The sequence below is a fragment of the Dermacentor albipictus genome, chromosome 1, assembly GCF_038994185.2.
Source record: "Dermacentor albipictus isolate Rhodes 1998 colony chromosome 1, USDA_Dalb.pri_finalv2, whole genome shotgun sequence".
Classification (NCBI taxonomy): domain Eukaryota; kingdom Metazoa; phylum Arthropoda; class Arachnida; order Ixodida; family Ixodidae; genus Dermacentor; species Dermacentor albipictus.
In genome coordinates, this window is record NC_091821.1 from 275,823,688 (window position 1) to 275,895,776 (window position 72,089).

Below are 72,089 nucleotides of genomic sequence, written 5' to 3' on the forward strand. Positions count from 1 at the left end.
AATAATTTATGAGACCTCAACTTGACTGTAATTTACTCAAACCATGCGATATAATCGGTCCAAAATTATGCGGCTAGAATGTTCCACTCTTCGTATAACATCAGCAGTTCATCGTTAAAAGAAGAATCGCGCTTGACAGCTGCTGTTTTTCGTTGCCGCATCGCCACAATCTACCTTTATCAAACATTATTTTACAGCTCGTCCAATTACCCATCCCGTACCCCGCCACCTTCATGGATATTTCTTCATTTTTGTTTTCACAATACTGCACACATATGTCCTGAGTATATCCCAGCGCACCTGCCATCAGCTGCAAGTTGCACGTTGTATGACACTTTACGATAATAAAGCGAAGTGAAGGGAGCGACGACGAAGGTGTGCGGGCTAAGCACGGAGCCGTGCAGAGCGGTCACCTTGGACTATGCACGCAGTCTGAAGGCTCCCATCCCCGGTTCCAATACAATCCCAGCGACCGTTGCCATTGCCAGGGCACCGCCGCTCTGCCTCAACGGGCAAATTATTTTACGTGTGCCTGCGAGTTATTCTTGTTGTAGTTCACCTTGTGCATTACGTGACACTGCTAAGTTATTTGCGCTGGATTAGTTTCACAATTCCAATTTCATGGATACTACAGGGAAAGTGCGATGTGCGATATAGTTGACAGAAAAAGAAACCGTATACGTGCTACTTGTATTTTTTTTTCTACGATACAGGAATTCGGCAACGCCACTGAGTTGCAAATTGTGGATACGTTCTTTAGCTTTTGTTTCGTCTTGTTGTAAAGACTTGTTGCTGCACAGGTTACGCATAAAAATGACCTTTTTTGTTTCGAGCAGTCCAAGTTTTTCAGCTTCTTGTGACAAAGTGTAATATAGCGTACTGTTTAGGTTTCTAAACAACTTCTTCAGCCCTAAGACACTGTTTCAACGTATACTGTTAATATTGTCTAATCTGTGTTTTTTTTTTCTTTTTGTACCTCGTGCATGACCTTCCGGGTCGCAGTATCTCAAGCATAAAAAAGTTCTTTGTCGTGGCGCAGTCCCGACTGTTCAATAAGGAGGCATCGTGAAATTCTTTCTCTCGAAAAAGGCAGCTCCCGCCCGTGCGCCCCGAGCAGTTCAAAAAGAAAGCCAGTTTCGAGAGAAGCTCCCCTTTGAAGCGCGGCAAAACTCGCCGGCTTGTCGCGAAAAGAACGCGGCGCAGCCACCGTCGCGTTCTGCGCGAGGCGCTCGCTTTGAAGGCGCCCCTTCGAAGCGGGCCTGGAAGGGAATAGGGAAGGTTGACGCTATTTTCTGCGATTCGCAACGGGCGCGCCTTCATGCTCCTCTCATCTGGCGTCTGCGCCGTTCACTCGGAAGCAAGCATAATTAGGCCCAGAATTGCACATCAAGAGAAATGATCCCACAAAGGAGCGACGGCAGGCGGTCGAGGCTCTTCTCTCGACAAAAGCGCGGATGCGCTTCCTGGCTCCTATATGCAAATTTCAGAACACCACAGTTTTGTTCTTTCTCAACCTAGTAAAAAGGCGCATGCTATAGAACAGCGTTGACAAAGCTTTGAGAAAATGCTCGTTGACGGTAAAGACTGATTGGAAACGGGCTTCTTGTAAGGGCCGAGACGTCAGGCGTTTTTAAACCATTCTTTCGCGCTGGGCGCTGTGTGTGCCCTCTCGAAAAAACGTTCAGTCGTGGCGTCTCGGTGAGAATCAAGTTGAGTATTTGTGGGTATGCAGGTCATGTTTAACATCACGTGTTAATATAGTAGTATTTTCTAAATAATAGAATTATTGCCCCTTTTGTTTGGGCATCACACATGTTAGCTCGTTGAAAGGAGGCTCCCCCCCCCCTTGCCTATTTCGTTTATTTACTTACTTAGCTTGTAATGTTTCGCCCGTAGGAAGTGGAAGACGAAACGAGCATCGTAATCTGCGTCAGCGCTGTAGTGAGCGGCGCCTCACTTTAAAACACCCATGTTCACGGCAACGATTCGGAGGAGAAGACTACGTTTCGTTTTGGTTTTGTTTTCCTCAACTCGCGGCTCATGCCGTCTGTGAAGGACTTGCTCAACGGAATAAAACTAACGTATATAAATCAATTCCAATTGCACATTTGAGAAGGAGGAGAGCACACACGGCGACGAAGAAGGGTGACTCAAAGCGGCCATCGCCTTTGAGGCCACAACAAACGGTGCAATTGTTTTCCTTTCATCCCTCTTTGTCTTCATTCGTGTACGCGCTGCAACCTTCAAGTCATGCGCAACTAAACAACACAGCTATTTACTTTTCTCAGCGCGAAGCGCAGGCGCCCTGCCGGTACCTAGGTGCCCGGTATTTATTGCTACTATTCCGCTATATCCCCAGTGCGATTGTGCCAGGGCATAACTGAGTGGAGGAGAGGCTCTTCAATCCTACTCCCACTATGGTGTGCTTTATGGTTACCTTACTCCATGAAATCCATCTGCCTAACACAATAGTTGACATTCAGTCAGACGTATTAAGAACCATCAATACCGGCGTCCATTGCGGAAGCGGGGGCGTTGTGAAACTGTTTGTGAGATTGTTCTATCGGGAAGTTATGTCGGGCCTGTTCACGACCTCTATGACAACATACATCAGCATCTCAACCATTGGTTTAGACATACAAAAGGGAATGCTTTATTGTAGTGGGCAGCCATATCTTAAAACACGGTTACTTATAATACAAGTGCAGATATTCGCAATTCTGTATACATAGGAAAAGAAGCTACAATTTTAAGGATGCGCCGTTTACAGAAGCACATATTTCTCTGCGACTATTGCTAGCAATTTAGAAGTATATTCTAAACATGGTAACGTATACTATAAGTTCGCATTTTCACAATTTTGTATGCGTATAAATTGAAGTTACATCCTTTATGAGTGTGCCGTTTAATATAAGTGCATATTTCAGTCCTGACAATGATATCTTTAGTGGAAGCAACACCATGCCTGAAGTGTAACATCAAAATTAATGTTGAGTGTTACTTTTACAGTTACAGTGACCCTGCAAGTAACATGTACTGGTGTTTCTGAAATTATGGGTAACAGTTCTTTATTTATTTACGCGCTTGCGGCAGAATTAACTTCGGTACAACTCTAGAGTTTATACAATTTTATAGAAAATTTTTCTGCGCAACTATGTGATTTACACCAATGATACAATCCCATAAGATTTAGTGCAGTCCAATGTAAACGTTTGCTCCTATCCAGAAGGAAGCGTAGCCTGAACAATCACGATAAACAAGACCAGACCATCTAAGCTACATTCTCAATTAAACCATCGGGATCTTAAGAAATTTGATCGGTTCAGTTTTCATGGCTTATTAATTAGCTCAAATCCTGAGACTATACCAGTGCATTCAAAGTGCAGTTCGGAATCTAACCTAAAGCCTGCACTGTAGGCGTCAAATGAAGCGCTAACAGCGAAGCGCGTGGCCGAAGCCTAACTGAAATGCGCGCCGTCGGCCAGTCATCGCCACTGCGGGGCGCGCGCATCCGGTTTGTCCGCACTGCGCGATGCTTCTTGCCCAATGCTGGGAGAAGTTCCTTCCTCGTTCTTTTATCTGAAAGCGAGAAAAGATGAAGGCAAACTGTAGCACGTGCACCATGCTGTTCTCGTTTCATTTGACGCCGGTGGCTACGTACGGTTTCGCCACACTGTGCAATAATAGTCGCCGTATACTGCGATATTTTAGCTTGTTTTCTTTGATTTTTTTCTCGCTTTCAGATAAAAGAACGAGGAAGGAACTTCTCCCAGCATTGGGCAAGAAGCATCACGCAGTGCGGACAAACCGGATGCGCGCGCCCTGCAATGGCGATGACTGGCCGTGTTTTTTTAAGATGACTCCCCAGTTTTCTTTTTTTTTAATTACGCAGCGTTCGCTGAACAATCAGCAATGCAGGAGCAAGATTTGTTGCGTGCGGCGCAAAGCGTTACAAGTTCTGACCCTTTTTAAATCGCAAACGATTTGTTAAACATATTCCCTAACACACACTGCGCAAAACACATCACCTAAACACAAATTTCGCAGAGTTCGTCTTATGCCGATGGTTTACACAAAATCTCACACTGTGTGATGCGTCATGTCAACTTTTTCAAGAAAAAATGCGTACAGCAAACGAAAAAAAGCTTGCAAATACTCTTTTGAGTCAGCTACATAGCTATACAATAATAGAAGACACACATGTTATGCACGTTAAGTATGAAAAACAATAACAGTGAAGAAGCAAGTGAAAAAGACAGGCTTGTCGAAACGTTGGCTCCCGATTTTACCTTGTTCTCGTTTTGCTGGTCGTCTTTAATTTCCATCTCCCACCTTCCCCGTGTTTTTCCTGAACAGTACGCTTTGAGTCACAACAACGCACACATTAAAGGGTGATGTTCTTGCAGCTTCCTTCGCAATCGATAGGGCATAGGGGATAGCATAGTGGTTTCTAATGTTCTCACATGTGCAAGCACAAATTATATCTGCAAATGAAGAAGGCGTTGAAGAACATGACAATGTGCATTTCAGTGGTGTGTACTTGTCCATCTTATTACTTTTGTACTTTGCTTTATATAAACCGCTAGAATGCATCATAAACTCTACGCCAAATATCCAAATTATCCACCTATTACGTTTTCAAAACATATTGCTTTCCAGCTTTCATTTTTAAGACGGACAGATGATTGTTCAGCAGCACACAAAATAATTTATTCAAAGTAAAAAAGAAAAGTGATAGAAACAGTGACTAGAATGCAACACAACGGTAAAGAAATTGAATTGAACGTCCTCCAAGGAACTGCTTTAGGTATAACAACCTGTGATCATATAAACTGACTAGGTTAGAAAATCTAAATCGGCGCAGATCCAGAACTATGATGCATGCAATGTAGCAGTGAGGTCACATATAAAGAATAGAATTCCATGGCATCAACATATCTCGACTAGGCTTAAAAAAATCGTGCATGTTTATTGTCTCCATTTAGTCCCTCAGAATGCTACGTACATCTTGCTTGTAATAAAGGGCGTGCTGCCCTTGCAAATGCTTTGAAGACCCTAACGATTTTGTGTAATTGATGCCTTCCAGTAATTTATTGAATACACCGCAGGTATTTCAAGCCACACATGACATTATGTGAGACCTTTATTGTTTTTTTTTAAATATGTCATGTTTAGGAGATACTTGTGCCCTTCATTGACGCCGGCTACTGCTTTTCGCATAGAAATGTAAATAATGAGTGCCACACACATGAGAACGCAGCATAGTATCACACACAAACTTAAAAGGCCCCTCACCAGGCCCCATAACAAATTTTGTTTATATGCTGGAAGTTGTTACGTGTCCTCTAGGGAGCGTTCTACTGCGAAAAGTTTTCAAATCGGCTCATTAATAGCAGAGATATAAATATTTCAGGGCCGCGAACTTATGATTTCAGGAGGCGAGCTCCACTACCAAGCGAGACACTCTCTCCACTTGCCCCGTTCAGCCCCCACAAGCAAAATTCCTTCCCTGCGTTCTCCCATATTGGACCTAGACGATCGCGTTACGAATACGTCATGGGCCCCGCCTTCATTTTTTTCTCCGTGTTTTTTCTTTTTTTTTTCCAGCACGGCGCACTCTTCCGCTGACGGCATCGCGTGGGAGCTGTTGTGATTGTCTCGTTTCGCGCAGCGCAAGATTTTGCGCGCTGTGCACGAGGACGTTTGACTAGCGGTATAATTCAGTGTTACACGAATACTGAGGCCGACACAAGCGGATCGCAGACCATTATCACGCGCTGGAACAGGGTAGAATATGGCATAATTTCGGTGCCTGCGCACGTGACGGCACGACCGTGGAAACAAGCAGACGGAGCGGAATACATCTCGCTTGCTGCGGTGCGAAGTAAAACAAAAACATGCAGGCATTTATGGCTAGAACACTGTGGGAAGCGCTTGTGATAATAATTGCAGAATTTATCGAGGAAGGCACCGTATGCTTGATTTGGCCCTTGAGCACTGTAAAGATCGCCCGAGTTAGAGAGGCTTAGTTCATCCTGGAATCTATGAAGCTGCAAAAGTGTAAGTAGGGGAGCGGTAGCTCGCTATGAAGAGGGTAGTTTTGACGTAACGATTGACACTTAAAAATATTGGCATATGCTCGCTTTTGCTACAGCAGAGAACGCCAGCCTTTACGCTGACCGATGCAATGTTTGTAATGAATAAGTCGATGCGCGATTGCGTGCCTCAAGTGACTTTTGTAAGTACTGATATGGTATTAAAAGAGCCATAGGTCTCAAGCCGCATCGTGTTTATGTGGGGTGTCGTATAGCACAATGATGTTAGAATCTCCGCCCGAAACTGCAGTGTATTTTAGGTCAGATATATACAACAAACGCTCTGTGTTTCACGAAGGTGGACGATAGAATACCGAATACACAGTCTGACCATAAGGCATAGATAGGATTTCATAGTCATCGGACTTCAGGAAGAATTGTTTAAGGCGATAACTGCACTCCTCACCATTTCTCTTCTGTTCTGGCTTGTGTGAAACATTGATAATTGTATGTTTTCCAAGAAATAGAATGGGGCTGACACCAGGTTTCAGAGAGGAAAATGAAGTCAAAGTGAAACGTAAGACTACAAAAGAGCAGATCGAGTTCTTGCTCAAATTCTTGCCACATAACTTTAAGGGAAAGTTGTTAAATATAGTGAACATTTCCCTTGAGAAAGCATGACATCCTACGAGTAGAGAACAGTTAAAATTATATTCTAAATAACGTCGGAAAAGGGCTTGATTTGGATAATATTCGGCCAATTCCTGTAAATTCCAACATGGTAAAATTAATTGAAAGAGCCGTTTATAATAGAGCGGTAGAGCGGCAAGTTGGGCTAGTTGGTGGAAGTTCATCTTGTATTACTGGGGTTACTGCGCTAAAACACACGGTCAACAGAAGTAGAAAAGGACAGGACGCGCGCATCGTTCATAATCGGACGCAAGCACAGCGTTTATAATAATCTATGAGAGCACATTTCTAAAATTAATGCCTTAAGCACCGCTCAGATTGGATTTCACAGTGGTTCTTTCATTTGGTCAACGCATCTCGATTTAGAAAGCAAAATGTGGTTAGCTAAGAGAAACTTGGAGGTTTCGGCCCTCGTAATCCTAGGTATTGAAAAAGCTTATGGCAGCGTACACTACGGCATTCTTCTGAATAAACTGGCCGCCTTAAACCCTCCATTGTACATCACTGCTTGGATCAAGGACTTCTTGCATGGAAGAAAGTTTTTCTGCACAGATGGAAAGCATCATTCTGAGTGGTTCACCCAGAACAGAGGCGTACTTCATGGTTCAGCACTTTCCCTACTGTTGTTTAATATACTGCTACACGATCATACAATTATGCAAGATTTCACGCTGTTTGTGTATAGAGATGACACTGCATTTGTTGCTTCCGCTAAAGATACCCACATGCTTTACCAAAAGTTACAAGCATATTTAAACCTTCTTGTGGTCTAGCTGCATAATATGCGCTTGGTCCTTAACATTAACAAAAGTGCACTTCTTGTATTCCGTTCGCATATATCGGTTTCCTTATCCCTTGTGTATCAGAGTCAACTGATTCCGGAGGTCGACACTACAAGGCATCTGGGAGTCATTTACGACTCTGGCCTAGAATGGCGTCCGGATAAGAAAACCACTGTGAGAAAAGGTGAAATCGCTTTGGGCCGGTTGACGAGAGAATGCAAAAGGGAGTTTGGTATGCGTAGGGACACTTTCTATTTATCGCACTTGTGTAAGACCCGTTCTCGAAGTTGCAACCTTTGTTTATCATACAGCGACGGGCTCTACCCGAGTGTCTTGGTGTCCCTAAGTATATGGCGAATTATCTTCCAAATATAGAAGCAAATATACCATATTTAGCATCTAGATTTCAACTATACACGTTTTTCTTAGAGCCTACGAACATGTTCCCAGGACCACTTAAACGGTGTTTGTCACACAATCAGAACTATTTTTCAGCAAAGAAAACGGTAACGTGCGATCAATTCAACGTGTCAGTTCAATAAAAGGATGTAATATTTGCAAGTTGGATTACGTATTTCCAAGAAATGCTAAGCACTCAGCCAAACAGTCGCTAGTCGGGCTCTTGAACGAGCAGCTGGAAGATTTACCTTCATACCAGGTATTGTCCACGAACGCCTCACAGAAAGATGAGAAATCTGTGATAGGCATTTGATCAGAACCACTGTCATAGAGCTTTGCTATCCGCCTTCTGGATTATACTTTAATCTTTGTGGCCAGATTCATGGCCATTTGCTTGGCCCTATGCGAAATTCCAAACAATGTGTCACACATAATATTGATCGCCGACTGTCTGTCAGTTCTTATGTCGCTGTAGGAGGCACAAATCATTCACTACTGCACCAGTCGCTGCATGTTTTCGTTCCGCCTCATGTTAAAGAAATTAAATGCGATGCATTTAATAAACCCACTTAGCAAACCGCAACCCAACCTCCATGTCTTCCCTAAATGACATGTTTTCGCATTCCCATACGTAAGCAGTCTTGAGTGTCTCTGCCGAGTGTTTTTCCATAGGAACATACAGCCATTTAATATACTAACTGCAATTTGCCTTCTTCAAACCTAGTGAGAACACCATATAGGAAACGCGCATTGCAAAGAGTCAAGCATGACACTGTGAATAAGATCGGGAACCCGCTGTGTAAGTCACCAAGATACAACGGGGGCATCGAGTTACCTTATGTTCACTTATAAGCTATTAGATGCTACCTTTCGCTACATTCCATCTATGGCCAGACTTTCTCCAGTTACCTAAAAAGCCAGTTTCTTATCCGATAAGATGCCACTTAGCGCTTTTCGCCAATAACTAGACATTAAAAGTTTAGTTTGAATCTCATCCACTCGTCTTTCTTGCTCAGTAAACGCGCAGCTCTTACGCCTCGACCATGGATCTTCAGTGCATCGTTGACTAAACAGGAAGCCAGACACTAGCCTGGGAGAGCACACCGATGCGCGCTGTCGGAGAATAGAAGAAATGAAGAACATCAACAACCATGCCACCGTATTTGCAGATTTATTTATTGTCCAACCTTTATAAACGCCACAAACCTGCAGTTTGCTCTCCTTTTCCTATTTATCATCTCCTTAAAGCGCCAGCTTTGAGGCCAAACCCGAAAAGCGCTCGGGCTGTCGCCCCCATTTCGCTTTGCCGATGTAAGCAAACCGCAACGTGTTTTCTGGACGCGTGGGAGACCGCAGCCACGAGCGAAACGTGGCGGAACGGACATGTCAAGTGAGCGCACTCTCCCCGCCGGCCGGGCACAAGCGAAATACAAACCGAACAGTCAAATCGAGCTGCGCTCCAGCTATCGTAAGCCGCTGCAAACTTGCCGAGATAACAGAGCACACCACTTCAGGCGCTGGCGTCAGTCCGAACTGGTGCAGGCCACGCTGCGGAGCGTTCGTTTTAAGCGTGCTGACGGCTGTACGCGTGTGTTAATGGATGTCTGCATGCGCGTGGACATTTCTGTGCGTGCGTGCGCCAGCTCTGGGTGCGCGTGCGTGCGTATGCGTGGACGCGTGTGAACATTTGCACGTGTGCGAACGTTTGTGTTCGTGTTTATGCATGAATGCGTGCGTTCGTGTGCGCGCGCGCATGTGTGTGTGTGTGTGTGTGTGTGTGTGTGTGTGTGTGTGTGTGTGTGTGTGTGTGTGTGTGTGTGTGTGTGTGTGTGTGTGTGTGTGTGTGTGTGTGTGTGTGTGTGCGCGTGCGTGCGAACATTTTCCTGCTTACACATACACTCGGGAACAAATGGGATATAGATATTATTTAAACCCATATATTTAAAGCCACGACACAAAAACTAATAGCACCGAATTCATAGCATTAGCTCTTTCTGAAAGCGAAAGCGACGCAAAAAATTGGAGGACGCTTAAGCTTCGCCTTCAAGAGTGGAACGCGATAGCGTTATCGCACCCCGTTCGCACCGCCTACTCAAACGCGCTACGCCAGCCAAACGTCGCGATCGGCAGAGATAGCCGGGCCCCGACGCGCCATGAAGGCGGACGCGGTCATGGGGCGAGTGGCGCGCCACGTGTCGGGGCAGCGCCGTACATTGCGAGGAGGGGGTTTTCTGTGTTTGCCGCAAGATGGCTCTGCGTGTACGCAGAGCGCAGAAGTTTAGCGGAAACGTATTTCGCTACTCGTGAAACTGCGACTTCTGTAAGTTATATGGTCATAATTATCGACGATATACACCGCAGTATAACTTTCTACGGCACGCTTCTAAGGCAACACCGCATTCAGTAGAGGCGATTTTGTCCCGTTTTGAAGGAACGAACTCGTGGTTGAGCGGTAGCGTCTCCGGCTCACACTCCGAAACCCTGGTTCGATTCCCACCGGCCCATCTTGCAAGATGTTTTTTTATTTACGAAGTGCCTTCTGGGATTTATCGCTCACGGCCAATGACGTGGATGCCGACGACACCGGCTTTTCTGCGACACGAGCTCCTTAACGCTGTCGCGTTAAAACAAAGCGTCTGCGACGTCAGTATTGCCGCGCTTCGTCTACACGACCCCGTGAGAAACGTCTAAGCAGTTCGCCTTCGTTATCTTCCTTCCGTCAGAGGCAGTGCATTGTCCTACAGCCAACGACGCGCTAAATCTGCACCGTCATTGCGCCGTGCATGGCTTCTGCGACCAAGGAAGTTTTCGGCGGCTCAAGTTCACTGCTATATTGACATTAAAACGTTGAACTGCATGCCTTCGGGAAAACAACGTGAATAAACTTCGAGCTGACTGGCTGCAAGGAACATGCTCACGGAGCTATACTCTTGATGACAATTGGGGGCGAGCTGGACCACTGGAAAAGCTGGCGCCACAATCGGCGTGACCTGCGGCCGCGTCCACTACTTCGGAAGCGCCGAAGCGAGCTGAAAATGAAAGTTTAAAGTCCCACCTGCGCTGCGGTTCTGATTAGGTGGTGAGGCTTTCCCGCCTTGGGTATCTCCTTGACAACATTTGAAAGCACTATAATAGGTATTGGCTGGCTTTGGAGGTGTACAGCATGGTAGGCTACTGGTGAGTGCCGCATTGCCGGACGTACTCAACGGAGCCCGGTGTCAGCCTTACTATAGCCACAGGACAAGCCACAGGATAGCCCTCGCGAAACTTAGAACCGGCAAACAGCCATCTGCTATAACTCGGGTAAACAGCAAGCGCAGACGCAAGGAACATTTCTGCTACGCCGTCGGGAATACGATGTTCGGTGAGTAGCAGAAAACGCGCACTGAGACGCTCGCCCGTGCCCGCTGCCCGGCTAATGTCATGACGCTTTGGTCTATAAACTTGTTGATGCTAGACACTGGCAAGTTCCCTGGCCTAATAGCGTACGGTGAGCGGCTAGTTGGTATGACATTATGAGAACAAAGAAAAACTGGGCAAAAAAAGAACAAGACAGAGACAGAGTTCAGACAGAGACAGAGTTCTTTTTTTGCGCAGTTTTTCTTTGTTCTCATAAGTTCCCTGGATTGGAAAGGGAGCAGTGAGAAGTACATTTTAAAAAAACATTGCATATGGTCATGCTTATATTGTGAATTGCTGTACTGGATTACGAAAGAGAAGCAGCGGGAAATCGCACGCTGAGAAGACCGATAAATATACAGTGCGACGCAAGTTGAGAAATAATATTGAAACGTCCAAGAATTTAGAAGAAAGAAAAGGCTGAATGGTCGCAACGGCACATCACAGTCGCCGTAGGCGTCGAAGTCTCTGTAACGAAATTACTTTTGAACAGCTGTAATAGCGTCCATGCAACAATGGTTGCTTGTGTACTGTCAAATGCTCATATCTGCTGCCCAAAACTCAGGGCACGGTGCGAAAACACGCTCGCAGCGAAAGCGAAACATTGTGCGCGGACATGCCTACAGGCGCGCAGTCGGTCGCTGGGAACCCGTGCGATCACTGAATCAAGGCTTCATTCCGTTATGCTCCATTCGGTTATACAGACAGCCCACTATAGAACATATTTCACATACCTTGCTCTCAGCGTTTGCCTAACTTTGACGCAAGAAATTCGGTTCGGGAGACTCCATCGCGGCGAGCGCGCGCAGTGGCGTTCACTGTACGTATTCGGTAAAGAGATAGCGGCTGTAAACGATTGTGTGCTTTCAGTTTGCCCAAGGATTATTATTTCGACAGTAAGAAACTTCACACGTTTTGAGAGTGCCTAAAGAAATGTCCATGAGGGCTGCCGCGTGGTGTTTTTATTGAGCGCCGACAGTCAAACCTATGAGGAGCGCGCAGCTTTATCCCTCATACTACGCAAGGGAGGCGCTTCCGAGAGATGGTGACTGCGTAAGTCCTCGCACTGAATATCACAAAGATTTGGGCACGGTCAGGTCGACCTTACAGACGTTCTTTTTCTGCGTCAGTTATGCTTTCAAAGAGCGTTCATTTGCAAAATATTTGCAAAATATCGTCGGGGGCGCTGGGCGACTGGAAAACAGTAAATGTACGGTTTTATTTATCTTACATGCATGCGTTATGGACAAATGGTGCAACAGAAGGTCCCTAGACTGATATATGCAGACAACATAGTGCTACCAGAGGACAATGCAAGATATTTATAGACACTTGCGAATAGAGGTGGGAATGCAGCGACAAATCGAAGCCTTAAGTATCGCACAGAGAAAAAGCGAATTATGGTATTCAATGAAAACACGAGTAATTGAAGAGGCGGCATCGTAAATGAAGGCATGGACGCAGACGACAAGGACGAGCGCTGACGTCTCCGTGCATGTCTTTTTTTTTGCGCTTCCGCCTTTCAAATATGTACCAAAACGCCTAGTTCGCCACATTAAACGAGTAATTACGTGGTGTCAATTGAACAGCAAGTCATACCCATAGTCGTGCAATATACATACCTCGGCGTATGCATAAACGAACGAAATACTCAAGCACCCACGAAGATAATCTGAAAATAAAGGGGAAGCGGAATTCAGCACTAATGAAACAGAGTACTTTGGGGCCACACCAAATATGTATTGTGATGCGTGGAATCTGGACAGAAAGAGTAATGGTGCCAACGCTAACATTCGCCAATGCCATTCCTTGCTTAAAATCAGATACCTTGTCGGGATTGGAAGTTAAAGGGGCCCTGAACGAGCCAGCGGGCTTGGTGAAATAACATCTAGTCCTCGGGTATACCATACGCTGCTGTGAACATCTCTGCCAAGTTTTGATGTCGTACGCGGTGCGTGGAGTTCTCAAGCGGAGCTCGAAGTCGTCTTTCTCTCAAACGCTCGCTTGTCAACAGAGGCCTGCTCCTCATTCTGTGCTGTACTCTTGGTAACAAAGCCGATTCGCGGCTGCTATTAGTAGCTGCGGTCGTCTACATGTCGTAGACGCCACGGCCGCCGCGGGGCGCCGCAGCGAGCGTACTGGCTGAGTGCAGTACGGCTCGCCGAGGACAAACGTAAGCCAAACGGAGCGTTTGGCTTGCGTTTAGCGCGTCGTAGGCACCAAAGTCAGCAATCGTGGTGTCTACGTCAACATCCAAAATGAAATTCGAACTGCGCGCCATGGTGAAATTTGGAAGGCGAAGCGTTGTGGGCACACCCCACACTGCCGTAGCCTTCGCAGTGCAAGACACTGAATAGGAACGGGAGCACAGCGGAGGCCGTGTTTGATTGCCAAAAAGTACGCTTCTGCTGAATGCATTGAAGTACTTCTTGCGGCACAGTATTTCTGAAATAGCCTATTTTCACTTCAAATGCCTTTCTCCACTTCGATAAACAGGGGTTCTCGGCTCTTTTAACCATAGATTGCCAGGCCGGTTGACTTTGGGGGCCCACGGTAGAACGACAAATCAGGCAGTGTAGGGCGACAGGGGTTGGACCTATTTTGAAGTCAGATATGCGTAGAGCAAAATTAGTTTCTTCTGAAGAAAGGACTTAAGTTCACAAATATTTGTACATGAAAAGCGTGCACACAGATGGAGAAAGAGATCAAGAAAGTTGGCAACCAAGTACAAGGTAATTGAAAGTGTAAATAGTCAACCAGGAGTCATCAGAAAGAAAGTAAGAGAAACAGAGCCAGCGAATTATATGCAAAGAATGGAAACACAAAGACCATGGAGAATTATAAAAATGGGAAGAAAGAAATTAGAAGGGAAAATCTGTATGATAACACACAGGGCAATGCCTTGCTGTTTGAGGCTCGAGCTGGTTGCCTAAGGACAAAAACATACCGGAGCAAATCTTCCCACCAAGATGAGGCGTATGTGCGCAGCAGGAAAAATCACGAGACCACTCAGCACATCCTTATGGAACGCGAAGGAATTCAGCCAGTGAGACCCGTAGGTAACGTACACTTTCCAGACGTGCTTGGATTTAAAGTGGACGGAAGCATAAACCGGTCGGCACTCGAGATTAGACGTTTAGAGTATTGGTGGAAAAAAATCAGGGAAGATACTGACACAACGGGATCCATCACAGGCCTAGGCAGCGGAACAACGTAGATAGAAAAATTTTGGAGAAAAAAAATGTAAGAGATGTATACAAAAATGCTAGGATGAAAAAAAAGGTATTGCATACCTGATTACATCAAAGAGGCTACGGGATTACCTTTCACTGCCCCATTACAAAGGGGATGCCAATGAATCATCATCATCATCATCAAGAAGCATCGAATTTAAACCATAAAGTGATTTATTACAGCTGGCATTGGAACGGTAATGGCATAGCAAATGTCCTTCAGACTGGTTGCACACGCAGGGAGGAGAGAGAGTGTATATGCGTGTGTACGTCTTGAGCGTGCGTGCAGGTGTACTTGCATCTGCGTGCGTGCGAGTGCTTGTATGCGTTTTCGAGCATACGCACGTTTGTGTATGCGTGCATTTGCGTGTATGTGCGTGCGCAAATTTTTGTGCTTGTGTACATGCGTGGGCGTGTGTGAATGTGTATGGGGGCTAACATGTCATCTGTGCGTCTGTGTGTGAGAGAGTGAGAGAGTGGTGCATTCGTGTTTGTGTATTTGTGTGAGCGAGTGAGCATTTCCTTGCTTGCACCTACTCTTGGGGACAAATGGGGTATAGAGTTTATTTGAACCCATATTTGCGCCCACGAGCTACGAGCGCCAAGTTTTTTGGCAGCGGTAACAGCGGCGGAGCGGAAGGCATAATCCCTGACTGTTGCACGTTGCAGATTTGCACCTACTTCGAGGCGTCACTGCGACAGCTTTATGCGACGGGCAGGTGGGACTGCGCAAGAAGACAGCGCGAGTCTACAACATAGAGCGGCAGCGCACAGGCTTCGTTCATCGAGTCCTGACTGCGCAGGCTGGACTACGGAACATGTGGCCATCCCCTGGCGATAAAGCTACCGCTGTTTCGCGGACGCATCATTTGGCAGCGGTGATAGCGGCGGAGCAGAAGGCATCCCTGACTGTTGCACATTGCAGGTTAGCGAACTTTTCGAAAACTTCTAGAAGTATAACGAGTATAGTTTCGCTGTCACTGCTACCACAAAGTGTGGCACTTTAGTTCGTTGCTGCAGTCATTAGGAATGGCTAGGGATCTTTCAAAACAACAAGAGAGAGAGACAGAGGAAAGGGGAAAGGCAGGGAGGTTACCCATAAGGGAAAATCCGGTTTGCTACCCTACGCTGGGGAGGGAGGGGAGGTAAAGTGAAAACAACAAAATTCAAAGATGAGCTAAGGAATGAATTCAAAAACTTGAAAGAATCCCTTGAAAGAAACATGCGTGGAGAAGAAAGAGGGCTCTGGGCCGATATTGATGACATGAAGCAAAGCAAGAATTTCGTAAGTAAAAGTCTTGACGATGCTAACCAGCGACTTGATGCTACCTAGACCGAGAACAATTCTCTTAAGAAAGAAAATGAAGTGCTCCGGCAACAAGTTCGATCATTGGAGAGGGATCTGGCTGAATGTCAAATCAATCTTGTGAAATCGGTGCAGTACTCGCGCAACAGATACCTTGAGATTAAGGGCGTTGCAGAAACTCCGAATGAATGTTAAACCGATATGCTCGCTAAAATTGGTGCGGCCATCAGTGAACCCGTCTCCGCCAGCGATATAGGCGTAATTCACAGAGTGGCAACCAAAGACAAAACAAAGAACATTGTTGTACAGTTCATAAAGCGCGAAAAGCGAGACAGTCTTAGAGAAGGCAAAGAAAATAAAACCTACGAACAGAAACCTCAGTCTGTCACTGGAAGCTTCCGAAACAGAGGCAAATTTGCCTGTCTTTGTAAAGCGCGAACATGGCTGGAAGCTTGTCTGGGTCAAAAAAGGTGGCATTTTTGCCCGTCGCAATGAAGTGTCAACTGCTGTGGCAATAAAACACGAGAGCGATCTGGACAAGATTACGGCGACAGGATAAGAGCGCGCATACTTGGCGCGAGCACTACGATTTTCCAGCATGTGCAAACATGGCTACCTATTGTGCGCTACCTCAGGACATACGTGGTGTCACATCAGAGAATCCAGACAAGCTCTTTAAGCTTTTTCATCTAAACGTAATATTCATTCAGTATAAATTTGACGAAATTATCACATTTTTAGAATCATGCAGTGTTAGATTTGATGCACTCATGTTTACTGAGACTTGGTATGGTATCACTTTATTTTACCGTGTTACAATCAGTTCTTTATAAATTGGAAAATTTGCAGAGGCGGCGGAGTCTCCATTCAGTTTGCGGTACCAGGTTTTGAAATGCTACACGAATTTAGCACCGTTATTAGTGATATTGAAATAATTTGTATTAGGAAAAATAAGAATGTGTTGGCTGTGCTGTACACACCGCCAAGCGGCAACCTCGTCACGTTGTTAAACTTCCTTGATTCTTTACTTTCTTGTGCAAATGAAAACAGATGGTTGCAGACAATAGGCCGTGATATGAGTATTGGTGCTCAATGGTCTCGAGCCGGGCGAATGACGTTTTTGTTTGTGTTACAGAGTAATGGTTTTCATAATGTTATAGTAACGCCAACACGCGTTTCTCTTTAAACTGCACCTGTGCCAGATTTATTCATTTCTAACTTAACTGCTAATAAAATTTTCTCCGGTGTTATAAACAGTGACATAAGTGATCACTTACTTACTTTTTGTATGCTTCAGCATACCAGCTCGTTGAAACAAGAGTGGCCTGAACTCACGTACCGGGAAATATCATCTATCACATTAGAAAATTTTAGGGATAAGATCTCTCAGACAGACTGGAAGGAAACATTTACTTTTGAAAACAGCAACAAGTGCTATGACTCAGTTCTAAAAATCTTCAAGAAACATTATTTTGAGTCCTTCCCATTACGCACATACCGTAAACAATAAAGGTTGCGTAAACCATGGATCACACATGAACATATCAAGCTTATTAAGCATAAGAACAAACTTTTTGACAACTTTCTTAAGTCACGTAGCATGGAAAATTAAAATAATTTACAATGTTTCGAAATAGGTTGAATAAAGATATAAACAGATCAGAAAGCGAATAGCACAAGCGTGTATTTGAAAACAATTGCTTGCGTGATTGCGGCAAAGCGTGGAGGAAAATTAACGAGGTATTAAACGAGGCGAACTGCTTAGACGTTTCTCACGGGGTCGTGTCGACGAAAGGCGGCAATATTGACGTCGCAGACGCTTTGTTATTGCGTCGCTTTCGCTTTCAGAAAGAGCTAATGCTATGAATTCGGTGCTATTAGTTTTTGTGTCGTGGCTTTAAATATATGGGTTTAAATAATATCTATATCCGATTTGTTGCCGAGAGTATGTGTAAACAGGGAAATGTTCGCACGCACGCACGCACGCACGCACGCACGCACACACACACACACACACACACACACACACACACACGCACACACACACACACACACACACACACACACACACACACACACACACACACACACACACACACACACACACACGCCTCTACCACAGACTCCTACTGCTAAGGCATAAAAAAGCCTTTGTGTGACCAACCCCCAACTCCTCAACCTACACTTCCAGCTTACACACTTTCTCAAGAGCCAGGGCAAGCCTTCTAGCTTCCCCAGTGCTCCAAACTGTAGTTACGAATTTCAATAGGTCTATAAGGGCTTATATAACGGCTATATAAGGGCTATATAGAGCTATTATCAACTCTATAAGGGCATACAAACTACCCAGTCACCTAAAGCTTGTATGATACCTCTAAAGCACAAGACAAATTTTCAAAATCCATTCACAATTTCAGCGGTTGTCTACATCAATGGAAATGTAGGCTAATGGGAAATGCACGTTTTTAAGATCAGAATTAGTATACTGGCGAAACACACTACAAGATTTCTTACTCATTTATTTATGCTCTGGATGTAACGTTCCTTTCACAATAATAATAATAATAATAATAATAATAATAATAATAATAATAATAATAATAATAATAATAATAATAAGCTTTATTTCCATCAAAACGATGGAGGGGCCGTGGGTAAAAGCTGCTGAACAGCTTGACTAGAGCCCACGGTCCCCTCTACAAGGCAATACAGGAGCATACATGAAACATACAGGAATCTAACAAAAGACAAACGCAAAATTGATTCGATTTAAATTATCACAAGGAAATCAAATATTACATTTGTTCAAAAACATGACATATCACGTGGCGCAGTTCGCGAACTGTAGTGCGACCTAAATCAATTCCACATTTATTCAGATCATTAAGAAGTTTAGGCAAAATATACGATAGTGTACCCATAGAATAGTTAGCACGGGGAGTGACCACCTTCCAGTATTGAGACTGACGTATATTATAGGATGTAGGCTTTATTTCTAGCTTGGCTAGGTTGTGAAAGAAATTTCGATTTTCTTTTAATTCGCACTTAAAGGCCACAATTAGTCTATAGCAATAACAATCAAGGATATCGATTCATCAGGGCAGAGGAGGGAAAAAAGAGGAAGCGTATACCTGACGCATTCCCGCTGGTCCTCCTGAGAAACGGCGCCTCATAGAGCAGTTGTCCAGGGTGGCTTGAAACCAAAGTCGGCTTTCAGGCGGGAACACTCGCTGCAACAAATTGGAAGAGTTTTATTGCGAGTAAAACTCTATCCTTTTTTTTTCTTTATTTCCTCGTTACAGAAATGCCATGCGAATACATTGTTAAAAAGAGAATCAGCTTAGCTTATGCTGACTCTCTGAAATTAAAATCGCTTGAATTTAGCCAACTCATCGAACAGCGGCAACCAATCGGGTGGTTTTTTCTGGGCTTTGTACACTTCACGCATGTAGACGACACTTTCAATAAAGTTTTCTCGCACCGAATGGACATTCACATCAGCATGATATACCGACATTCTTGTGGACCATATACTATGGAGGCTCAGCAGCATAATAAGGTCATATGGAATATCGTTATTGCCTGTGTCTAAGTATCTGATACCACGTGGGGTTATTGGTAATGCTTTCTTTAATGTTCGTTGTAAGATGTCCCAATGAAAAAAGGGATCCCAACAATCAATGAAGACGTGATCGACAGTCTCTGGTTTTTTACACATTATACAATCGGTGGTCCACGGAACATATATTCCCTTGTCGGCCAGCCAAGTCTTTACAGGCAAGGTATTTGTGTGGAGTTTGAAGAAGAATGATTTTACCGATGGTTTCACAGACATTCTTTTGACCCTTTTGAGGACATCATCGCCTGAACCTCCATAGTATGCTAACCTATACATTGGAACTGGCATTAATGAGTCTATCATATCATGGTACAATTTCTTTCTTTTGATGGAACTTAAATATTCTAGCGAGAATCGAACACTAAGCATACGGAAAGCTGACACTACTTCCTGAAGGAAACCTTTCACTGGAGGGGATTCGAACACGAACATTCGAACACGAAACAAGGAAGTCAGGTAACAGATTACCTAATCGCACTTGTGTCATGGTGCGCAAGAATGGATCTGGCGTACAAATCTGGCGTACAAATAGGTGTGACAGTCCAAGACCACCGCTGCGAACTGATCTGAACAGATTCAGGGTGTCTACCAAGTTGACATTTCAAAATTCCCTGAGTTTTCCAGGTTTTCCCTGAGTGCCTTTGCGAAATTCCCTGAATGATGCAGAACTATGTTTTATGTCAAGACGGGCTGCAACCATATCGCCTGATGCTGTCACTCTTTAGTAAGCATATGAAATTTTTTTAAAGAACCGACTTAATCCAATTTGAATAATAAGGAGTAGTGTTTATGTTATTCAAAAAAAAAGAATAGAAGGGAGAGGTTAGTAACATGCACAGCCAATAAAATGTCTTCGAAAGAAATTGCAAATCAAGTCAGCCATTCTCAAATACAAATAAAAAAGAGATCCATACAGAAGGAAATATTTTCGAGTCTGAGCTATTTATACTAATTTATTGCAAGCTCAGTGGTATGAGGCCCGAATTTTGTCACAATTGAGAGTTTCTCTCAACAGCTCGTAAGTCAACCTTAACTGTCCTGACATATACTCCCAGCCAGCGCACGAAGCCTCAGTGCTGTGTTTCACTGCTTTGAAGAGTTTATTTTTGTCTGTATGAGGGACACCTGCATCTCGGCATCAGCCAAGAGTTTTTTTAGCTCAGGCTCCTTCAAAGAAGCGCTCGCATACTTCATTCCTCAATGCGTTGGTCCTTTCTGTTCTCGTACTCCTTTTGTCGCGCGATCGCACTACAGACCATTTGAAGCATACTCGTATTCAGTTTACAGTAAAACATCCAATTTTTCGGACCCCCTAGGGGCCGCGAAATCTTCCGAAAAATCAGGCAGTCCGAAAAAAATGCGTCTTTTACTGCTCTTAAGGGCTCAAATCGACGCAGGTACGTCTGGAAAAGCTTTGAATCCTTGTCAGTACACTTATTAGGCATAGCGGTGCTCCTACTGTGACAGTAGAGGGCGGGTGCACGCGTGTAAAATTAAGGAATACCTACTGTGTCCCGTGACAATTGCCCCTTCCTACGCTTGTTAAGCTTCATCGCAATACTTTTGCTAATGCTTCACCGCGTCATACGACTGTACTGAGGCAAAACTAACTCAAAAACCAGCATTTGAAATGCGCCGTGCTTTCCGAGCTTCGAAGCCAAAATTATTGCTGACAGCGGAGAAATGAACACGGTACCGAACGGAAAGAAGCTTAATAGCGAACGTCGAAGCAGCTAGGCGTAGCGTTGCCGCAGTGGTGGCTACGGCTGCTAGCGGATCTGCGTGCGATAGCGCCGACTCGAGGCGGCGAGGTAATCAAAATGGCAGCGGTGGTAGCTTTGATTAATGCCGTTTCGGACGTGCGGTCATGGCAAAACGTCCGGAAAATCGGACTGCGAAGAGTTCTGGCATCATAAATTTCCGACGTTTCGATACATTGACTCTATGGGGTACGTGGTGGTGCCGCGAAGCCGTCCAAATTATCGGGAATCCGAAAAGTCGGTCATTGACTGTACACTGGCAACTCCTCCAGCCGACGGCAAGACGTCAAAGACGATTCATTACGATTCCTCTCTGTTACACGAGCCAGCATTACCGCGACTTTCAACCCTTTCAATAAAATTGCAGCAAATTTTCCCTGATAGAGGCAGAAATTCCCTGAGTTTTCCCTGAGTTTTTCCAGACTACTAAAAATCCCAGAGAATTCCCGGTTTTCCCGGTTTTCCCGGTTTTCCCGGTTGGTAGACACCCTGAGATTAGAGCAGCTGCAGCGTTCCCAAGTTGAGTTCCAAATGAACACAGAGAACACTCGATGCAGTTTCTGCACATTCACTCGCGACATGAATAGCGCTTGTAGTATGTACCATATTTTTGCAACCAGAAAAATGTTGCGCACAGTGGAGCGCGCGAACATTGAGAGATTGCGCCCTTGCCATTCCAGCGCTTTTTCCTTCGCCGTCTGTGTTTCCTGTTCCCAGAACTGCTTACTGTCTTTGTAATGTTCAAGCGGCACGCCAAGATATTTCACAGGCATGGTCACCCACTAGCTGTATGTTTGCGAAACTGCGTGGTTTGCTTTGCCACGCGCCATGCCAAAACCCGATGCACTTATCCCAGTTTATGGCACTACCAGTTTTTTCACAATAAGTTTTCGCCAGAGTTACCACTTCGCTGACACTGTCATAGTCATCGCAAAACACTGCTAGATCGTCTGGGTAGGAAAGCACTTTCACCTCACTTTGCTGTAATTTGAAACCTCTTATTTTCTCGTTCTCTTTAATGGCTAAGCAAAAAGGCTCCAGGTATATTGCGAAAAGCAATGACGAAATCGGGCGCCCCTGTTTCAGAGATGAGCAGACATTGACACTTCTCGTGAGACTCTTGTTAATAATCAATCGTGTGCTGCAGTCTGTGTACACCATTTTTAAGCCATCTATAATCACTGATCCTATGTTCGTGTATTCTAATATCTCGAAGAGAATATCATGAGCCACACGGTCAAATGCCTTCTTATGCAATACATACGCACGCACAGAAAACGCACCCGCACGCACACACAAATATATCTACTCTCAAAGCGCAGACCCAAAAGCGAGCACGCGCACACTGATAAACACAAGCAAGCACACATACATGCAGATAGACACGCTAACACGTGCACGCGCACACAGCGACCCACACAGAAACATGCGCTCACACACAAACACGCTCACAAAACATATACGCACTAGACACACGCAAACACGCCGGCCCATACAAACCGGCATGTACGCGCGCGCACGCGCGCACGCACACTCACACAAAGCGAGCCGAGCGCACGCACACATATACACACATGCACAAAGCGAGCTGAGCGCACGCACGCACAAATTGAGCCGAGCGCGAGCGCGCACACACGCACACGCACAGACAAAGCAAGCCGAAAACATGCTGAAGGCGACCGGCAGGCAGCTACAGCCGCACGCGACCGCCCCAGGGAAACCAATACCGCGCCGGTTCTTTCGAAAGGTGGCGAAGCCAGTCGTCCTTTTTCTACGTGACGCAAAACTGGTTCCTCTTAACGCTGTTTATTCGAAGGCAAGCAGTTCACAGATTTAATATCAATATACCAGCGAACGTGTGTCGCCGGAAGCTTGCTTGGTCGTAGAAGCGACGCATGACGCAATGATGGTGCAGGTTTAGCGCGTCGCTGGCTTGAAGATAGCGAGCTGCCGGTAGCGGCTCACGGAGCCGTGCCGATGATGGTGACGGCGCTATCGTGACGAAATCTGAGGCGGCGACATTGACGGCTCGGGAGTTTTTCTTGTTTTTTTGTGTATTTTTCCTTGAGCTCGCTTTCAGAAAGAGATAGTGCTATAAATGCAGTCATTCGTTCTTGTCTCGTAGATTTAAATACGGCTTTAAATAAACTATATATCCCATTCAACCAGGAGACTAGGCGTAAGCGGGGAAGTGCTCGCGCACGCGCACACACACACACACAGAGAGAGGGAGAGAGAGAGAGCAAGAGAGAGATACGACACATATTTGTCCGTATTCACATTTTCACGCGTCCACGCCTGCACACACGCACAAAAACGTACGCACGCAGGCAAACGGAACTGCACGCACACAGAAACGCGCGTATGCTCGCACGCGCATACACGCACTCGTGCGCAGGCAGATTCAAATACGGAGACGCAAACATGCGCGCACACGCAAATGCAAGTACACAAGCACGCACGCTCAAGGCGTGTACACGCATATACACTCCCTCTCCTTCCCTGCTGCCTCGCAAAAACATGCGCGTGCAAGCAGACTGAATGGCACTCGTTCGGCAATCACCGTTCGAACTCAAGCTGTAACAAATGGCTTTACGGTTTAAATTTGGCACTTCTTCCAGTCAATGTGCCCTCTGTCCATAGGGTACAATACCATTTGCTCCTGTCGTGTGACATAACCGCCCATCCCCGAGCAAAACACTGCTTTAACGCACCCCCAATGTTCCGACTAAGTGCCATAACTGCATATGTTGTTACAAAAGGCTACCCTCTTGGCGCAGACAGTTGAAACTTGTTGATACTCAGCTATTATAATTAAATTGTTTAAAATTTTGCCTATTCAGTCACGCTTGCGAATTTCACACAGTATGGTCAAGGTGCAATGTCCAGAATTCCTGAGTATGTCCATGCTACAGGGCACGATAGTATATATTTTTTAAACATAACACAAACACATGCGCATGCTTGTTGTTATGTTGTCCAAGGAATAAAACTTGAGCATAAAAACAATGACTTAAATATACGCAACCCATTCCCACGTTTTAGAAAATAAAAATAGGATATATAGTACTTGAAGAGCCCTCCTGAAGAAACCAAAACTGGAACCAAATCATGAGTTCTGTGTTTCGACCATCTGGTGGAAGACTACCGAACTCAGTCATAGGCGGCGTAAAAAAAAAAGGCCTCACGGCATCGAACCGCTGCCAGCACGACGCGGAACGATAGGTGCTAGCGGTTAAACGACTCGGCCACGGTTTCCGACATTGCCTTCAGTGATACGCTCGGTTATTTATAGATACCACGTGAACTACGACCGTGTGTCAAAAATCGCTTTTGGGAGCAGTGTTACGCCATGTGTAGAGAGTCAACATAGGCATCAATCGAAAGCTGAGTCTCCGGACTAATACGCTACACTGGGTATTACAATAGACGCCGTAGTTTTATCACAGGCATCGTTCTTGCCTCGAAAATCGAGTACGAATTTTCGTCGTTTCCATAGGCTTCCATTGCTAAATCTGTAACCACTGTGAGAACAAAATTCTTACGTGCCATGGGCAACCAGCGCTGAAGCTTCGCGTGCCGACAGCAGCGCCGTAACACACAGCCTAGCGAGCGGTAGACACAGTTTCCAGTAGCACACGCAGTGATTTCGTGTCAGCAAATTCACCGATTGTCTTGAGTCACACTTTTCACGGCTCCTCAAACGGCAGGGAACCGACGTGCTAGGACGTAGCAGCGCATGCGCTCTACGCAGCGCCCATGGCCATGGACAGAACTTGGCTGGCCGCATCGGGCTAGACAAACATTGATACAGGCGCACGTTTCTTATCGCTAAATATGTCGTGCCATCTTCGTAGCCTCCCTATCGGACGGTTTCAGCATATTTTAGTAACGCATGAAAAATGTCGTAGCGCCTCCTGGCCAGCGCTGGTTCCCCATAGCGTGATCACTGCATTTGGCTCGTGTGGATTGTCTTCCAGAACACGTCTGTCACCTGCCTTTTTTCAGTAATCAAACTGCAGCTTTTGTTATTCGCGAAAAACCTGCTCGTTCCATTGAAAACGCGCTAGCTTCGTGCCGGGCCCACTTGGGGCGCTTGTTGGTACGTGTCCAAAAAAGCTGGATATGGACATGACCTCGAAATATATCATCCTTATGCCATTTCTTAAAAATCACTATTTGTGCGAATGTTCATTTTTGGTTTAAGCCTAGAAAACAAGAAAAAAATACAATGGTAGGTGTCATTTTTGTCCGGTGTTTCATTTCTGGCCGAAAGGAATCGGTGAAAGAAGATTTACAATAAAGCTAAGGCGACCCACGATCTGCACTTAGCCGCAAGCACATTGTTAAGAACGGCCCGCTAACGTACAAGTTTTGCCAGCCAATTGCGACAGCGGGCGTCAACTTTTCTTGGAACGCCACCGTTACGCCCTAGCCTCGTCGCCGTTGTGACTAAACGCGATCGGCGGGCCAACTGTTGTTACTGAACCCGCCACCGCAGACCTGATCTGTTATGAGCGGGGGAGTTGCCGCGGGAACGTCTAGGAAGGCCCCTTCCCACGCGCCGTGCAAGACGCAAGAGAATGGACACCACAGCGGCCGCGCTGCGGGGTTCAGCTCCGAGTTCTGCGAAGGCCCTCTTCACTAGGGGGGGGGGGTGAGGAAGGGGGGACCGTGAACCTGTGCGCGTGGGTGTGTGTGTAATCCCTCGCACAAAGAGGCGGCTCGTCTCCTGGTCGAACGTTTCCCTCACCTAGGGATCGAGGGAGGACCAAGTGTTTCAAAACCGCTGTTGTGCGGCTGCTCGGTGCACTTTCTCTCGCAGTCATGCTAGACTGATGAACTGCAACATCCTGATGTTGATACTCTAAACAAACCCATATTCCTCGTTCTCTATGAGAAGCAGTCCCTCCCTTCAACAACGTCCTCAGCGTGGATAAGTTGGACGACGGCATGGGCCAGCTACATTCTAATTCATGCCCGACTCCAATCTTGACAACTGATTACGAGCGATGGGATTGAGCCCCCAATCCTGACAACTGGCTGACAGCGGTGAGATGGACTTTGCGACGTGGTGCTGTGTCTGCGGTGAGTGCTTGGTTCTTGCTTTGACTCTCTAGGCTTCATTTTGTGGTTGTTCTGTTTAGAACGGTAGGGAAGCTAGACTGTTGATGGCTAGCTAGGTTGTGTTTTCCTAGGTAGATTTAGCGAGCAGGACCAAGGCAGTAAAGCAGCAGTCATGGAGTTAAGCAGACTGCTGAAAGACGAATTATTGATTGTTGGTGAGGAACTGGGCCTAGATTTTCGCAAGGAAATGCTGAAATCGGAATTATTGCAGCTAATTTCCGAACAGGCCAGTGAGGAATAAATTGAAATGGGGTTGGAACTTCCGAAAAAAGAGAGAAACGGGACAGAGAGTGAGAGGAACGCGAGTTAAGAAAAATGCAACTGGAACTTGAAAGCAAACGTTTGGAGTTGTCTCAAGGAAGTGAAGGGGCTCTGGGACGATAAAATGAGGCAGAATCATACCGCATGGACAGGCTAATAAAGCCATTTGAGGTCGGGACCGACGTAGGCTTGCTCCTATGCAATTTTGAAAGGACTTGCGAGAAGATGAACTTTGGTCCGAGTACATGGCCACAGCGGTTGCTGTCTATGTTGCCATGTGAGGCGGCCGACGTAATCGCCAGACTCAGTGCGGAAGATGCATATGATTATGCGAAAGTGATGGCGAGTCTTCTGAAGAAATATCGACTTTCAGCCGAAGCTTTTCGGCAAAGGTTTAAAAACACAGGGAAGAAAGATAGCGAGGGGTATCCGGAGTTTGCATACGGCCTAAAGGCCAACCTAGTCGAGTGGCTGAAAAGCGCGGAAGCGTACGACAGCAGAGACATGATCATTGAATGCATGTGTCTAGAGCAGTTTTACTAAAGCATGCCCTAAGCTGTGAAACTGTGGGTGCAAGAGAGAGGGAATGTAAACGCTGTGGAAAGGGCGGCTGAATTAGCCGAAGAGTACGCAACGCGTAGAAAGTTGAACGCCGAGGACGGAAATTGGGATCGTCGAAATGGACTGCGGAAACCATTTCCGTTCAAAAAGGGCTTCGCAGACTAGACGACCGGAGCCTGTAGACGTGGAGAAAAAACCCGCAGAAAAGTGCGAGGAGAAATCAAACGGGGAAACAGTACCACCAAAAGAGCAGAAAAGAAAATTCGAATCTTTCAGACCAATCCGCTGTTATAAATGCCACAAACTGGGACATATAGCTAAAAACTGCGGGAAGCCTAGCGTAGTTTTCTCCTACGTGGATGAAAAAGACGAGATTATGAAACTTTTAAGCCCCTATCTTCACGACCTGCAAGTTAATGGCAAACCATGCTGGGTGCAAAGAGACAGTGCCGCCACGATGGACATTGTCCATCCTTCCTACGTGACGGTAGATGACTTCACCGGAGAAGTAGCATGGATCAAACAGGTTGTACAAGAACACAGCATGTGTCTGACCATGGCCAAAGTCAAAATCAGTGGACCATTCAGGGAGCTAGTGACCGAGGCTGCAGTTTCCAAATTTTTGTCACTGCAGTACCCTTACATCTTTTCGAATCGTTCTAATCAGTTACTGCGTGACAAAGCGCTTAAACTGGGAGAGGGCGTAGTACAGGCATTGACCCGAGGCCAAGCTCGGAAAATCGCGTAACTTTCGGCTGAAAATGCACAAGCTGCTCCAGCGGAAGCAGAAAAAGGGATAACTTCAATACCCGAATCCGAGCTAGGCTCGAAGGATGAAAAAACAGTTGAGGAGAGCCTGCCAGCTGACCAGCTCAATGAGAGCGTATCACTAATGCGTCAAAGTTCTAGCCTGCCGGAAGAGCGAACTGACGCACTCACAAGCGAGTCAGGGTCGTTATTATCACCGGCCTCAAAGAACTTTGATCAGCTCTTACGTGTGGATAGAGAGTCACTGGCAGCCGAGCAAAATAATGATGAGAGCTTAGCTAAATTACATAACACAGCTAAAGAAGGCATTGCTAGGCGCAACGTGACGATACATGAAAGAGGAGGATTGTTGTATCGGCACTACAGAGATCGAAAGGGTAGGATTTTAAATCAGTTAGTCGTACCTACTACGTACAGGGAGAACCTTTTGAGTTTCTTTCATGGAAATGGGTGGTCCCGCCACTTAGGCATGAACAAATCAGAGGAAAGATTGCTTATGGAATACTAGTGGCCTGGCTGTTTCAAAGACGTATAAAACTTTGTAAGATCATGGGACGCCTGCCAGCGCTTGGGTAAACTAGGAGAGACATGGAAAGCTCCACTAAAGGTAGTGCCCTTAATAACAGAACCTTTCAGACGTCTTGTGATAGACACGGTAGGGCCTCTACCAAAAACAAAATCGGGTTACAGGCATTTGTTTACCATGCTCTGTCCGGCTACAAAGTTTCCAGAAGCAATCCCTCTGAAAGAGCTCAGCTACACCGAAGTAGTAGACACGCTTTTGAAAGTGTTTGCACGAGTCGGGTTTCCAGCCGAAATTCAGGCGGATCAAGGGTCAGTATTCACCAGCGCACTGACTTCCCCATCCTTGCAAAAGTGCGGGTTAAAGTTGATACACAGTTCCGTCTATCACCCTCAGTCAAACAGTGTAAAGAGGTGGCAATCAGTGTTTAAGCGAGTTTAGCGTGCGCTCTGTAACGAGCACAAGGAGGACTGGGAGAACTGTCTGCCGGCAACTTTGTTTGCTTTGCGAACGGTTCCACATGAAGCGACAGGGTTCTCGCCAGCAGAACTAGTGTATGGAAGGCCACTCTGTTCTCCACTAAGAATGTTAAGAGAGATGTGGGAGGAAAGAGGAGAGTCCAATAGTGGTAAAATACGTGCTAAATCTGCTGGAACGGCTAAGCGCAACCCCAAAACTAGTTGAAAAGACATGGGAGTAGCTCAAAAGAACGCCAAATTCTATTACGACAAAAATGCGAGGCTTCGTACGTTTAACGCTGGAGACCTGGTAATGATCCTCAAACCTTCAAGAAAGAACAAGCTTGAAGTTCACTGGGACGGGCCCATTAAAGCGTTGCACAAACTTTCAGGTACTAACTATGTTCTGAAAATGCCCGGTCGCAAGAACAAGGTGAGGATATATCACTGCAATTTGATGAAGCCGTATGTAGAGCGGAGTGGAGTCGTTAACTGTACCATCAAAGAGCAGGATGACACAAGTACCAAGTTTAAGGAGTATAGGCGACCTCCAACTCTGAAATCGGCCTAGAAGAAGTAGTAAAACATTTGGTAAACTCGCACGCTCTAAGACCCGAGCAGCTAAGTGAGCTAAAAGGGGTGTTAGGGGAATATCTCGACAGATTCAGCGATCGGCCAGGTAGAACCGAACTAATAACGCATGAAATAGAGCTGACATCGACCAAACCCGTAAGATCAGAGTCTTACAGGGTCTCTCCAAGACAGAGGGAAATTATGGAGGCAGAGATACAGCGCATGCTAGAGTTGGGAGTTATTGAGCCCGCTGAGAGTGACTACACGTCACCGCTAACACTGGTAGAAACCCCTAACAAGGACCCTCGTCCGTGTGTTGACTACAGGAAGTTAAATGCCATCACTAGGGATTAGCTGTACCCGATACCCAACATTGAGGAACGTATTGAAAGAGTTAGCGCTGCTAAATATATTTCAACTATAGATCTCGTGCGGTACCCAAGTTTCCCTTTCAGAAAGTGCCAGCCGCTATGCCGCATTTATCTCACCTGTAGGCACTTTTCGCCCTCTCGCACTCAGCTTCGGGCTGAAGAACGCGCCGTTTAGCTTCCCTAAGTTAATGGATATTGTCCTAAAAGACTCGCAGGAGGTCACCCTGCCATATCTTGATGATGTAGCAATTTCTTCGGACAGCTGGGAACAACACGTATTGCGCCTCAAACAGGTGTTCTTACGGTTGAGGGAAACCGGCTTAACGATGAAAGCAGAAAAGTGTAGATTTGGTTGTTCGCAGGTTGCTTTTCTGGGCCATGTTGTCGTCCAGGGCACGAGACGGCCGGCCGAGCTGAAAATAGCTACGATTGGAGAATTTTCTCAGCCCCGCACGAAAACAGACCGTTCATTTTTGAGACTTGTGAGGTACTAACAACGGTACATTCCGAATTACTCGCAAATGGCAAGTCCATTAACGGACACCCTCCGAAAGGGAGCACCGAGTAGCGTACACTGGGATAAGGACAAATAGAACGCTTTCCAAAGTTTGAAAACGCTATTGATTTGTCATCCTGTGCTTCGCGCGCCAGACTACACGAAGGAATTCATAGTTCAATGCGACGCAAGCGACAGGGGTATGCGCGTGGTACTTAGTCAGGTCGGCGACGATAACGAGGAGCATCCTAACCTCTATGCCAGCCGTAAACTAAATGTAAGAGAGGAAGCCTACAGCGCTTCAGAGAAGGAATGCACTTGTTTAGTTTGGGCCGCCCAGAAGTTGTCGTGTTACTTGTACGGAGCGAAGTTCATCTTCGAGACCGACCACTGTCCTCTGAGGTGGCTCAATCAAATGTCACACAAAAATGGCCGCTTGCTGCGATGGAGTCTCACTCTCCAAGAGTACAACTTCTCCGTTAGATATAAAAAGGGAAAGTTGCATAGCAATGCGGATGGTTTGAGCAGGCTAATTTGAATTCTGCCTTCAAAGGTCCCGCCTAAATTGCTTCAAAAATTGGCATATCGAAATGCAGCATTTTTTTTTTCTGCACTTATGTCTTCCTTGAAGTCTAGCAGGTCTAAAGTTTGATCCAAGGTACGTCATCTTGGCGCAGAGCCGAGTGGTGGGGTTCGTTTTGCAGTTGCCTGTCCTTGTGGGCTGTTTTGGGGCGGTGACATCATTACACAAGTGGTCGCTGCGAGCCAAGGCATCACCCCCTGACCACCAGCCGTTCTCTTCCTGCCCAGCAGTTGTCAGCGCTGGACAGTCGAGATTTTCCGGGCCATGGAGGCGCTGTTAAGAACGGCGCGCTGACGCGCAAGTTTTGCCAGCCAGTTGCGACAGCGGGCGTCAACTTTTCTTGGAACGCCACCGTTACGCTCTAGCCCCGTCGCCGTTGTGACTAAACGCGATCGGCGGACCAACTATTGTTACTGAACCCGCCACCGCAGACCTGATCAGCTATGAGCGGGGGAGTTGCCGCGGGAACGTCTACGAAGACCCCTTCCCACGCACCGTGCAACACGCAAGACAATGGACACCTCGGCGGCCGCGCTGAGGGGGTCAGCTCCGAGTTCTGCGAAGGCCTTCTGCCCTCGGGGAGGGGGGGAACCGTGAACCTGTGTGGTTCTGTGTGTGCGTGTGTGATCCCTCGCTCAAAGAAGCGGCTCGTCTCCTGGTCGAACGCTTCCCTCACCTTGGGATCGAGGGAGGACCGAGTGTTTCTAAACCGGTGTTGTGCGGCTGCTCAGTGCACTTTCTCTCGCAGTCATGCTAGACTGATGAACCGCAACATCCTCTTGTTGGTACTGTAAATAAACCCATATTCCTCGTTCTCGATAAGAAGCAGTCCTTCCCTTCAACAACGTCCTCAGCGTGGATAAGTTGGACGACGGCATGGGCCAGCTACCTTCTAATTCATGCCCGACTCCAATCTTGACAACTGATTACGAGCGATGGAATTGAGCCCCCAATCCTGACAACATACGCTACAATGGGAGTGATCTGCCAAAGTTAAGGCCATCTGTCAGCTGGCGGCTCAAGCAATCTTCGCTTTTTTTTTTTCGTTTCTGCGTCCGCTGTGCCTGCGTCTGCGACGAAAACGAGAAGTGGGAAGGCACATAAACAGAAAGCGGTGAGGGGAGGTGGTAGCGTAATGGTTAGCGAGCCCAGCTCCCAAGTGGAGGATGCTGCGAATACGTGGGCTCGAATCCCGTTGGTTTGTTTGTGAAAGCAGCTTGCTGTGCTCTCTGGTGACGGCGAAGCTCAGAATGAGGCGGCATCCTGACGACAACGGTCGCCGTCAAAGCAACAGAATAAGCGGGCGTGGAAGGTCATACCTAAAGCCGAAAATATATTCAGAGGAAATACAGTATGCTCCTGTCGACAAAAAAAAAAGTGATGAGTAACGAGCGGTGTTGTTGAGCGAGGCTGTAGACCGATAATGTCACCATAGACAGGACCACGCTCCAATCCCGGTGCTTAGCGGAACGGCACATCGACAGCATGTCAACTAGCGTGTAATTGATACTTCATTAAGCTCGTTGCGTGTTTTTGTTGTGTCTAGCCGGAGCGAGTACTATAAGAGACGACACTGGAGAGAAGGCGGTGAGCGAAGTCCGCGAAAAGTACTTGGGGACAGCCATATTAATGTCGGCGCCGGTTGAAGAAAGCCTGCGACTTCAGTTGCTCAGGTCGCCAGAAAAGCTTGAGTAGTAGCATGCCACTGGGCGTATTTGGTAAACACACTGCAGCGATAGACACACTCTTTGCGGAAGTGAACAGAGGAAAGGGACCTAGTAAGTTGGTCGCCCTTTTCGAGCTTTGGCATAGTTTGAAAAATGAATGTGGCGAAGTATGACGCACCAAAATAGTGTATGGCAACCAAAATTAATCAGCGTGGCCATACTTGCGCGACACGCCATGGTGGCCTGCCACCAGGACATCATGAAGTTGCAGCGATGACAGTTTTCATTGGGTGCTTCAGAATAAGAACTGGCACATTAGAGATGTCCAAGGGACGTTTCTGCGGTACAAGAGCACATCGCCCCCCTCCCCCCCCCCCCCAAAAAAAAAAACACGAGCATAAGCTTGCGAATAGGGGCATCATGAGATCGAGCACTACGGTGCTTTTTGATCTTGTTCAGGATGACGTCAGCGTTTCATTCAGCGTTCACAAGCAGTGTGGCGAAGTTCAATGCGTAGGGATAGCATTTAATTATTTTATTTCTCTTTGGTTGACGTCATCACACGTCACCGCGGGAAGCTTGAAAAATTTAAGGTCAGTTCGCCACGTGGTGCCACTCACGTGAAATAAACCCTCTCGTGCAGAAATGCTGGATACGGGGGCGAAATGCGAAAACATCCGTGTGCTTAGATTTAAGTGCCCCTCAAAGAACCTCCAAATTTCCGGAGTCCACCACCACGGCGTGCCTCATAATCAGATCGTGGTGTTGGCACGTAAGACCCCATAATTTTTAAACTTGGATCACTGGACATGTGACAGTGGGAATTTGACGCTCTTCCATGACAGAAAAGAAAACTCCTTAAATTTATCCCGAGCTTGGCGGAATAAAACCTGCGTCACATACACATCACACAATCTTGTCTAAATATATATTCACGCACGCGCCCCGTGCACACATCGTGGCGGCGGCGCTAGATGGTCCTCGAGAAAGGAGGCCGGCTGAATAGACGCCTCACACGTGACGCATTACAGCTTTGGTGATAACTTACCAGCACATGCTGGAAATGTTGGGCAATATACACAAGCCGCGCAATATAACATATGTACTAAGCATTTATTCTCTTATTCCTCGTTTTTGTGTGCACTGCAGGAACAGAAAGATGGAAGTTTACCAAATAGGCCAGTTTTGAATTCTAATGCTGTTGAAGTCGTTTCTTCTTTTCCTATTGAATTTACCTTGCGTTTTTGTTTTATGTAAACTATTCCTTGCATAATAATGTTTTTATATTTATTGCGCTTCTTCTCTCGTATTATGCCCGGTTGTTCTCACTTTTTTGTTTAAGTTTTCTCTGATTTCTTTTTTACTTACATTCTCGTATAGTTGTTCTTTTTTTATATTACTGTAAGCCTGTGCCAGCACTCAGACCTTAGGATCTTTCCTGGGCACGTTGATTGATTGATTGATTGATTGATTGATTGATTGATTGATTGATTGATTGATTGATTGATTGATTGATTGATTGATTGATTGATTGATTGATTGATTGATTGAGTCAGTCACTCATTATCACAGCGACATCTGCTACGGACTCACTCGCCTAATTCTGTTGTCCACCGGCGACTCTAGCAGGTCTCCGAAAGTGCTTTGCGAGAAGTCTGTAAAGAAAAATAAACGCCCGATGCCTGCAAATCCGACCCACTGACTCTGTAATGCCACCCCAGTGTTGCTGCAGCAAAGAACAGCGCCTGGAGAACGCGCCGCCAGCCTATCCACCAATGCGGTGCTTCGACACCGGAGGCACGAATATAACAAGTGTTAGTCACGCTGCTCGGCACAGAAAGCACGGTCGCGGCTGGAGTCGCACATTGCAGGTGATGGCAACCCACGCAAACTTCACAATTCTCGAAAACATTAGGCAGGCATTGCGTAACTACACTAATATTATGATCATTTGTATACTATACATTACAGATCTACGAGTACGTTTAAAGCATGAGTCCTACCTTTGTTTATACGCGACAGCACTTAAAACAAATGCATTTATATATACAGGGTGTTTCTACCAAGAATTTAAGTAATATTTAAAAATAGCCGTTTTGAAATAAAAGGACGGTCCCTTCAGAGACGTCAATGGTGGCGACCACGGGTTGACGGGAGATACGTGGTAATTAGTTGCTAGTTAACAACAATTGTTGAATTTACTATTGGACATTTAGTTCCAGTGGGCTCATTGTAGTAATTCGAAAATCCGCGTTTTTCAATCTCCTCTGTTGCCCTCGACTGTACGTCGCCGGAAAAGTTTTGAAAGGGTGCCGAGGGCTGTCGGCCGTCGATGCGTGAACCTGCGCCCATGTTGAGTGCGCCTCGGTTGTGCGTTTCGTGGATCGCGAATTGCCGGGCAGCATGCCGTTCCTGGAAGCCGTGCAGCCGACAGCCGGCCTGAGTGCGCTGCTGTGTTCACAGTGCGGCCGATAAAGGCACGCTGAGTTCCGGGTGCCGACGTGGCTGAGTTTGTTGTCGCTTATGTTTGCAGTTGTACCGCGCTTTTTGCATTCTTTTTACAGTTTCTTTAGACCTTTCGCGCATGCAAGAAGACTTCGAGTGCAGCCTACCGCGTCGGATTTATCAAAGCGCTGCACTTGTTTACATCGACATCTACAGCCACAGATCATTGTTAGCGTCAAATATTGGTGGAAAGGCGCATAGGTGACGTACGAAATAATGTCAAAAAGTTGCGAAACACACATATCTGCGCTTATGAGTCGCGTTGGTCCACCGTGAGACGAGTCAATATTTGCGGCCGAACCACTTAAACAACGGCAACTGTGATCCAGATACATATATTACGGGCTGTTAATTTATTACTTATTCTCGTTTTTTTAACTTCATCATACATATTTTCTGGGCGTGCCATAAAGCATCATTAGAGAAAACTGTGCTCTCATTAGCGCTCATTCATAGGCCGTGTTCTCTCGTGAAAACGCGGATGCCATCGATGACACCGTTGGTAATTGAGCGAGTTTATGCCGCTGTACCGAATGCACCGTCTCTTATTTCGTGTTAGACGCAGAGGCAAACAGTGCATTGTCAACATGACATGTTCAGACTCACCCATCTACGCAGCGAAAGCGACCGGCAGCCTGTACACGGGAATTAACAGTGACGTGCACGGATGTTGGCACAGCGCTCTGTCGCCGCTTATATAATTGTCGCTTATTGTGTGCGCACCGCGCGAAGCGAGTTGATTTCAACTCGCTTGGCCCAGAACTGAACTATAAGAGCAGTTCACTTCGCCCTTACTTGCTTAATCTTCAGGACCACCGGCAGCGGGTGCACGAACTTACGGGGTAGGCCTAACCTACGCTGAAGAGGGTCAACATTTGGCTCAAACTCCATGTGTATATGGCGTGAGATGGTTGAAACTGCTCCATTTCAACTACGTAGGCATGTTTTTGACTCACTCTGAGCGCGATTGATTTTACATACAATTGAAGGCGCTGCTGCTATCAAGTTAATTGTTGCTTCAACCGCCGATTGCGCAGGAATCGGCCGACGATAGCTTAATTTTATCTATGCCGTTGACAAGGAGGCCCGTCGCAGTATAAGACAACTCGCGCTCCTCGCTTGCGTCGTTGTCGGCCTGGTATGATACAATGGTCTCATCGACGCCCTGTGCTGAACAATCGGCCAATCGTTGGCGTGAGCGTCTTGTCGGTCTCGTATAGACCCAGTGTTACCGTGCCTTAAACGAGCGCGCGAAATCAGGCACGCGCTGCCACCACCAGGAAGGCCGACGCTGTATGAATACTGCGTCAGCAACGTGATGTTTTCAAGTGTCGCCCAAGTGTAACGCACGGGCTTCTCGTTAAATTTGTTAGTGATCAATGAACGGGGGCAACTACGTGGCTCACGGTGCAGACCGTGGTCCTGACTAAGACCAGGCCACTTTCGGTTTTAAATTAGAGTTGTAGTCGTACGCTATACGCACGTTTTCTGCACCGCACCGACGTCGAGCAACCATGTGGAGTTTCAACGCGGTAAACGGCACGAGTGTCTGCAGGAGCGCGTCCTAGTGCTTTCTTTGCTTCCTTTTTTTTTTTTTGTCGGGGGTCTTTTCTACGAGATTGGCCTGCGCAACCCTTCCAAAACGTTTCGCCACTAATCCGCTATAGGGCAGGGTGCATGCGCCGTGGGGCCGTGATGAGAGGTGGATTGAAACGAGCTCTCCGTTTGATCTACTTTTGCATCTGGAAAAATACGATCACTCGCGCAACTGCGACCCGACGAATTCGAGCCGACGAATTCTGGCTACCAGAGCGCGCGAAAGGCTGCAGCGAGCGCGAGCCCCTCGAGCAGGCCTCCCAGCAAGTGGGCCGCTAGCGCTGTCGCAGGGCGTTGCATGGCTGCCCGTTTTATCTCAAAAATGCTTACTTTTAACTATTGCCTAAAATGTTCGTAGAAATACCCGCTATAGTTCAGCACTTAGTCGGCCAAAAAGAAAGGCTTTCTAATTTGTACCGCATTACGGCAGCACGTGCCCCTACATTCGCTGGAGCCAAGGCTTTCACGGGTTTTTTACAGCACGCCCATTTACTGTGGCGGGTCTCAAGTTCCCTCCGCCTACGCAGCGTCGCTTGCAAGTCAAGTTCGGTGGCCACTGTCTGCAGCTGGGCTCCCTCAGGAGTCTTCACGGTGCGAAGGAAGAGACATTTATAATACGTACGTGATGTGCATCCTCAATGCAAGACTAATTTATCCCAGCGTTCTACTACGTTGGTTTTTTTTTGTTTATTCTACCTCTGGGGAACCACAAGTTATGTGCGATACAGATGGCCAGCCTAAGCCCCGTGGTAACTTTTGATGCTGCAACGACTGTCGCATACTAATTTTGTATTTATTACACGTTCTAAGAGCTCAAAAAGAAAATAACAATAATAGAACAGGCCCCGCATAACGTTGGTTCAGAGCACCTAAAAAGATAGGTTTGGGTAAAACTTGGTAATTCTTTTAACACCAAGTCGGTGAGCTCCAACATTCGGCATGGTTTGCGGGTTCTGGCACGATCGAGTAAGCCCGACATTCAGCCGACAACGTCGTTATCAGCAACATGCGATAGAGCCACACCTTCGACCTCACACAGGCAACTTGACAGCGAGTACTAGAGGGCGTATCACACAATTCTTGAAAAGTTAACCCAAATTCCAAGTGAAGTTTAAGTAGCTAAGTTCTAGGTGATCTTTGCTACTGCTCAGCATGCAGACATTCTCGGTTTCCCCATCTATCTCATTCCTTTTACTCTTTCAATACATTCGCGGTATTGGCACGAAAGATGCGGAGAAACACACTGATCAGCGCCGTTTATCCTCGAGCTCTGTGTGGGCCAAATCCCGAGCAAAGATGTGCCGCACGCTTCTGGCACAATCTGTGAAAGGCAGGTCGGCAACAGCTCCTCGGGAGAGAGCGGCTCCTCTGGGCGATGGATGCCTCCATCCATACTGGTTCCGCGCGTGGGGCAGGACGAAACGCGCCGCTCCTCTGCTGCCGCGTGACAGGCGAGGAAAACATGGGACGCGAGGTGGCGAACGCACCCTTCGAAAAAGGATAGCGCGAATGTCGCTTCGTCCCCAACGTCTCCTCGGCGGCGGCCATAATCCATCCTGGTTAGAAGGTCAAAGAGCTCATCGCGTAAACAAAGAAGTGCCCAATTGATTCCCGAGACGCCCGCGGGACATCTTTTATTCAGGTTGCCCGCCGCTCTCGCCAGCCGCGCAAAGTTTTCGCCAGTATGTGCGTGCGTGGCGGGGGAGTGCAGTAGGCCTGATAATGAATAATGTCAGCGGCGGCAATGGAAATTGCCGCACCCGGTGATGAACAGCAACAGCGGCGGTTCGACGAACCGTCCAAGAAGCAGCCGCGAGGAGGAAAAAGAAGAAGCGCGCACCAAAGTGCACACCAAGGGTGGAGCCAAGCTCAGTGGCGCCAACTCCGCCTCTCGGCGCTTTTTATTGGCTCCGGGGGCGCAGCCGCGGGCCTGCCAACTCCTCGCTCACAAATCAAGCCTCCCGTCGCTCCTTCCCGGGGCGACGCGGGCCCCGGGCCCGCCCTCGAGCGCAGGGCCCCTCGCTTGCCCCCCCGAGGACGCTGCCCCTCACGCTTCCTCGCCATTCCCGCGCGTGACCCGCACGCGGCGCACGAGCCCGGCGCGCGTGCACAACGCGCTTAGGTCACGTGGCACACTGGCAGCACCTGACCAACTTTCGCGGATCGAAAACGCGTTGAAGAGGGTGAAATAGACACGGACGTGCAACAAGGCGCGGCTATGCGTGCTTCAGCGGCTTTCGGTTCGCCAACTTGTACCGAAGAACTGCCTATGTTGACCTCTAAACCAGCCAAGTCAAGCTGTTCAAGAAAGGGGACATGTTACACGGTAGCGCGCCCTGTACACGATTGAAAATCTTCCTTTTGCCACAAAAGCGGAGCACGCTGAGCGCAATCAAGTTGGGGAAGCGCTCGCGAGTTCTTTAAGGAACTCGGCGACTTGTGCCTATTAAAAAAATATATATTTCTCAGGGGCGTTTGAGCAAACTAGCCTGGTGATCTTCCAAACGCTGTATGATAACCGGAAAGTTATACTTTTGCATGGGTAAGATAACCAATCATCACAAAACGATGTTCCTTTAGTAATGCATTTACAAGAAGGTGAAATGTGCCAGGTAATCGTCAGTGTAGTGCTGTTGGCAATGACTGTAATCCTGTCACAATTCATTAAGTGTTGGTGGCAATGGATCATCATCGAAATATGTTAGACGTGAATTCAAAAAAGTTATACCAATCTCTTGCTCAATATAGTCATTTCTTTCTCATTGGACCTCAGCAAATGTGTGGCTTCGAAGAGCATTTAATAAAAGCTAATTTCCGCATTTTTCGCGCAGCTCTCCAGTACTGCTCATTACGCTACCGCCACTTAGCACAACTTCAGATTGATGTACCGAAAGCATTTGATCCGAGTTTACCATGTCTTCTAGTTGATATTTGTAAGGTATGTTACGGTTGTTTCGATAGTTCATAAAATGATTCGCATGTGCTACAGTGTAACTGTTCTAAAGCGTCATTGTCAATGGCAGTCATGCCGAGCCTGCGTCCATTGAAACAAGGTTGTCCTCACTTCTGTCTAGCGTTTTCTCGTAGCCGTTGTGTATAAACTTCCTTCAGCAAAAATTTATTTAGATTGCTGGGTTTAGCGTCCCCAAACTGCCCGGTGGCTTCCGAGGAATGCCACAGCGCAGGGCTCCGGATGAATTTTGACGAATTGGGTTTCGTAAGCGGCCACTCAAATTGGTTGTGCATTGCGCCCCCTTGGGAAAGCAGCTGCGCCAACTGGAAATGGAACCAGCGACCTCAGCAGCGAAACGCCGTAGCTACATATGTACTACCAAGATTTGTTAGCTCACGCCGATGGTAAGTCTAGCCTTTTTTTCAGCGCACACCTAGCTAGCATCTAAAAAGTCTCGTCGTTGACCTAGCTTGTGCTCTTGAGATAAATTTGTTTTCTCCTTGTGTGCTTTTACGCTGGCTCCATCCTAGGCTGGAATGCGGCCTTTGATTTTCTTTAGACTCGTACAAGGCAGGCACACATTTCTGACGAAAACATATACACCGGCGCTTACACGTCTGTTTCGCAACACTTTTTCCACATTCGGCCGGGCACCGGCTCGTGACTCCTTTTTGACAACAAATGTATTTTACTGAAGAGCACAGGAGATTGGGCAACTTACTTCATGGCCGACCTGCAACACTATAGTTCCATTGTGCTGTTTTCACATTACCTGTGTCTCTTGTATATTCGTCTCGTTTTTTTTTCTTTTCTTTTAGCTCATTTTTTTTCTTTTGTTTTAGTCTTGCAAACACATGCGTGGTAAAAAGTGCATGTTTGCTTGTTTTCCCAAAAACAAGTTAAGTTAAAAGCAAGTGTTCATTACATTATGTCTGCGGCCTTCCTCTATGACTTCAGTACTCTGTTATTATTAGCTTTGAAATTTGTATTATGCACTGCAGGTTCCTGACTATGCTGTGCTAGGGCATGCATTCAGCGTTTATGCAGTGTAGAGGGTGTTTTTTTTTTACCTGCACCAAATTTTTAAAAACTGCCTGTGGCAGATTGCACAATTCTAATCCTTGATCTAAATTACTCGATCAGGTGGCCATTACTTCTATGAGAAATCAAAATACTTTATTAAATAAATAATATAATTACGTTAATTAATTCTGTAGTTATTATCATTACGGCCACTATTTCAATCTGAAGATTATAGCCGCTGAGTTCGCAAGACGTATCCACTAGGAAAGAATTCTCTGGACTGCACCTTTTTCGGGATAACAATTGTCAAAGTGTGCGACGAATATGAATTAGCGTCCCAGTAACCTTTTTTAAAGAAATCGCTGTTTATTCATTGAAGCACAAAAGTAACCAAGCGCCTCGAGCGCACAGTCGCGCGGCAATCTTGCGTGCATTCGCGGGCTGCTTTCACGCTCAGAAAAACACGCTTATGTAGCACGTGTTGAGCAACAGAAAAGCTGTATCGGGAGTTCTTCATCTGGCTGTAAAATTTTCTCATTGGCCCTTTCATATAACAATATTTGAGAAGTTGATAGGCGGAATGAAAAAAAAATAATTTGAGTAACTCCACGCGACGGCAAACAACATTACATTGGTTCTGTCCAGCTATGTGGCATTCCCATATTTTAAAACTATGGCTAAAGTTAGCTGGGACACTCTGTATATCATAAGTAACGGGTCTCTCCGCATCCCTGATCAACTGCTGCATAGCTTATGTAGCATGCCAACTGCTCGCACTCCTTTTTTAACTATGCGGGTCAATATGGCCAAGCCAACTGAGGGAACTGTCACAGACTACACCTAAGTACTGCACCGACTCCACTTACGGTAGGTTAGCAATATGTTAACGGGACCATTAAGAGGAAAAAACCAATACCGAGCACTTTCTAACCTTAAGTGAAAGGCGAATCTTGTTTCACCAGGTTTCTATGGTGTAGAGTTAGTTCTGTAGTTCTGGTGTAGTATATAAGGAGCGAATATCACTGTCTGATGCAAAGAAAGCAATATCGTCTGCTTATACATATGTTTGTACATATGGATGTCGAGGAATAGAACTCATCAGAACGTTAAATAATAAAGGAGAAGTGACAGCTCCTTGAGGAACACCTCGTGATTGATTATGTATGCACGAAGAAAAGCCCCTTAGAGAGCAGTAGAAGTCCTTTCCATTTAAAAATTCGCATATCCAGTTTACAAGACAATTTTGAAACTTTAGATTTCGTAACGTATCTAATAAAATTACGTATTCTACACTATCGTAGGCTTTGGAGATGTGTAGCGTCACAATAGCACCTATCTGCCTTTGGCGCCACCCTAACTATATTCTACTAAGTCCACGTAAGCATGCGAGATTGAACAAGATGGCCGGAATACAATTTGGCAGGGATTAAGCAAGTCTTTATGCTCTGCAAGTTTAAGCATACAGACATATAATATTCGCTCGATTAATTTCACCAAATTTGAGGTTAGCGCGATTAGACTAATTTTATACATTGTATATCCTTCCCCACGATTTTTAAGAACTGGAATTATTTTAGCAATTTTTCATGCAGAGCGGAATCCATGAAAATCTGATTGAGTGATTTATTATAGCTAAAAAGTCATCAGGACCTTCCTTAAATAAAATTTTAATCATGGCAGCGGTTACCCCATCTGCGCCCGGGGCTGAATCTGGCAGTTGCTCCTTGATTTCTGCCAATTCTAACATGTTATTTATACAAACTCATCCGATGCACTTCGTAAGCTAGAACCCCCAATTCGATAAAACTGAAGAAAATCTCATTTCTAATCCCTTCGCAATTTCTTGTAGTGATTGGTTCATTTCATTATTACTGAATACTATAGAGTCAATATTAATTGGACATGGAAGAACTTCCCTACTGTGGAGAAAACTGAACAACCCGCGTTTAATTTTATTGTGTGATAAGAGATCAAAATGCTTGCAGTCATAGGCGCCGACTACGGCGGGGCTCCAGGGCCAAAGCACCCTCCAGAGCCTCCTCCCCCCCCCCCCCCCACGGGCGATGCTGAAGCTCCCCCCTCCCACCACACACACCTAAAGTGTAATTACCAGAGCATTGTCACCCACATCATTTGAGGTTTCTTTTGACTTTCCTCGACCTTCTTACTTGAAATTTTAATGGGGCTAATAGCTTACTTGATCATTGTTGGCGCGGACGTTCACGACGTTTAGTTCGTACTTTCGCTTTATTTCTGCAAATCCTGAGAATAGGAGGACACGCACATTAGAAGCGTTAGCGGTGGCTGCCTCATCTGTATTTTCTCACTGTCAAATTGTTTTAAATTCCCACAGTGAATACCATGCATACACACAATATAGTTAAATATACACACAGGACAAAGTTTATTATATTTTTGAAAGAGATGCAGGTAGCCAATTAAAAAATATATTTCTAAAGGTATGGATAGCCTGCGCCTAGAGAATGAATATGGTTATGTATGTTCACCGCGCTTCAAATTGATTTACGTGCTTTTCTGACCATGAAAAAAAACCTATAGACTTCAATGACCCCTTCGGAAGAGACATTTATTAATGGCGTGTGAAATGCACGTGAATGTTATGTGTCTCAGTATTGCCCGTCTTTCCAGTAAGCAATGCTAATGACTCATGAAAAAGAACATTTCTAATAATTTACAACATTTATTAGGGATGAAAACATCGTCAGTTGTAGGCAAATGTCACAAATATATAAAGGGTGTCCAAATTAACTGCCACGCACCAAGATTTAAAAGAAGAGCAACGCGTTACTCGAAGAAAACATAGTGCATAATGTTTACAGTGCAGTGTAATAGCTGGCAGTAATTCTGCTGTTAACAGCGCAAAATGCAGACAAGAGACGAGACAAGAAGACACCACAAGTGCTGCTAGAACCAGCGCTTGTGGTGTCTTCTTGTCTCGTCTCTTGACTGCATTTTGCGCTGTTAACAGCAGGATGGAAAACCAACAAGCCCAAGCTGCTATTCTCGCAGTAATTGTTTCGCTATTGGTATTTATATAGGTAATTGATTAATTCGGTAATTAATTATATAACCCGAGACGTACTAGCCTAATTATCAAAGTGTCAATGAGGCATTTCAAGGCACAGCCAAGGCACATCTAAGTGCGGTATTTTCAGCAACGTACTAACTGCATACAATTTTTTTTCCGACTGATAAATAAACCCCGCAAAATATGGAGAATACCACATGATTGCGCTCCCACCCGGATCATTAAGCAGCGCCCTTGAACAGGCTCCCTCTGAGCTATCCAGAACGAAATAAAAGAAATAAAGAAAAACATCTTGATGGAGCTAGTGCCTTATCTGCCGCGCCCCGGCCGAAGTAACACGTCGCGTTTGGTGTTAGTTGGAAACAAGCTGTGATAGCTGCTGTCTTAGTGTAGATAAAGAACACGGACATTTTTTTTTCTTCTTGTCTTACAAAACCTGTAACCACAAAAGCGAATTGACACCATCAGTGCGAAGGTATAAAGGTGCGTTTTGTTTCGTCCCAATCGCATGTCATTCTCTAATGAGCAGAAGGTAAACGTAATCCTTGCCTTGGGATCTGCAAATGGCAACAAGAGCAAGGTCACAAATATATATCAGTCACGGAAGAGTGGCGATAGACCAAACGCGTTGACTATCATTCAGAAATTATGAAAACCTTAGACAACCTGGCATCAAGAAACAGTGGCTGAGAACACCATCTTCAAGCCCTAGCCTACGCACGGATGTTCTAGCATTTATGGCCTAAAACCCTCATCTAGCTTGCGGGACGTGGCCGCACAGGTACCAATTTCCAAGTCATCAGTTTGGAGGATTCTAAACGATGGCCTTTCACCCGCATCACTTTAACCAGCACCAACGTGGAAGATAGGGACTGGCAGAATCGCCTAGATTTCTCGGATTGGGTGCTCAATAAACCTGATGAGTCACCGGGCTTTTTAAGCAACATCATGTGTACAGATGAAGCCAATTTTGCCAGAAACGCCCCGGTAAATTTGCATAATGCACACTGTTGGAGTGTCTACAATGTACACTGGGTAAAGCGCAATCGGCACCAGTGCCAGTGGTCGTTCAATGTAGAGTGCGGAATTTACGCCGGTGCTATTCGGCTCCATCTTCTTCGATCAAACACTGAACTGGACAGCTTTACGAGGACGAAATCCTTGAAGGAGTGGTGCATAAGTTTCCCAGCGAAGTCCCGCTGTCATGTCTTCCACTTCTGTGGTACCAGCAAGATGGGACACCGGCACACAACAGCGGCCGAGCACGAAACTGGCTGGGTGCGACTTTTCATGCGCATTAGATTGGAAGGCACGGGCCTGTGGATTGGCCGGCTAAGTCACTCTCTCCGCTCGATTTCTTTCTTTGGGGTTATGTTAAAGATCGTGCTTACATGATCGAGACGGACGTCAGATTAGTTCAAGGCAAGAATAACGGATGTCTGCCGTAGAATTCCGGCGTTGGTGATCAGAAAAGCCACTGAAGATGTGATAAAGCGGACTCAGTACGCCCTAGCTGCAAAAGGAGACCTATTCGAACACGTCCATTAGGCAGCAGCTGGTGTTCAACGGGGCTTACGAATTCATAGATAATAAGGGCACACTGAAATCTGATGTAATTTTCTTTTCTGTGCAGACATCCCGATTGCTCATTTAGAAGTGGTATATTCATTTTCTTGAAAGTATTGGTTTTGCCTTTTCTCTACACGTTGGTCGCTTCCCGGTCGGTTTATTTCGTTTTTATTTTTTGACACGAGCCTGTTGTTGCAGCACCTATAGATTTCATGAAAAATAAAACTGTCACTTTAATTTGGCTTTGGTTCGAAGCAAGTTTCTGGCGCGAAATATAGCTTCGCGCGCACTCTTTCGATGGGGTGCGAGCAAAGCCGGTATTTTGAAACATTCTATGCCTATTACATTGATTTTCGCATTTCGTGCGTGGTCAGAGCGGAGCTTCGGCCGAACAGTCGACCTTGAGGGACAGGTAATAAGTGTGGCGTAGAAATGAGAGAAAGGAATAGCTGCGAAGCCGTGAAACCTGCAGTTGGTGTTCCTTCCGTACCATTATCAAGGTCATGCGTTGTCTCTTCGGGTTTGTGACAGGCGCTGCAGTTGCTTTCAATCAGTTTATTTGAGGGCTCGGCTTTATGATGTGGGTGGGCGCGCCCTCACCTGTCGTTTTTCATACTTCGTGAGGTGTCCTTGCAAGTCGGACAAAATTTTGCGCAATTAGTAGGTCGCTGAAAACGCCGCAGTTAGATATCAGTTCTGGGTGCCTGCAAATGCCTCACTGACATTTTGAAAATTAGGACAATACTTCTCGACTTAGATAATTAATTGAAATTACCGAATTAAATCTCAGTAAAGCAAGAATTACTGGCGGCTGCTCCATTGTACTGGAAACAATATGCACTAGGTTTTCTTCGAGTAATGCAACTGCTCTTTTTTTTAAAGTCTTGGTGCATGGTAGTTGGGGAGAAATGTATAATTCACTCAGTAACCGAAATGAGGCCAAGCCGGATTGACTCGAAATAAGAATCAACAGCAGTCATGCGCAGCAGCGCTTATACTCGGACTCACAAAAAAAGAGAGAGAAAGACAGGCTGCATGTTCGCCGGAAAGGCGAAGCAGCGTTAGTGATAGCCAAGTATGCGACAATTACTCGAAGGAAGTTTACACCACCGAGAGGAATCAGGCTGTGAAATTGAACTGTCTCCTACTATTAGGTCTTGTATATACTCATATAACGCCGTAAATTCAGAGATCAATTCTCCGAGGTCACATGAAGTTTCTTCAAGTGCAAGAAATATATATATATATATATATATATATATATATATATATATATATATATATATATATATATATATATATATATATATATATATATATATATATATATATATATGCGGTTCGGTAAACTGGTCGGGCCCCAGCGCCTCCCCCCTACCCCCGGAAAAATGAAAACTACCCGCCTATGCTTGCAATCGCATTCTTTTCTTCTTTGGCTTTTTGGCTTTTGAATCTGTATGTTTAAAGACCGTTCGAAACAATTTATAATCGCTCCAATTTTTAAGACTCTGGTTATGTAGTAACTTTTTCCAAGCGGCTTTCCGGTTTCTGTAATCACTAGCGCATTCTTCATTTCCCCAAGGGCTGTACGAATTTGTGTTATTGAGACGAATCTCAAATTCAGAATTTTTGCGAGAACTTTCTAAAGCGGAATAGATAATCATGATTTTTGCTCAATGTACGCATCAGACAGACATCAAAGAGCATTTCGTAAGCATATTTTTTAAATATTGTGATTAATGAAAGTTCGCAGCTGATCATTCATAAACGTTACAGGGCATGCTACTTCAAAAACTACTGGAAGTAAGATCTACCCCGCATGAACATAATAGATCCTGAGTTTACACACGTTAGCCCATTATCCAATGAGTTGTTCCATAATATCACAAAATCTGTTCTTAATCCCGATGACATGAGGTGAGAATTGAAGTCACTTGACAGTAGGATGTCCCGTCCACAAGCACTAAGAACCCTACCCAGTGTGCGTGTGTCCTGTACGACAAATGGCAAATATGCAGTTATATTGGTAAAGGGGCAACATCCAGGGAGATTAAGCTGTATCGCTATGGTTTCGCACTCAAGAATAGAAAGTTGAAACGAAATTTTGGCCTCATGGCAAATTTGAGACGAAATAAATGTAATTATGCCGCCACCCCTAGTAGGACGGTCTAGAAATACGGTTTGTAAAATTTTGTTTGAAAATGTTATGCAGAATTTAACGAAGCTTTTTGTAAAGGAAATAAATCAGGGTTAAATTGTTTAGTTAGACAAGGTAAATCTACACAAGCAGAATATAAAGAGCGACAGTTCCACTGAAGCACTTTCAGCGGTTTAGAAAGTGCCGCAGCCGAAACTACCTTCTGTAGAATGCTTTCTTTTGCTGCAGCACTGGGCTGACTTCTCTTAGCTTTTGAGTGAAGAGCGGAGGAGGAATCATAGAGTGATGGCATTGGTCTTTTATACACTCGAGCGCTTTATTCCACATCTGTCATTTCCAAATGTGTGTTAACCAGATTACCAGTACCAGGCCCCACGGAAGAGGAAGTCGAAGGTTCGATACCATCATTAGAAGAATGGGTACCTCGGCTTCTATCACTAGTTTGTGGCTTAGGATCAACTGGTTGCGTCGTTGCAGGATTTAGACAGGCAGCTTGCATCGAATATGATAAGTGACTTGAGGTGGCCTGCGATATACATTCCCGAGGCTCATTGCCAGCCGTTCCATAGATTTTGTATAACTGCCCTTTCCACAGCGGCCTCTACAGTTGCTGTTAGCGATACGTACCAGGTAAGAGATTATCTCCCAGTAGCACCCACATAACCAAGTATCCTTTTTTTTCACAATGCTTATCGCCTCCTTCCTAGAACAACGTCGTGTGTCAATTATTTCTACCACCTGCAATTCTTCAGCCTTAAGAAGGCAGTTAGAATAATTGTCTGGGTGACTTCCACCACAGAGGCAGCATCGCTCATCCTGGGCACTACAATCACTTTGATTATGCTCTCCCCCACATTTGCAACAGCGATGACTTGACTTGCACCCTGCACTACTATGGCCGTATCGCCAGCAATTGCGAGGTTGTAGCGGACGCGATGCCAGATGTTCAACTCTGAACACAAGGGGCCACACCTTTAGTTCTGATGGACAGGAGGTTCCTGCGAATGTTGCAATCACTTATTCTGTTGGGACCCTCTTATTGTTTACCACTCAATAAACAGGAATTACTACAGTCCCAGACAATCTCTCTAATGCTTCTGATGGAGATAGATCAGCATCGACACCTCTGACTATTCCCTTAGTGCACGCGAGGGGAGCAGGGATGAAGGCACTCACCGGCAGTGACGAGAATGATGAAGCCTTAAGCAACTGTCTCACTTCCGGGATGGTCTGATATGCAGAGGTAGCACCACGTAGAGATTTCTGGATAGCTTGGGGTTTGGTCAGCCGTATGGAGCCTCCGTTGGAAGGAACCAGAGCCACCATGCTGCTCACGCCACTGCGGGTAAACAAATTCAGAGGTAATTTGTCTGTCGGAGTAGATGCTGTGCAATGGGAAAAACCCCTCCCGGGGGAGTTTTTGGACATCAGTCTAGGATGAAGCTGACGCAAGAATAATTAGGACATCAACCAATAAGCCTAGAAAAGCCTAATGCCACCCAAAACCTTGCCAAGTAACAGGAGCCACAGACGAGTCCGAGGAGCGCTCGAACGCGGCAAGCTCACGACGGATTGCGCTTCGCTTCCTCTTGTTGTTCTTGTTGTTCTCCTAAGTGCTACTTACAGTATACCCACAGCAGGAGATTGTCCATGAATCGGGTGATTAACTTAGTTGTATAAAAAACAAGGCGGATAACAATTTGAACGTTGGAGCTGTAAAAGTGTCCATCCGCTTCGCCTCGTCTTCTCAGTACACTTCAATTGTGCATGTCATGTGTACATGTTGAGGGAGCTAATCACGAGCTAAATCAAAAGCCTTACATATGCCTTTAAACATAGACATTCTTTTGTATCCGCATGGAACATGTTATTTGATTTCGGCCTGGGAAGATGACGGACATTTTAATGTTTCCTTTTCTTTTTTGTTTTTCGTTCTTTTTTATACAGTTGAAATGCATGGTTTACAGAAAAGACGCATGCCACACCGCAATGCTGAATCAACCATCTCCTCGAGATCGCAGATTAGTATACTGAAACAGATGTGCGAACACACCCCGCGCTGGACCTTTACCCCTTAATCAGTTGTGTGTAACTCCACCACCCCCCTTTAGGCGCAAATATACCCGCATCTTTTTCCTGCGTCTTACTTCTAGTTTGACATTTCGTTATTTTTTTTTGTTGTTGATGATAATTTTTGCTATCGAAATGCGAAGCTATTGACTGGGCCTCTCCAATTCACGATGATGATGATTTATTGGCATCCCCTCTGAGACGGGGCGGTGAAAAATACCCACTCACCTAGCCTGCTTGAGTTAACAACGTATGCTATACGTGCTTTTCATTACAACATTTTTGTATACGTCCCCTCAATCTTTTTTTTTCAATTCAAACATTCGATCTCTATCTACCTTGCACCGCTACCTATGCTTGAAACAGATCCTGTCGTATCAATCAATCCCTTACCTGCTTTTTTTAGAGCCCAGCTCGTTAGGCGCCCGTTCCTGCGGTGAGCGTCGGCGTTCTTTGTCGTAACCAAGCGAACGATCACAGTGAAGGATGAAAGCGAATGTGGAGCGCAGTGGAAGATATATAGTGATTCGGAAGAAGGAAAGATGATGCTATCTTCTGCTACCCGTGAGGGAGCACGGCTCAGCATCTGGGGAAGGGGCAGAGAGGGAGAGAAAAGAGAGGTAAGGAGGGGAAAGAATTTGGGGAAGGGTCAGCTGCAGCAACATGTGATTGTGAACAAGGCTTCCGTATGGAAGCCGAAGCGTCTTGTCTTTGAATAAGTTTAACATGGTCGGTGTACGTCTTTCTTTGTCATGCCAGCACAGGACACCACAATGAGCAGGTGGCCGAGGGGATCGGCTTCAAGGCGGCAAGCCCGGCCGCAGCAGCAAACTCGAGAAAGGCTTGCAGTGCTGCGACTGGGGATAGGCGGGGGAAGAGAAGATCTTCAAGGGCGTTGACTGGAAGGCCGAGACGGTGGTATGTGGCTGTCGTCACCTGTCGTTGCAAAGCTAGCCCTGGACAGTGGCACAGGATGTGTTCCAGGGTTTTCGGGGAGTCGCATCTCCTACCGGCAGGTGATGCGATGCTCCTTACGCTGAATTTCCGGGCAGCAGGCCATACGGTGCCTGTCATGAGGCGCAGTAGGAGTACCTGCTCTCCTCTCGTGAGTCCCTTCACGGGTAGTGGACGGCTTGCCGCTAGCTACTCGCGCGTCCGGGTGGGCTGCGGTCAGCATTTTGAGCAGCCGGTGCCGCATATAGTCGGATGCGGCTACCACGGTGGTTACAGCAGCCGGAGCATGGTGGGCTGCTTTGGCTGCTGCATCTTCATTTGCGGCTATTTCTTAATGTGAGGGCAGCCAGTGGAGTGAGAGGGGGGTGCCACTTCTCTGGATTGCAGAGAGTTAGCCATGCAGCAGGGCTAGAATGACTCCTGCTCGATCGGGTTCGAGAATAGTCCCCGAGAGCCGTGCGGGAATCTGAGAAGATGGCCACGGGGACCTGCGGTGGGTGCTCGGCAAGGAGGTCAGCTGCCAGGTGGAGGCCAGCCAGCAGGGGATGAAAGACGAGGATGAAAATTGCGATTTTGGGAAAATTTAATGCCAAACACGCCAGATCCCCAACTAATTTCGGTGGCCGCGGGATGCGCCTTCCGTTCCTTCGGCGACCGAAATGCCACCGATCTATGAGGGCTCATGCGCTTCACGTCACACAACACGTACAGATAAGTAGTCAATGAGTTTATAAGGGTGATAAGAAGTGACGAGGGGTTATACGGGTCTTGGCGCGGTTGATAATGGTTCGACGCGTAATGATAAGGTACCAAAGGGTGGTAAGGGCTTATAATGGTCAGAGCAATTTTGATGAGGTTAATAAGCTCAAAAAAAAGGCTTATAAAGGTCGGATGAAGTGCGATAAAGTCGATAAGGATCGCATCGAGTCCAATAAGGTTGACAACAACCGATAAGGGTGGATAACGATCGGATCTAGTTCGATAAGGTTGATAACGACCGATAAGGTGTTATACTGCTCGGATCAAGTTTCATAACATAGATAATGACACCGGGCTGCGTGAAATTGAGCAAGTGGCATAATGGTTACGTATACTAGGACAAATGCCAGAGGTGTTTCTGCGCGAATTTTTTTTACGCTTTGCAACGTGACGGTGTGCGCGTCGCAACCGTGTTCTGTGTGTGTGTCGCTTGTGAGGCGTCACACAGTTAGCAATACAAATTTGGTTGGTCCCCCTTTCAGAGGAATCGGTCATAACACAATAGTGGAACGTGTACACTAAGAAGAAGTGACAGCTTTGTTACATATTCGCAAATGAAAGTCCATAAATGTGCACAGTGTTTTATCAATTACACCCGCCGCGGTGGCGTCGTGGTTTGGTGCTGCGCCGCTAAGCGCGGGAGCCCCCATTTTGGGCCAAATGGGTAAACACCCGCGCAATGTGCATTGGGTGCACGTTAGATGAAGCCAGGTGGTCAAAATGAATCCGGAGTCCCCCACTACGACGCGTCTCATAATCATGCCGCGGTTTTCGCAAGTACGACCGCAGAATGTTTCAATTCATCAATGACAGTTTCGCTCGAAGGGCGAAGCAATGGGTGGCAAGCACGCGTGGTTTGTGCTGCTGCGCAGCGTAAGCAGCGGCCCGGAGGCCAGCAGGCATCGCGACTGCGTCCGGTGGCATGGCGCGCGCTCGTTCAAAGGCCAGGCGCTAATTTGCTGAAGGCGGCGCGAAGAGCCGCGGAAAGGGTGCCCCCGCCCCGTCCCGACTAAGTCATCCTAAGGTGGGTGCTGGCAGACACTGAAAACCTCTGGCCAGCATTATTCCCACATTATTGAAGCCTAGAGGTGATCGGGCTCACGCGAGAGATGGAAGACCCGACGTTTGCATGGAGGTACAGCTGCCCCTCTTGTCAGCGAGGAAAAGGGAATAAAATGTACACACGTTCTTAGCGTATTCAAACGAAGTGGTAGCGAATAAATTCCGGAATATTCGGCCACAAATTACTTTGTGTTTAAGGCGTAGTACAACACGCTACTGCTTTCCGTTATTTTTCTTCCCTATTTGTTCGAGAAAGTTGACTATTCTGCCATAATTTATCGCACGTTCAATTAGTCGAACTAGTTAAATTTAGGCTTTCGAGTCTCCATTGTTTTTAAATAAATACTTTAGGTCTACGCGTATACTGCAAAATTTTGCAACATTGGTGAGAGGGATGTCAAAAAGAAAAAAGAACGCAGAGAATTTTATTATATCAGTGCATTTTTCTTTTCAATGTTATTGTCACACGCTAAGTGGCCTAACCCTCGGGTTCATAACCTTTTTGTATGTGTTTTTTCTAGGTTCCCTGCGAAATTACGCGAACAAGCAAGCATATTGTGTATGCTGCAAGCGTTGTGTATGCTGTGCATGCACTGTGCTTAACCCTCTACGCGATGCAACAATGTAGACAGAATCGAAATTTACTTCTGCTGTGACGCAAGGTTGCCTACATTGTACACTGAACGAGTGACAAAATTGTAATGAAACAATAAATATGGCATGTTCCGTGTGAAAACTGATGTATTAGTGACATATCAGCTTTACTTTTGCATGCAGAAAGAAGGTTTTTTGATAGCCGGCTGTAATTAAGGTGTTGCGCTGTTGAAGCTGTTCTGTATGTTGCGCCTTCGCTTTCGTGTATATATTGGACGTTATACAATGTAGAATAAAAAGTGGAAAGTTGGCGCTCCCCTTGTTCTCTTCCGTTGTTCCTTGCTTGCGCCAAGCGATCATATCTATGGTCTACTCAGTGGTATGATTGCACATGAGCGTAATTCTCCCGGATCATCAATTCCTATTTGATGGAAAGGTTTCTAGTGGCCGTGTATTATGGTACTACTGAAAGCCAACTGACCGGCGTAATTAAATGTTTCTTCGCGCCACATTTATTGACTCGATTTCCATCATTGTACATGGCGATGATTATATGAGATTCAAAAGTAAGTTGAAATGGCTGGCAGTGTGTACCGGAGTGCTCACCTATGCCTTTGTTATGGGACATTGCCACACTAGTATTTAGAAAGCGTAGTACCGCCGTTCCTATCGCACTTTAAAGCACGAGCCACGCGATCAAGATTTCTTTTTCTATATTTTTTAGCAGCAAGTTTAGCGTAAATTCAACGCAGTGATACCTGCCTCTTACAAATAATAAACTTTTTTTCCCCTATATCCTCTTCCCTAAAGGATAAGGAGGAGTTGTGCCACTCTCGGTCGCAGTTGCTAGCCTTGTCCCTCCATATTTTCCTCTGTGTCTATTGTGTATGTATGTTTTCACGTCAAATGCTCGAATCTGTGCGTGCTCGGCCGTAATGGAAATAGCGGACGCAGGGCGAAAGAACGCTTTCATGACAGTATCTTCACGATAAGCGAAAACTTGACCTAGCTTCGTATGGGCTCAAAGGCTAGTCGGTCGAATCGAACCCCGCCGGGTAAGGAGCCGGGTCTGAATCTTCCAGGTTCGGGCTGGGTACGGGCCACTTTTGAGATCACCGGACCGGCCCGTGCAGTGCTCTAGCTTGGTGTGCGGCCTCTGCAGCGAGCCGCATTGCCGATGGCCAGCGGTGCAAATACTTCGCCTGCCTGAGAGTGGCGAGCATCGGTTGTGTGGCGACTGTTGTCAGAAATACCGAATACAGCAATAAATGCGACCTGTACCCGACAACAACTTTCTGTGCTAGCGCAGTCAAGGCTACGCGCACGCGCTCGCACGTGCAGAGCTTCTACTCTGGTGTTGGTTATCCTCTTGTGTCGCCGGTTTACAGCGTCGCGATAATTACCAGATGGGACTCTGGCGCTGGTGTCTACGGGAGCTGCAATGGGAGCGCTTGTGCCACCATGGGGATTATCGCAAATGCAAAGATTTGCCTTTGTCCTTCTGGCTTCGAACGTCTTTGCAACAAATTAGTCTGTAATAGGTATTTATATTAAAATTGCCCGATGGCGGGATTTGAACAAAAGACATCTAGCACTGAAGCGCGACATTGAAACCATTGCGCCACGAACGCATGCACTGACAAGCGGCGTAGAAGGCCCATACGAATTTCACACGGGCAAGCCATGCACCGCGTTGAGACGCTTGGCACGTTTCCACCTGTCCACCTCGAAAGGCTGAACCCCTGCAATCAGTAGCCATTGTGTGTGTTCGCAAAGTGTTAGAAAAGTATTGATTGCTCTGGAATATACGACAATGAATGCAGATGAAGCGTAGTAAAGTAAGCCACAAGCACGAAGGTCAGGCAAGTCCATGTACTGCCCATCATTCCTACGATGGTTGAGCGATCGCAACGCCAGAGTTCCCTCTATTAATTATTCTTGCAAACTATATGGTTTGCAGGACTAGGAACACTAGACATGGATACCAAAAATCCAGATATCTAGTTGCAGCAAGAAACGGAAATCATTTTCCTAAGCAAGCTTTTTATTTGTTATGAATTGAACCTTCAACAAAAAAATAAAAATATTAAGTGGTGCGGTTTGATTCACGCTACGTACCTTACAGTCGGGAGAAAATAAATGTGGGCTTCGGTTACGTAACTGTCGCTTCTCTGGCACAGAAAGTTGTCCCCGAGTGTAGGTAAGCAACACTCCTTGTTCAATAATGTATTTGCTGGTATGCGTCTATGTGTCGTACTTCTACGACAATTGATGATCAATTTCTTCTAAAGCTACTCACAAAACGGAATTAATAAAGGGAGAATCAGGCATACACCCGTTCGTAGCAATTGCTACAAAGGAAACCAACGCGGGCTTCTCGAAAGAAATGCCTCACAGTTGAAAAAAAAAATCCTCTTGGTCCGGAATGAATTTGTAGCAATCCTTTGTAGCAATTGCTACGAACGGGTGGATGTCTGATTTTCCCTTTATTAATTACTTCTCTCCACCTTCCGGGTTTCCGCAGAACTATTACGTCACAAAGCGGAATGTTTATATCTCGATCAGTCACTCTATTGATTGTTATGAAAGCTCTAATTGTTACTGAGGTTGTACAGCGCGAATAAAACAAGAACACGAAGAAACAAATACCACAGGCAAGCGCTGACTGCGAAGTGTAAGTTTATTTAAAGTTCACCAGCCATTTTATATCTTTCCCAGTATAGGCACGCGTACACCAGTCACAACTACATCAATAAAATTATAATCTTTCGTGCAAAAAATGTATTTCTTTTTACAACGAAGCAAGAGAGGGTGCGCTTACCCGTTTATCCCTTTCCTTTCGAATGTGACATACCTCTATTATTTCCCTTTCCTTCCTACTTTTTCCTTTCTCTATGAACTTTGTCTTTTCAAACATCAGAGCGCATGGGCACTTGTTACACTGTACCGCTACATGACTTCCATATCTATTCTTTACGTTACTGCAGTGCTGACGAGCTCTGTCATTGAAACACTGTCCCGTTTGTTCTATATTTGTTTTACCACAGCTCAGCAGTATCTGATAGATGACGTTGCGTGTGCACTCAGTGAAACGAGTTTTATTATTGGTGGTGCTCTGGGCCTTTCGAGCGTTTTCATACGATTACATACCGAGGAAAGCTTACACGGGGCGCCGAAAAGTAAATTAACATTATGTCTACAGTAAGATTTCTTCAAATTGTGCGACAACTTGTGCAGGCACGGCACCATGTGCATTGATCTCTTGACTTTGTTCTTTTGCTGGCTTGTTGATTCCAAACTTATTCTTTTCTTTCTGCCGTATGGCTTCGCATATTGAAGCGACGACAGAACGAGGGAAACCTGCGCCCTGTAATCCTGGTGCCTGATTCAATAAACTTCGTTCACACTCGTGCTGTTACGTCTTACTCAGTGGTACCTTAATGCATGTGGTCGCTATGCCCCTCTAAATCAATTTTGAATGTGCGCTGTCGTAGGGAAAGAAGGTTTTCTTAGATCTGGGATGATATGCCTAGCATACATGCTCATCCTAAGAATCAGATATATTAGTATTGTTACGTGTAGAAAGACAGACGAAAGAGGCTATTTACAGGCTGTTTACACTGGACTGGAGCCAGATCGCCAGGCCGACATTCACTCGCGCCAAGGGCACAGACCCACTTCGTCGTCGTTCTCGCGGCGGCTCGTCTCTCGGGTATCTACCGATAATATCGTAATAATGTCAAGGAACTTAATGCAGTTGTTAATCGGCAATTCATACGCCATATTTACCTCTAGCATACATTCCATTACATCCGGCCTCAGAACCAACGAAACGAGGCTGCTGAGGATAGTACACTAAGAAAGAAACCATACGCTATGGCTTAAAGTTTACTCAGTGCGACATGAATACCAGCCATTGTGCAAAGTAGGAGCCCGTTGGTGCAACATGGTTAGTATGATGTGTGACGTTTTTCGCCATAAAATATGAAATTTTTCTGTGTTTTCTTTTAGCGAGCATGAATCGTGCCACTGTAAAGAGAGAAAATGGATTGGCACACCTGCTTTTGCAAGCTTTCCAGCCTGGATCTTCGAAAGATACGTGGACAGCACACGCTGGGAAGCGCTCGCCTTGTCAAGGCCTTGTGTTCAAACCGTTCACTGCAGACACGCCAGGCATATTGGGGAGGGTCCTGACCAGACACAGATGTCTGATGTTGGATGCTAGTATGAACTGCTAAACAGCATTTATATCCACTTGAGAGGAAAGAAGCGTTCACAGCAAAAATACCTGAGAACCCGGTAAATCGTAAACTATCTTCATTTAGAGAAAATTAATTGCAGCAATTAACTTTATGTGTTTTTACTGTTCAGTTATCACTTTCTTGGAGTGCTGTGTTATGTACTGGAGAGGAGTGTGATCCGACTTAGGCAATAATGAACGTTCTTTATTGAATTTTTATTGTCGCCGACATTTAGTGAACAGAAGAGCATACTGAAACATTACGTGTTTAATTATTCGTAGTGGGGTAGATTTTTTATCTGTCTGCGTTTTATTTATGCCTCTGATTGCATGTAAAAGGAACTGTTGCTTCCATTGTGGCATTAACAAGTAACTAAGACATTGTAGCATTTCTATCTTGCCTTGGTGCTTCACTTCTCAGCAAGGAGATAAAAAAATTAGCAACTGACATACTGACAGGAAATAAACATGATTGTGCTCGCAGCAGGAATCGGATCTTCGTGTCTTATGATAGTATACAGCTAATATTCATTTGTATTTTAACCTACTGCACCAGAACCCTCAATACTCTAATCCATTTGGACCATTATCCATTTGGACCATACTGCACGCCTGTACGAATGGTTACGCCGCACAAAGGCTACGGTAGCCTCTAAGACAAAGCAGGGTACCTCTACCTGTTCTACAGCTTACCTATAAAGGCACACAAAATTGTGAAAATATGTTCCTTTATTAAACGCTTTCATGCTAAGAGCGTACTGACACTTCAAGAAGCCCACGTTCGAAACATTCTGCATGTAAACTGAAAAAGATACCGCTCGTCTATAGATGTAAGGCTTTCGGGCCTTTAGAGTTATAGAAAAAAAATACCGTTGTCGTCATTCCAGCGTAGTCATCCCTTTGTTGTGTTGTCATCGTGTCGTCATATCGCCATATATGAAGGGTAGCAAACAAGTCTTGGCTTCAAAAAATTATTTCTATAATCAAAAGCGATCTATTTTGGCTGCATCTCACAAAATATGTAATAAAACGGTCAGCACCGCATTTTTCCGCGGACAGTATTGAGTGGTAGACGATGCGGCGTTTCTTGAGCAGAAAGGATGCCGTCACCGAGTAATTCGCGAGACGGCGAAGTCGGCAAGTGTTCGCCATCTCTGTCAAACAGTACAGTTTGCCGTAGCAATGCTTGCAGCAAAGTGGCAGTGTGATGGGGTGTAGTCTTTCAGCTTTGGCCATTCCGTGCAAGAAATGTAAGCGTTGACGGACAAAGTGGTACATTCAGCGCCGCTTGTAGCATAAATGTAGTCCCTGTCAGTTTCTGAGATGTCCAAGTCTTAGCGCTTTGAGTAGGCATGGAAGGAGAAACAATTCCCTGAGCGCAGATGCCGAGGGATTAGTGCCACACCAGCGACGTCTGTTGGAGAGGCAGTTTCAGTGGCAGGAAGACAGGGTAAGCCAGGTAGAGCGCCTACTGTCGGTCCTGAAGACACACGGCTCAAGTATCGGCCACAACGTGCAAGGTTTGCACAACAAAGGACCCAGATCTCGGTTGGTCCAGATAATTACTTGGCATCCCTTCTTTCAACCAAATGATTGCTTTCCGTCTCGGCGATTCTCGGCGTCAGCAACAATGCAGCCCTCGAAGCAAGAATTTTTAGCGAGAAGGGCGCAGAGGTCTACACCAGTGGCGTGAGCGTACGCACAAATGTCAGAATGATGGCGCACTGCCGCAATTGCGTCCCCCCGTGCCGACAATCACGCCGACAGGTCGACACTGCCGGTGCCACTTCCAAGCGTAACTTTCGGTGCACCACAAGCTTTAGTGCTTGGGCCTCTTTTGTTTCTCATTTATAGTAACTACCTCCCTTCCTCACTATCATCTAGCATTCACTTAGTTGCTGATGATTGTGTCATCTTTCGTGAAATAACTAATGCAGAAAATTCTAACCACCTTCAGTCTGATCTAATTAGTGTAGCTGACTTGTGCGAACATTGGCTAATGGAACTAAACCTTGGCAAATCTAAAGTGATGCATGTATCCCGAATAACTAACAGCATGCCTACATATTACCTAAATAATGTTCCCTTGGAATTATTTCACCTTTATGAAAAGCTAGGTGTGCACATCTCTGCTAATTTATCTTGAAGTGTTCATACTGACTACGTAATCCGCAATGCTAACCACATGCTTGGCTACCTATGCAGTAACTTTCCAACCTCCCTTTCATCCCTAAAAATGCTTCTTTATACTACCCTTACACGTCCGAAACTAGAATATGCATGCGCTGTTTGGGATCCTTCCGTTGACACACTAATTATTTCACTAGAACTCATGCAAAATAATTCAGTTCGTTTCATCTTACGTAATTAAAACAAACCTGCAAGTGTGTCTGCAATGAAAACCAACCTTGCACTTACCCCACTTTCTTCTCGTCGTAAAATCGCACGTTTAGTTCTTTGTCATAAATTATACCATCACTCAACACTCCGCAACGATTTCATTTTTCAGCCGCAATACGCATTGCCTCGCATCAACCACCGTTATAAGGTTGGTGTCGAATTATGCCACACTAAGACTTTTTTGCAGTCATTTTTCCGTCGGTCATCCACGGAATGGAACACTCTTCCTGGTGAAGTCGTGTTCAGTTATGATAACCAAAGATTTCGAGCAGCTTTAGCTAACATTGTGTAATGGAAGCATCTTTTGCTTGCTGTATGGCTGTAACCTAAGTGCATTTGTATTTACCACTTTACTATCTTAGTTTGCTGCCAATTTATCATGACGTTCCAAAAAACCTAGCTAAAACTGTATTATCAGCAGCCTTTGTACTTAAACGTTCTGAGTGCTTATATTTGTTTCCTTTTCTCCTTCGCTGTAACTCACTCCCGTCTTTAATGCATCTGGCCCTGAGGGTAATAATAAATAAAAGAAATAAAAATAACTGCTAATCCTCCTTACTGCAGCTTCGTCCCTTAGCTATATTTAGCAAGCTAGCTATTACACTACTGTCCGTGAAAATTGAAACCCATTGCGCTTTACCGGTGCTAACTGGGACAGAGAGTGAACGGGTATAGCCGGTATTCTAATCGACATTGAGAGGGAAAAAAATGCAGCTGGGCAGGCCATGTAATGCGTAGGACGTATAAGCGGTGGACTATTAGCGTTATAGACTGGGTGCCAAAAGAAGGGAAGTGTAGTCGAGGATGGCAGAAAATTAGGTGGGATGATGAAATTAGAAAATTTGCAGGCGCAAGTTGGAATCAGCTAGGACAAGAAAGGGGTCATTGGAGAACGCTGAGAGTGGCTTTCGTCCTGCAGTGGAGATAAAAATAGGATGACAGTTATGGAAATAAAATGAAGCTTCTACTCAGGGTGAATTAATTACAGGGTTTTACATTCCAAAACCAGGATTTGATTGTGGGGCACGCCGTAGTCGGGGCCTCCTGATTAATTTTCAATGGGCCCCGAATACACGGGACACGGGCGTATTTTCATTCCTTCCCCATCGAAATGCGGCTGCTGCGGCCGAGATTTGATCTCGCAACCTCGTGCTTAGCAGCGCAACACCACAGCCGCAAAGCCACTGCGACGGATTTCTAGTCAGGGAGTTTGTATGTGTGCCTTAGGGTGCCTGAATTGTGCCTTGTTAGATATGGAGCTGTTTCCTGCGATTACTTCGAGTTCCCCAAACCACTTCGAAACGCCGCACAGCTAATTGAAAAATGCAGAAGCAGGAAAGCACATTCCAGAGGAGCACCCGACCAGTGCAAACAAGTTTGCGGCCCCCAGGTCGTGCGCCGCCGGGATTAGAAGGGGGCCCCGGACAATGGAGCATGAGCAGCCCTCCCCTTCTCCTCGTTAGAAGTGCATTGCCAGTCTGCCAGGCAAGACCGCAGAGAGCCGCCAGGTGTGACACCGCGACACGGGCGCCTACCATTGGCTGAAAGTGGCGTCATCGGAGCGGACTCTCCCATTGGTCAAACATGACGTGACTTACAGTGCTCGAAGGGCTTATAAGAAGCCTTCCAGAGATTCTGGGATGCCCTGATTCCCTGATTCACCTCTCTCGAACTTCTTGCCGCGGGCCGCAGCGTCCGAGTTGCTGCCGGCCCGTAATGTCTGTACAAATGTTACTTGTCGCTCACCTCCCTGTAAATAATGTAGAATAAACCCTCCCAAGTTTGGGTTTTCATCCCAGAGTCCGTCCCTCAACCCCTACAGCCTGAAGTGCCATAGCGTGCATGGTTCGGAGGAAAGGTCTAGAAACCATGGCACCAGGAAAACATAACAGGAAATGTAACCTTATTTTTCTTTCAGCCCTGCCATGCAAAGTGGCATTGTCTGAATATTTGCGGAGCAGGTGCACGTATAGGCGGCACGGCTTGATTTCAGGTTGTATGCATAGGCTGAAAATTAAAAAAAATCAGTTCGTTGCATGTGCGTTCTCCAATCTTTTGTTCGCGGCTGTGCCCAGCTTCTTGTCCGTGCTTTTCACGCTGCTTTGCCATTAGCCGCTATTATATGAAGTGAGCCGATTTTATAACTTTCGTATAACCTTTGTTCTCGGTGGATCGTCTAATATTTAAGCCAATGTGAGCTACTATTGGTTCTAGCCAACTTCACATTGTTTCTTTAATATAGACATCATTTTCCGAGCAATCGTAAGAAAACAATCGCTTGTGGTCTCATTAACCGCGCACGCTTGACTCCATCGAAAGATCCCCGTTGTCGTGTCATCTGCGCGCTAGAGGCAAAGTAACCAGCATCGTGTCAGACTACTTTGCAGACTACTTTGCGCCTAGATACGCGAGTATAAGGTGTGAGACCTCCTTATATACTATCCTCGGCCCTTCTGGAAACATTATCTGTTTCACACGCACGTGAGGAAAGCCTCTTGTTTTCAGGCTGTCAAGTAGAGTCTTCCTTTCGACACCGACGCACTGGCGGGACAAAATGAAGACATTCTCCACATGACGGAGAGGCACCACGCCGACGGCACATGCTAGAGCGCAAGCTGATCCTGTTCGCCAGCTGTCAATTAGAGCGACTTCCAATCGGAAAAACCCCTTCACTACACAGGGCTCATGTGAAGGGGGCCGTAGGGATTGCAAGTGGCGGCGAATCGCATCCTTCAGGAACCGGTGGTTGATCGGTGCACTGACTGTTAATGGCCTTCAGGCTACTTCTCTTGAACATCTGCTCTTTCATTCCCAGGGATACCAACATGCCAGCATATCAACGGGAAGTCAATATTGTGTCCTTTGCTTTTCAAATCCTTAATTAGTGCCAGTGATTTTCGACAAAATTTGTTAGAAGGATCACCACGAGAGATTTCTTCAAGTGCGGGTCTCGAGCCCAGTTAGCCCGGCGGCATTCTCTGCAGCGCACCGCTTGAGTCTGCTTAACGCAGCTACAACTGAAGTACTCTCCATCATTGGCGATGAGACCAGGGAGTCTAGCCGGCCTGACCATGCGAACGCAAGGGATTCCAAATGCTCCAGCGTAGGCGCCTTTGACCACGCTGGTAATCTTGATAAATTGAGTCTAGGTGCTCACGTACCAAAATGCGTCTCTGAAGATGTGAAGTGCTAGGAGCCTAACTCTGGGATGCTGAGATTATAATAAATATCCTCTAGCAAGTAAGGAGACCCTTCCATTGCCCCTCGTTCAAACGGTTGATGCCGATGACACATAGAGGAAATAGTGCCACATAGTACTGTCAACGCAGTCTAGTGCTCCGCTTGACAAGATTTTGCCGAAAATTAACTCTCGCTGAGTCAAAGGAGCTGGGTCAAGGGTGCTCGAGAGGTCGAAATACGGAGAGGGAGAAACGGAGCCTCATACATAGCTTTGTTATTTGACGCTGGCTGTGCAACATCACAGAGAATCGCCGACCCTTCCTGTGGATGGTCCCAAGTCATTCATACTAGCTCTCCAACATTGGCAGGTGATGAAATATGCTATTGATCCCTACTGCAGCGTAAGGTTTAAGCATGGATTCTGTGTTGTTGCCCCTGCGTATGCCCAACATTCGTAACACTGTCCACAGCTTGTTGCCAGGTGAGTCTGCTATCCAGCACAACGCCCAGAAAACGAACACTGGGGGTCATTGTGTGGCTCCGCAATTGTAGACTGCATTCATAATGGTAACAGCGCGAACAAAACGACGATGGAGTGAAAGGATACAGGACAGCACTCGTCATGTGTCCTTTCATTCCGTCGTCGTTTTGTCCGCGCTGCTACCGTTATGAATGCACTGTGAGATAATTTGCACCCCTAAATGTGCAAAAGGGTGTAAATGTTTCTATTTATAGAAACATTTACACCCTTTTATATATATATAGTTTACGTGCCAAAACCACAATTTGGTTATAAATTGCTGGATTATAAACGCTGGAGTGGGGGACTCGGGATTAATTTTGACCACCAGAAGATCTTTAACGCGCTCTCAATACACTGCACACGGGTGTTCTTGCATTTCGCTCCCATCCAAATGCGGCCGCCGCGGCCGGGATTTGATCCTGTGACAGGCATATTGACAGGCCCAGTATTCATAGCTGTGCTTAAATGAAGGCAACTGGGCTATGCGTGCTAGGCGAATGATTCTGGCTGTTACCAAGTGCTCGTAGGAATGTTAAACATAAAACACTGACCTACTGTACAACACGGAAAACGCGTTTCCCCGTACTCAGAGGTCCTCCGAGCCGAAATCAAGTGATGCGGTTGATGAGAAATACATGAACGCAACGTAAAGCGTAGCCGTCGATTCCGATGGCTTGCAGCGGGCTGGTGATAGATGCTTGTAGAGCGCAGCTCATTCCGTCTGTTATATCCAAAAGCATTAAACATGTCAAAAACGACGCAGCAAATGTCATTACCATTTCATATAGATCCTCATTTAATAGAAAAATGTTCATAACTTGTTGCGGCGGCTATGCTGCTGTATTTCTTAAGCCCTCTGAGTCAATATTTTATTTGGTTACGAAGATTTCCGTTGCCCTTTATCAGCACACTAAGTTCATTCTTTGCGGCATTGACTTCGAAGCTGATTGCTTGGATAGTAGAATAAATGTCGGCAGAATATTGGACGTCACTAAAACGGGCATATTTAAACGCCACGGGGAGAGGCAGATTTTAAACGCGTCGTGTTTAAAAACTTGAGACGTTTCATAACTTCTCTATCATTAAACATGGTGTCCAAGTAACACAAAACTTACCATACCTAGCACTTTAGGTGTGCTAGCAGTGCGTACAATGTAATACACAAAACGCAAAAAGCCGACTATATCTCACTGAAACCTATAGACCACAAAAGGATATAATCGCTTTTCAAGTCGGTATTTATTTCCGACCGGTATGTTATAAACGTAAAAAAAAATCATTTTTTGCTAAAATACGACCGTTAATGACAAAATTACCCCCTTCACGTACATGGATAAAGGAACTGCCCCTCATATTTATAGTGAAAACAACATTTCCCTGGCTAAACACTGAGATGGAGATGTAACGTCGTGCAGTGGGGTGCACTGTTGACGCTGCCTCCTGGATTTTCATCTCATCCGAGGCTGACGACAAGAATATGATTAAACCGGTTCCGTACACTCCACATGCATCGGACTTCATATCATGATTGAATATTTTACGGAATCGCTTGTACTAGATCCACACGACGGAACAAATTCGTGTTTTCCGCATCGGACTTCGCATCGCATGACTACCCGAGACGCAGTTCGCAGCGTCTCGTTGGCTCCGCGCACGGATGGGAAGTGCCGAGCCATTTTTCACATCCGGATTTTAGCATTCGAACTACATGGATAATTTTTTTTTTGTTCCGCCGGAAGTGCTCTCTCGTCACAAAAATGGCCTCATGAACCTTCGATGAATGACCATGTTTCGAACGTATGGGCTTCTATGGAGGCTTCGCTACAAGGTATATTTACCTTCATAAGACCATGTTAAAAAAGTATTCGCCATCGTCCAGCTAAAAAAAAAAATCAAGGATAGGCATCGCGGCTAAGCGCACGCGTCAATTACGCACAATTTGAGTTATTATATAATATTAAATATTATTAAAATATTAATAATATATTATTATTATTACAAAAATAAATAATATATTACCTTATTAGAAAATATTATTAACAAGCAAGCATTCATAATCTGTGACTTCCGAGATCCGGTAGTGCCAATGGCTTGCTGGGCGCGCTGCCAAATCTCGAAGGCAATGTACAGCCAGCACAGCCTCATGGTTATCCCTAAAAGACCGAAAATCGAGAAAGGATCGCGCAAACAGCGCGAAATAGTAACGAATACTTTGTCGACGAAGCGTCATTACACAAATGTAGAGCAAATACAAGCGTCACTTGAGAACTGACATGTCAAACAGTGCACGATGACAACTTCATACATCCGAAGTGGACGGCACCCACTTCGGCGGCACCGCCATGTCTAATATCTTTCCGACTGTGTCGTCTGCTCGACTCGTCTGTCATGTGGATGTAGCATTAAGAGTTCATTTTGAAATGAATTAAAGCAATGCAATCTGCAAGAAGACCCCATCTGCAAAAAGCAGAACAAACAAAGAACTTGCTCTCTGTTTGCGCACTGTTGCCAAACTGCACGAAAGCCCGGGTAGCCTTCGCTTTCAAAAATTAAGGAGGGCACTGTCATTTGTTGCTTGAGAGTGGCGTTGCACGGGTGATGGGCACTGCGCCAAAGATGGGCACTGCCGCAAAGCTAGGCGCACTAGCTGCAAGCCACTCCAACTGGTTTTTTTTTCTTAATGTGAATTAGAATATCGGCTAGTCCCGTTTGCTCTCTGATCCACACCGCTCAATTCCTGTTTCTTAAAGTTACGCCTAACATTTTTCGTTTGATCGCTCTTTGCGCGCTCCTTAACTTGTTCTCTAGCTTTCTTGTCAACCTCCAAGTTTCTGCCCCATATGTTAGCAGCAGTAGAATACACTGATTGCAGACAATTTTTTTAAATGATAGTACAAGGACAAAGTAAGAGATATCCGAAAGTATAACGTGAGAAAGGCTGAAAAAGCAGTAAAAAATGGACGCGGTATGCAAACAGCGATAAGAAAAATTGTCGTAGGATAAGCCAAGATATATGCACTGAAAGATAAGGAGGGGAATATCATAATAAGCCTTTAGAGCCTGTAATAATAAGCCTTTAGAGCCTGTGAAGGCCTACGTTTATCTAAGTCAATTACTCACAGGGGACCCTGATCATGAGAAGGAAATTCACAGAAGAATAAAAAGGGGTTGGTGTGCATATGGCAAATATCGCCAGATCCTAACTGGAAGCTTACCACTATCATTGAGAAGAAAGGTGTACAATCAGTGCATTTTACCGGTGCTAACATATGGGGCAGAAACTTGGAGAATGACAAAGAAGCTTGAGAACAAGTTAAGCTCGCGCAAAGAGAGATGGAACGAATAATGATAGGCGTAACGTTAAGAGACAGGAAGAGAGCGGTGTCGATAAGGGAGCAAACGGGAATAGTCGATATTCTAATTTACATTAAGAGAAAAAAATGTAGCTGGGCAGGCAATGCAATCCGTAGGATAGATAACCGGTGGACCATTAGAGTTACAGAATGGGTGCCAAGAGAATGGAAGCGGAGTCGAGAGAGAGAGAGCAAGGACAGGAAAAGCAGGAAGGTCAACCAGACGACCACCTGGTTTGATACCCTACAATGGGTGAGGGGAAAGGGGAACAGAAAGAGGAAAAAAGGGAGAGAGTAAGCACTGAGTGCGTGTGAGAGGATGTACAGGGACACTATAAGCGGTCTCTTAAGCCAGTGCATTTCAAGTATTGTACTAGTGCATGAATCGCTTTTCGTGTCAGTGAAGAGTGTGGCCACAGTCCGAGTATCTTTGACTCGGAGAACGCTCTCGAGTCCAGTCGGTTTAATGCTGCCCGCAGAGAGAGGCGTTGTACATCGTAGCGAGGGCAGTTACACAATAGGTGGTCGATGGTTTCTTCGCACCCACAGGAGTCGCACACCGGGCTCTCGGCAATTCCCATACGATAGGAGTAGGCGTTTGTGAACGCCACTCCCATCCACAAGCGGTAAAGCAAGGTTGTTTCGCCGCGGGAGAGGCTGCGGGAAGGGAAAGGTGCCGTGGAAAGAGGTTGTAGTCGTAGCGTGGGGTCCAGTTCATGCAAATGGCAATTGAAGGCACTTGAACTCCAGAGATGATGTGACTTTTTGCGCGCAAGTAGGCGAAGTTCCCTGGCCGCGTCCGACCTCCCCAAAGGTGTTGGACGCATCTGAGTGTCTGAGTGGGCAGACCGAGCAGCCTTGTCAACAAGGTTGTTGCCGGCGATGCCACAGCGAGCAGGAATTCATCGAAAGATAATGATGTGCCCTCTTTTGAGAGCATGGTGGTGCACTTCCCTGATGTCGGATATCATCTGCGCGTAAGTTCTGTGATGTAATACCGACTTCATACTGTGAAGAGCTGCCTTATAGTCACAAAATACGACCAATTTCTCTGTTGACTTTTTGGTGACGTACATCATGGTGGCATGGAGAGCTGCGAGTTCTGCCGACGTATATGTAGTCATGTGGGAAAATTTGAATCTAATTTTAACCTGCTTAGCTAGAACGACGAATGCGGCGGTTGAGCTGGTAGGTGAGGTGGACCCATCGGTATATATATATGCATGCGGTCATGATACGTCTGGTGCAGTAATAGGAGCGTAAGTTGCATCAGAGCCGGCGATGGATGATTAGCCTTGTTTGTACTTCCGGAAATCGCGAAATTCACTTGAGGCTGTCACAGGCACCGCGGGGGAGATGAAGGCTTTGTCGCCGGTGTATAAGATGACGGTATGCACTCTTGATGAGCACCAATCACTCTCGAAACGGTCGCGTGAGGTCCCTCGGCTGGTACGGAGGCTAAATGATGGCGAATGTGCGCTCTGAGAGAGTCGACAGCTACGTGTGTCTGGATCATATGGTCTACCGCGATGGCAATTGTTGCTGCTGTTTTGGTGCTCCGAGGCAGCCCTAAACACGTGCGTAAGGTTTGACCATGTATACTCTCCAAAGCGCGAATGTTCGTCTTGCATATATTTGACAAAGCTGGTAGACTGTAACGTAGGTGTCCGAGAAACAGTACTCTGTACAGATGCATCATAGAATGGACTGGTGTACCCCAGTTTTTCCCGCAGAGAAATTTGATGACCTGAGCAATGGCGACTAACTTATTCTTCAGATAGACGCAGTGCTGGCTCCACGGGAGATTGCGGTCAATGATGACACCCAGAAAGCGATGCGTCTTAACATAGGACACAGCTTGACCATTGATTGAAACAGGATACAATGACATTTGTTTGTGTGTACAGCCAACCAATGCACACTTTTCAGTAGACACACTGAGGCCTTCTTCTCGGAGATAAGAAGCCATCATGGTTGCCGCCCGCTGAAGCCTGGCTCGTACCTGAGGGTGAGTCACCGCAGAGGCCCAGATGCAAATGTCGTCGGCGTATATTGAGACATGAACTATCCGCGATATGTACTCCGCTACTCCTACCAGGACGAGGTAGAGAAAAAATTGGAGGCTTATCAAGGTTAAGCCCAGTGGATGCGAAGCCACTGGGTTTAACCTTAGCGTATCCTTAGCGTTTGGAGGCATCTTGACCGCATACACGCCCGGCGCAAAGACGCTGGCGCGGTTGCGGGCACAGAGATTAGAGACCTTTAGCGTGTCCGGTATCCGGGCAAGCGCGGGCGGTGTTCCGGTTTAGTGGGGGCGTCAAGGTGAGCGGCCCGATCGGTGGCGCCAGCTGGTGGCGAAAAGCTCAACCACACAAACACAGAGCTAATTACTGTATTCTGCTTAGCTGCTGGCGTAAATTTTCGACAGTGGCATAATCGTGTTCACAATTACGCCGCTGCCAAAAATTTGCACGAGTGGCGAAGCAGGATATGGTGAGTTACGGCAGTTTTAGCTATGCGTTTGTCTGGTTGAGCTCTACAACACCAGGCGGCTTCACCGCTCACGTTTACGCCCCGACCATCCGGTAATCCGCCCAAACCGCTCCCGTTTACCGGAATAGCGTACAAGCTAAACGTCTCTATTGACGCGACGGCGGGCGCGCGCCGCTTCATCCCTGGCGTGACGTCACATATCACGTGATGCAGCGATGGTGGCGCCGCCGCCGCGTTGCGCGCGACGGCGCGAACCGAAGCGTGGAGGACTCCGCCGGGCGCGACGTCCGACGGCGCGATATGAGTCCCCATCTGCAGCCGGTGTGACGTCATCACGTGACGTCACATCATGTGATCTCACTTCAGGGTCAATGGTGGCCACCGCCGGGAGGCGACCGACGGCGCGATATGAGGCCCCATCTGCAGCCGGTGTGACGTCATCACGCGACGTCATGTCACGTGACCTACTTGAAGGTCACTTGAAGGTCAATGGTGGCCACCGCCGGGAGGCGACCGACGGCGCGATATGAGGCCCCATCTGCAGCCTGTCTGACGTCGTCACGTGACGTCATGTCACGTGACCCCACTTCAGGGTCAATGGTGGCCACCGCCGGGCGTCGCGCGAAGGCCCGAAACCTACGTTAATATGCTTCGCATAATATGGGGCTCCACACTCCACCTTGCAGCACACTACGGCAGATGTAATGTTCCGAAGTTGGGCCGTCGTCGGTCTTTAAGAAAAAGCACATCTCAGTCAAATAGTCCCGAATCCATTGATACATCCGGCCAGCAACTCCCACAGCCACAAGTGAGTTCAGTACGGCCGCATGGGCGACGTTGTCGTATGCTCCTTTTATATCTAGAAAAAGTGCCACTGATAGGCGTTTGAGGTTTTTTGAATTTGCACCCAGGTTACGATGTCAGTGACGTCGATTGACGAGCGACCTCGACGAAAGCCCGCCATGCCGTCTAGATAGATGTTGAATCACTCTAGGTACCATTCGAAGCGAGCAAGAATCATTCCTTGCATCACTTTGCCGACGCAGCTCGAAAGCGCAATGGGGCGATATGATGGTAGATCAAGCGGAGACTTTTCAGGTTTCAGAATGGTGATCAAGCGGCTCGATATCCATTGTTTAGGAACGGCATCGTTCTGCCAAGGCTCATAGTATTAGTTCAGCAGCTCACCACGTGCGTAATATAGGGCAGCGTAGGGGATGCCATCTGGTCCTGGTGACGAAGAGCGCCTGCAGGCCGGTAACGTAGCGTCAAGCTCTTCGAGTGAAAATAGCACGTTCAGTTCTGGCACACGTGTCTCAGGGATGTGATTCAGTGCTGCATCAGTAATGATGACCACGGACCCAGTAACCCGTGACGGCAGAAAACTAGGTGGGGTGATGAAATTAGGAAATTTGCAGGCGCAAGTTGGAATCGGTTGGCGCAGGACAGAGGTATTTGGAGATCGCAGGGAGAGGCCTTCGTCTTGCAGTGGACATAAAATAGGCCAACGATAATGATCATGGTAAGCTCCCAGTCAGGATCTGGCAATGCCTACCGTACGCACTCCAACCCTATTTGATGCTTCTTTAAATTTGATTCTCATGATCAGAGTCACCTGGGAGTAATTGACGTAGATAAACGTACTACTTCACAGACTATAAAGGTTGACTGACGATCCTGAACTCTTGTTTCTTTGCCAGGCTATTGAACATTATCTTTGTCTTCTGCGTATTAATCTTCAACCCCACTCTTACACTTTCTCTGTTAAGCTCCTCAATCATTTGTTGTGATTCGTCCCCACTGTTGCGGAACAGGGCAATGTTATCTGCAAAGCGAAGGTTACCAAGATATTCGCTGTTGATCCTCACTCCTAAGCGTTCCCAGTTTAATAGCTTGAATACTTCTTCCAAGTATACAGTGATTAACATTGCAGAGATTGTGCCTCATTGCCTGACACCTTTCTTGATAGGTAACTTCCTACTTTTCTTGTGGAGAACCAATGTAGCTGTGGAATCTTTGTAGATATTTCCCAAGATATTGACGTATGCCTCCTCTAATTCTTGATTACGTAATTTCTCTATTACTGTTTGTATCCCTACTAAATCAAATGCATTTTCATAATCCTTTCATAATAACAAGTTCGTAATTGTTGTCAAAATCTTTATTTCCTGCCTTCACCACCTCTGCCCGACTTCGTATCGTGACTTTTTGCCAGCACCTCGTCTGCTGGCATGATACCAAGACGGTGTCTACCCGGGCTGATTTCGATGGTCGTGCACTCCGTAAACTAGGCAGGTCCGAAAGCGGTGCGTTATTACATGTATTCTTGAAAAGACCCCCACAAGCTTGAGGTAAATGATGGTTCGCGGTAAAAACACATGACGTTATAATTAATGGACACTAGCTTCACTACAATTGCACAAAGCTTGAGGCAGTGCACCCTTTACAGGGTAATATGTTGCATCTGTGGATGGTCGTCGTTATTCTCCGAATCCGAGCGCTCCGATTCCGGCGACTTTCTGGAAAACGGGAGATATCTTGCGCCAACCGACTGCTGAAGGAAGGAAGCGAAAGCTGAGGAGAACTGCCGGCAATGCGGCCAGCACCGCGAACAGGGAGAGTTGCCAAGCTCAAAGGCCTGCGTCACGTGACCGAAAAAAAAAAGGAACAGATTTCTCGGCTGCTCCGTCGGCGATAGTGGGAGCGGCTCTCGGAGCTCTGATCAGCAGTCGCGCGATCAGAAACGAACATGCCAAGTGTAGCAGTAGCACCCCTTTTCAGGCGTCCGAATAAGATCGGTCTTTTTGGGAACGCTAAGGAGCTAATAGACATCAAGCGCAAGAATGTAATTACTCATTAAATACCAACTAGTCCGCTCTCAAGTCCTGCTCTATAGAAAAACGATCACCCGAAGATGCCGATAGTAAACAAGCAAGGCGCTGTGCATATAAGTTCCTACAAATAAAACGCTCAAAGGCGAGCTTCCTATCAGCAAGG

General features: G+C 46.2%; 1 pseudogene; it reads left to right on the top strand.

Annotated features, from left to right (window-relative positions):
* The first annotated feature begins 27,629 nt into the window (after positions 1 to 27,629).
* On the top strand, positions 27,630 to 32,639 carry LOC135908794 (uncharacterized; annotated as a pseudogene).
* Positions 32,640 to 72,089: the final 39,450 nt, after the last annotated feature.